Source organism: Primulina huaijiensis, chromosome 7, assembly GCF_012295235.1.
Source record: "Primulina huaijiensis isolate GDHJ02 chromosome 7, ASM1229523v2, whole genome shotgun sequence".
Classification (NCBI taxonomy): domain Eukaryota; kingdom Viridiplantae; phylum Streptophyta; class Magnoliopsida; order Lamiales; family Gesneriaceae; genus Primulina; species Primulina huaijiensis.
Genome location: NC_133312.1, coordinates 8,009,420 through 8,071,514, shown reverse-complemented (window position 1 = coordinate 8,071,514; position 62,095 = coordinate 8,009,420). Strand labels below are relative to the sequence as shown.

The 62,095-nt window shown below is 35.1% G+C and overlaps 3 protein-coding genes across 4 annotated transcripts; all 3 read left to right on the top strand.

The window, feature by feature from the left end:
• The first annotated feature begins 3,100 nt into the window (after window positions 1-3,100).
• On the top strand, window positions 3,101-8,437 carry LOC140980884 (histone deacetylase 2-like). The gene is made up of 10 exons (XM_073446972.1): window positions 3,101-3,325; window positions 5,357-5,419; window positions 5,678-6,014; window positions 6,108-6,158; window positions 6,268-6,307; window positions 6,513-6,551; window positions 6,648-6,696; window positions 6,849-6,935; window positions 7,367-7,458; window positions 7,528-8,437. The coding sequence occupies exons 1-10, from the start codon at window positions 3,197-3,199 to the stop codon at window positions 7,781-7,783; spliced, it is 1,143 nt and encodes a 380-aa protein (XP_073303073.1). The 5' UTR covers window positions 3,101-3,196; the 3' UTR covers window positions 7,784-8,437.
• Window positions 8,438-9,242: 805 nt separating this feature from the next.
• LOC140980582 (K(+) efflux antiporter 6-like) lies at window positions 9,243-16,989 on the top strand. The gene is made up of 20 exons (XM_073446491.1): window positions 9,243-9,590; window positions 10,004-10,047; window positions 10,652-10,710; window positions 10,800-10,878; window positions 11,068-11,129; window positions 11,209-11,284; window positions 11,377-11,451; window positions 11,997-12,068; window positions 12,174-12,257; window positions 12,666-12,734; window positions 12,818-12,895; window positions 13,191-13,279; window positions 14,439-14,535; window positions 14,648-14,701; window positions 14,959-15,054; window positions 15,276-15,464; window positions 15,550-15,627; window positions 15,845-15,889; window positions 16,045-16,134; window positions 16,269-16,989. The coding sequence occupies exons 1-20, from the start codon at window positions 9,359-9,361 to the stop codon at window positions 16,356-16,358; spliced, it is 1,758 nt and encodes a 585-aa protein (XP_073302592.1). The 5' UTR covers window positions 9,243-9,358; the 3' UTR covers window positions 16,359-16,989.
• Window positions 16,990-31,519: 14,530 nt separating this feature from the next.
• On the top strand, window positions 31,520-34,798 carry LOC140981326 (homeobox protein ATH1-like). 2 transcript variants are annotated; one of them, XM_073447693.1, is made up of 5 exons: window positions 31,520-32,211; window positions 32,870-33,771; window positions 33,874-34,232; window positions 34,434-34,494; window positions 34,605-34,798. In XM_073447693.1, exons 2-5 carry the CDS (start codon window positions 33,013-33,015, stop codon window positions 34,776-34,778), a joined length of 1,353 nt encoding a protein of 450 aa, XP_073303794.1. In that variant the 5' UTR covers window positions 31,520-32,211; window positions 32,870-33,012; the 3' UTR covers window positions 34,779-34,798. The 2 variants fall into 2 exon arrangements, with proteins under 2 accessions (XP_073303794.1, XP_073303792.1); XM_073447691.1 differs by lacking the exon at window positions 31,520-32,211 and having other exon boundaries at window positions 32,733-33,771.
• The last annotated feature ends 27,297 nt before the right edge of the window (window positions 34,799-62,095 follow it).

The following is a 62,095-nucleotide window of genomic DNA, read 5'->3' as shown; positions in this document are numbered from 1 at the left end:
TTAATATTGAAGAATTATCAACTACCATGTTTGATTCAATGGGACTTATATGTGTATAATGCAATCCAGTAGGGAGCATTGGTAGTTTTTCAATCACATATTTCTTTCCTGATTTATATGTGATAAGACACATATATTTCTCATTCCCTTCATTCATTGTTTGAGTATCATACCCATTGGAATATATATCATTAAAACTCAACAAATTTCTTTTCGATTGTGGTGAATACAAAGCATCATTGATCAAAAATTTTGTACCATTAGGTAACAAAAATTGTGCTTTACCACATCCTTTAATCAAATCTACAGGACCTGATATTGTATTCATCATTGTTTTTGTTGGTTTTATTTCCAAGAAATATCTTTTATCTCGGAGGATAGTGGGCGTTGTACCACTATCAGATATACAAACTTCAGCTTGGTTCATAGCATTTTCCATATTTGAACTTCAAAAAAAATATGCAATGAAATAAAATTACTAAGAATACATTAATAAAAATAAAATACAATACAATACATATTTAAAAATATAACACACTATAAAACATTATCATATGAATACAAGAAAAATAAATTATTGTAAAATTATATTCCACCAGTATATTGTTCATTTTCAGAGAAATCATTAGGAAAATCTGCAGCATCAATATTTTTCATTTCTATCCCACCAACATATTGATCATTTCCAGAAAAATCATTCAGAAAATCAGCAGCATCCAAATGAGTTGAATTACTCAAACGGTCACTGCGTTCAGTGAAGTTGGTCTCTTTTTCTTTCTCCTTTATCGATTCTTTATAGAGCTTGCAAAGGTGCTCGGGGGCTCGACAAATACGAGACCAATGTCCTGGAGTGCCGCATCTGAAACAAGAACTTTCAAATCTTTTCGAGTGATTTTCATTAACACTCATGTTCTCTTGATGCCTTTTTATTGGGTGGTTCGTGACGCCCTTTTGAGATGAGTTATAAAAATAACTATCTCGATTGTTTTCAAAACCACGGCCTCGACCACGACCATGACCAATTCCACGTCCACGACCACGACCACGTCCACGACCTCAACCAAAACCTTGTCTTTGAATTTGATTTTGGTTTCTAGGTTTAAATTCATTTTTACTTATAGCATTTACTTCTGGAAATGCTGTTGATCCAGTGGGTCGGGACTGATGATTTCTCATTAATAGCTCGTTGTTCTTTTCCGCCACAAGAAGACAGACGATGAGTTCAGAATATCTCGCAAATCCACGCACTCTATATTATTGCTGTAGAGTTATATTTGATGCGTGAAACGTGGAAAATGTTTTTTCAAGCATTTCTGATTCTGTAACCTCATGTCCACAAAATTTTAATTGCGAGATTATTCGATACATCGGCGAATTGTAATAACTTACTTTCTTAAAATCTTGGAATCTCAACATATTCCATTCATCACGAGCGGTCGGAAGTATAACTTCCCTTATATGTTCAAATCTTTCTTTTAATCCTTTCCACAGAGCCATAGGATATTTTTCGATGAGATATTCACATTTCAAACCTTCATCAAGATGTCGGCGTAAAAATATTATAGCTTTTCATTTTTCTTGTGATGAAGATATACCATTTTATTTAATAGTCTCACTTAGACTCAATGACTCAAGATGCATTTCTACATCAAGAGTCCATGGCATATAATTTTTCCTCGTAATGTCGAGTGCAATGAATTCGAGCTTTTCCAAGTTAGCCATGGTGGTACTAAAAAGAATTATGATGCATTTTATTAGTTAATGAATATTGCAATACAAAGTAATGGATAAACAACAAGTACAAGCATTCGTAAAAATAAAGAAAACACACGAGAAGGATATTCTCCGATAAATACAAGACTCGTGAGTATGATAACCAAAGTAATTAAAAATAACTTTGTGAAAGCCATCTTCTTTTTTCTTCAAAAATTTGATGAAGAATAATTTTAGAGAAGAAGAGAAAGTTGGAGTGATTGAATATGTTTGTGAGATCATATTTATAGGGCAAAAACTAGCCGTTTTGTTACCGTTTATGACCGTTGGTGTACAAGAAAATAAATGTATGTATTTGTATAATTTTATGGTAATAATATGGTGTATATAATATTAGTAATGTTTTAAATAATTATGTATATCATATCACAATATTATAATGAAATGTCATAAGATATTTTGTTTAAAAATCTTATAGGCTTTTATACTTGTCGTATCCCTTACCGGGAGTGTGGGATGTCGTCTTAACATCCTCCCAGGATTTATAACAAGTTTTTTGAAAAATTTATTTTTATTATTTATAATAACATTATATATTAAATATATAAAAAATAAATAAATAAACAATAAAATAAATATTATTACTTTTGTTACCTTTTTCTTCTGTTTTGGAGCTTGGAAAAATATGGAAGACTTTTAGAGCTTCGTGCTGATAACGTGTTGTGAAAAAGTAAAAATTTACAGTAAAAAATAAAAATCTCAAACTCTCAAAATTATCACACTACACACTTTATAATATTTTTCTCTCAACTCAATTGTGTTTTTCTTCACAAATGAGATATCTATTTATAGAAAATTTTTACAAATAATCCAAAAATAAATTACATCATTACTTTCATCATCACACACAAATTTCAACATTCAACACCTAATTTTACCTAATTTTCAACATTCAAATATTTAACATTCAATATTCAAATATTAATTTTCAACAAAAATCACCACCTAGTCTACTATTTCAAAACCAAAGACGGCTAAGAAACAAATATATGTAGGCAAAAACTTGTGTGAGACAGTCTCACGGGTCGTATTTTGTGAGACAATTATCTTATTTGAGTCATCCATGAAAAAATATTACTTTTTATGTTAAGAGTATTATTTTTTATTATGAAAATCGTTAGGANTTTTATACAAGATATTCATATAAACGGAGTCCCGATATTTTTAACTTCACAAAAATTTTTATAAGACAGTTTTATATATTAATTTTAGATAAATATTCTATTTAAGTTATGGTGAAAAAATATTTTTTTAATATTTTTTTTATGAAAAAAATAATAACTCGAACCATCTCAGGATACGTGTACCATCCTAACTTTGTCAACGTGTCAAAACCTGGCACCCACTCAACCATCCCCGAAAATTTTTCAGTCCACCACCGAATGGATTCCTCACACTTCTCGTTTCCTCTCTCCTTCAATCCATGACGGCTCCGTCATCAAGCTTCGGCGATTGTTCGAGTAAAGGTAAATTTAAAAAAGAAGACATTGAATCGGAACGGCGCAGTCGAATTCTCTCTAGTAAGCTCTACTTCGATGTGCCTGCTTCCATGGTAATAGCTGATACGAATTCTGTGCTATTGAAACTAAATCTCAATGAACTGCCTCCCGTGGCGAAGTAATTTTCTGCTGCTGATTTCTTTGTTGTGTATCAGGTTCCTTTGGTGTACTCATCTTCGTATAATATCTCACTTCTCGGCATTGAATAACTGTAAGAAAACCACTGATATGAATCTAGCCAACCACTATGCGTTCCAAGAACCAATCCCGAGAGGACGCTTGACGATGTTGAATGTTGTCCTTCATCCAACCAATGAAAGCTTGGAAACAAGGCTCGAGGGGTTCGGGTTGCATAACAAGCAAGTAGATGATGAATTGGAAGCTTGCGTCTTAGCGTGTTGTGGGAAGCGCCTCGCGCCCGAGCGGTCACATTCTACCGCCCGAGCGTGAATAGTACAGAATTCTCGGCGCTCGAGCAGGCAAATCCTACCGCCCGAGCGCGAGCATTTTCGAGAAATATTTTAATTTCTTATTTTAGAGTTTTAATTATTTTTGCAACTAGATATTGTTATCTTTAAATATGCAATTTTCTATATCTAGGTTTTAGTTATCTATATTTAAGCTAGAATACCATGTAAACAATTTAACTTTTGTTCATTATTGATTTGGTATCAAATTGTGAGATTTTCTCTCAAACGAAAGCGAGAGCTTTTATACACTTTGGTGTTTTCAAAATCAAACTTTCAAAGGTGGATTCTTTTGTTCGTTCGTCTATCGATTTTCACGAGGGTTGCCAAGGACGGGTTCTTTGGAGGTTCTCTTGAACGCGATTGTTTCTATCGTTGATTAATTGTTGCTAGACCGCGTGATCTGGAGGCGATTATCACACCTGTCGATTACTTGTTTCAAAGATCGGGACAGATCAAAGATCTCGTGGACGGGATCGTATCAACCACTGCTTCTGCTTTTTCTTCTGATATTATCACTCTGACTTGTGACTAAGTTCTTTAGTGTTCAAATTGGAAATTTTGCTTGTGATTGCATTCCGGAAGTTTGGAGAAGGGATTTGGTTTTCTTTTTGCGGTTTTAAATCAGCTCATATTGGGAAGGTGGGTGTTATCATCGTCTAGTTTAGAAGTAATGAAGGTCGAATCTAGAGAAATTATCGAGGCATGTGAATTAAGACTCAAGTATGTGCAATAGAGCTGCGAGTGACACGTCATCTCAGAAAGATTCGGGGCTGAAATTGGAACATCCAGTTTCTTATCTCCGTAGAAGTGCTCTGTGAACTGGTAGTCATTGTGTCTTCTGGGAATTCGTTTGATTCCACAGAACAGATTCAATCTCCAGAAACTACAAGGAAACAGCAAAATTATGATTTTTGTCACCTGCGAAACCACTCTTGAATTTCTAAGCAACCAATTTTGCTATGGTGTTTTTATGGGATTCCCAAAAGCAATGAAGGAGTTAATTTGGCATGTTTCAGATTATGAGAGTTTACTTTTTGACATGCCTAATAATTTCCAATTCGTTATTTATGGAATACAACTTGGTGTTATTGTCATGGTTTCTAATGGCTACTTTTCTTGACTTTCCTCTAATTCCAGTCAGTTTCTCATAATTTGTTTAGATGTGCGTGTATCTTGAAGAGAGACAAAATATGAAAAGCACGCAGGGAAAAGTCCTTGAATAGAATTACTATGATTGATCAGCTGGTTACATAGCATTAATCAGATTAGAATTTCGCCTTGAAGGCTTTTAAGTCACCTGAGCTCAATTATTTCATGGGAAATTTCGGGCATCCATTTGATTCTTCAAAATGGGGTCGCATCTGCCAACTTCTTATTGCTGAGGGTCTCCTGGAAAAAAATGCACATTGTTGAACCTCTGGAGGCTACAAAATTTGACCTCCTAGTGGTACCATTCATATCCAATGGGCTGCGTCTTAAATTCTTGATGAAAATGTCTCTTAAGTCCTTATTAAATCGATGATGATTTCTTATTAGGCTTGCAATTGGTGGATGATGCGTGGATGTAACAAATGTATTTTGTGTAACACTAATTTGTTATGTTGTTGGTGGCAGGTGCACTTGGAATCATACTTGGATAGTTTAAAGAGTAGCTTGAATGTCGCCTCAATTGTTGAGGTGCAATTTTTTAGGATTTTAATTATGGGGTAACTAGTGTGGTTATCCAGATGCTTTCACCTAGAAGAAATGAAAAAATTTTCTTTATTTATTTTCATTCAAATATACCTCTTTGCATTGCTTTTCTGAATTGAATTTTAATGGTCTAGAATGAACACACGGCTAATTGGTTGGTCTGATATATTAAATTAGTCTTCTTATCTTTAGTTCTTTTGCATCTTTTGTTTTGCTTAATAATTTAGTTGCTGTAAAATTTAGGTACGGTACCTCCAGTCACTTTATTGCCGAACTGTCTTGTGGCTAAGAGTGTTCTATTTCCTTTCCGAAAACATGTTCATGTTAATTTTGTTGCGAGCTTTCTATATTTTGTATTCATTGAGAATTATTCTTAGAAACTACACATATGCTGCAGGTTGGAGGAACAATTTTATCTGCCAAGCTTGCAAAAGAACGAGGATGGGCCATCAATGTCGATGGTGCTTTTCATCATTGTTCGGCTACAAAAATTTTGCTTACGCTGATATATCTCTTTGCATTCTGGAAATAAATTGTAACCAACTTCAAATCACATACATAGGCCCATATAGATTTTATGGTAATGTATATTTGATGAAGATTGTCATACTCAAAGAAATTACTTGTGTTTTTTAATAATTTTTGTGTTCAATATTCTGGGTGATGATAATAGATCTCGATGCGCATCAAAGGAATGGCCATGAAAACGATTTTTCTGATGACAGTATGTGTTTTTGCTTTTTATCATTTTCTCTGGACCGCATTGTTCATGACAACCTTCAATATGAAGTCATTTCTTCTTGATACTTATTGGTTTAATGGTACACTTGCAGGAAGAGTCTACATTCTTGTACAATCCAGATATATATCCATGTGTAAGTTAACTTATGATATATTCTTCCAAACAAGAACCCTTAGTGAGAAGTCATTTCTGCTGCCTTTGTATTCACTCTTACCACTACTTTTTCTCTTTTGTTATGTAGTATGTAGTTTTTTGTTTTGATTTGTATGACCGGTCGACTCTTTGTTTTGTCAGAATATGACAATCAGCTTAATTTCCAATTTTTCTACCCTTGAGGATTATGTGGCCAGGAGATACATCAATCAGAAAGTTGAAGTAATGATAAAAAAGCATATTGAGTGAGATAAAGTTGCTCCATATGCTGTTTTTCTCGTACAATCATGTTTCTTTGATTACTTTGTCTTATCACAGCGGAACAGCGACCAATGAATATTCAACAAAACTTGATCAAGCACTCAAGGTATGCAGTTGCGGTCCACTTTCCCTGCTCATCTGTGTTATATTTTAATTAAGATAATTTGAATGATAATAAACTGAAGCCTTGATGCAGACAATGTCTTATTAGTTGTTAAGTTTCAGGTACTATGTGATAAATTTCTGGTGAACTTATAGGTTTCTACTGGCCTGTTTGATCCTGAATTGATCATCTACAATGCTGGAACCGATATTCTTGATGGAGATCCTCTGGGGAGATTGAAGGTAACTCTCAAATAAAGTTGCTTAAGTATCATCTTTCTATCAGTTTTGGGTAGTGTGGATAACCTGTGGATCAATGGATGAATAATTATCATAATACAATGATGTCTGAGAAATTTGTTTTGAATTTTACACGTGAAGAGGAGAACAAGGAAGACAGTTTAACTATGAAGTCTTTGATGATTTTTCATCATGCAGTGCACTCGGTAAGAATTAGCTCTTGGTGCAAATGGCATCAAATAAAAAAAATTTGTGGATATCGGAAGCGGATTTAGCAGTGAAAAACAGAAAACCATCTCCTTTTTTTGCCTTATGAGACAAAACAGTAAAAATGAGTTGCAAGTACATGAAATCTGGATTTAGTTTTAGGAATTTTTATAGTGACCGCGCAGCTTGACCATAATATTTTGGTTAATATGCCAAACTCTATTCAGATCAATCCAGATGGAATTCCCACGCGAGATGAGAGGGTTTTCAGATTTGCACGAAAAAAGAATATCCCTATCGTCATGCAAATCGGATATCGGTATCTTCATCTACATTTTTTTTGCTTCTCAATCAGGGGCATCTTAAAGCAACAACGTTTGTGTTTCAGGTGGTTACATGAAATCCAGTGCCAAAGTAATCGCAGATTCCATCATAAATTTGTCGAAGAAATCTCCGATAGATATGAAGGTAAAAAAATTCACAATTACCTGAAGATCCCTTTTCAGACTCAAATGAAGAGATCTAGGAAGTGTTACATGTTATACGGGCTATTCTCCGTGTGTTTATACATCATTCACGCTACAGAAGAAGGTAAAACTCGTATAACTTCACAAGCAGCCTTGGAATTTTGGTTTGTGTCTTAAGAGGAGTCTTATTTGGAGCATTGCTGTTCAGGGATGGTCTCTTAGTTTTAGTCATTAGAAATGATACGTACATAATGAGAACTGTGAATAGATGTTTTTTTTCCTGAAAATCTGGTTGTTAATGGATTCTTATAAGGACCTGTCATCGACCGAATTAACTGTCATATGATGTCCTGTAATTATAAATAAAACCATGCTGAGGAAAACCTTGTAGAGTATTGCGTATATGTTTGTTTGATTACGTACGTGTTATTGGTTTGAAACCAAGTTACATATTTGCATACCTTTCGCTTCTAAAATAAATTGATTTACCCAAACGACTTCTACAAGTTAATATGGTGTATTGGGGCTTCACATCCAAGTTCGTGTAATCTATACCTTTAAATGTGTCGGCATGTTTCCAATCCCAACTTTGGATGATGGGTTTGATTGTACCTTGAAATGGAAGAAATCAGCCAAAGTTTGTGGAGCAGGATAAGCATGCAAAATGATTGGCCCTGGACCAATCTGGCCAGCTACACCAACCATATGTATATATTTAAGTGCAATTATGAATTGTTGATTTTATATATTTTTTTTTATTCAACCTTGCTTTAATTATCCTCTCATGCTTGTATTAAATATATTTTGGAGAGAAAATTATAATTTTAGTGATATGAGTTGGTCTATTTTTTAGTTGGATTTTTTTTTTTGTTCGAAACACGAAATCCATTGGATATTGCTTATTTGATACTATTCATGTAAGTAATTCATATGTCCAGAATAAATTTTATATTACACATGTTAAATATACATAAAAAAAAATTTGCTTTATTATATTTTTTATGAGATATGAGTAAATTAGTGTCAAATAAATAATATTCGATAGATAGATTAGTTTCGAAAAAAATCAAAATAAAAAAATTTAAAATATTGTATGAAAATCAAATTTTTACAATTTTAATGACTAAAACAAAAAAATGTCTATTTATAAAACTAAAATTATAATCATCCCTAGTTTGGACTCCTTTTCTCCTTATGAGAAACCCAAAAAAAAAAAGGCAATATATATACACATGACATATATTTTTTGAAGAAGAAAAAAAGCAAAAAAAATATTGGATTTATAAGAACGAATACAAAAATCACTTAAAAAAAATTAGTTGTTCATTGCAAAAACACCCATATCAGAAAATAGAATGTGCGACGTAGTTTTCATTCACGTGGTGGGCTCCTAAATGTGATCACTCTTCTCCGAAAACATTATTGCCTTAAATACACCACTAATCACACTTTATTTATTAATTAGTAATTAGTACTCTTGTTAATCATAGCAACAACCAGGGCAGTAATATATAAACTAAATCTGTCGCCAATATTTCTAGACTGTCCAAATCTCACATTTCATGATTTTAATAATTCAATTATAAAATATTGGGAGGGGTAGGGAAGAACAGAACCCTCATCCAGTCCTACCACCCACCCACCCACCCACCATACCGTCTCCTTCTCTCTCTCCCACACTGTGCTGTACCACCACTTACAACAGCTGTGTAACTTGTGGCTCGCGCCGATCTGGACGAGCGCCGCCGCTCAATGAATAGATCATCTCTTGCTGCGGTTTTAGTCTTCTTTGCTTTATTTACTTTTAAGGCGCCGTTGGCCGTATCGGAAGATTCGAAAATCGTAGACGAAGCAGTTTCTGTTGTCTCTAACAATGTTACTGGGGACGCTGCGAATAATACCCTCCCGAAGGAGGACACGTTTGCTGATATGATTGATCGCGCGCTCGAGAAGGAGTTCACCGAGAACAATGATCAGAACGAAGGTTTGCCTAGATCTAAATTTTGCCTAGTTTCTAATCAATCTCGATTGTTTTGGTGCGTTATGGTTTCTTTTCATGAAATGTGAGTGATTAGGTTTGAAACTGAGGTTTTTTGCTTTCATGAAAAGCATATGTAAAATGTATTGTTTATCTTTTCATTCTGTGTCATGATGTTTATGAATTTGCATCCTTTTTTAGCTCTTGATAATTGATATTATATATCTATGTATAATGGCCGAGACATTTTGAGTAGTTTACTTATACTGGAACGTGTATGATAGTTGAATTTGTGACTTCTATCTTGCTTATCGTAATAGTTATAAGTGACCTATCATCCGTTTGGTGTAAACTTGTAATTGAAAATGTAGTTGACCATGGTGGATTTTCCTAAAATTAAACTTTCATTGAATTGGCAGTAAATGATGCCGGTGGCTTCAACAACAGCGTGACAGAGCAACAGGTTTGTGGCACTTGCCTTTTCAAATATTATTGTTAAAAGTAGGACAATGGGCTTGCAATTATGATTAATGGGCCACCATTCCATAACTTGTATGCGTAAGTGTACTGGGATTGCTATTTTCCTTGGTTTATTTGAGAAAGGAAAATACTGAAGAGAATCAACTTCATGAAGGTGTGTTACTAGGTAGAAAATAATTTACTAGTCTTTTTCGATTTGCATTAGGGAAAAGAAAAAAGGGAAGATAAGAGGTTATTTCCTATCGGGATATGTTGTTGATAGATAATCTCAAGTTTGATGAAACGTTGATTCATGTGTGGCTGATTAGATCAATTTGATTTCAAATTTCGATTTGCTTCTAGAAGTTACCAAAATCCGATTGATTAATTTGAGGTGGCTGGTCATTGATGGAGACGGTTATAAGCATCAAGGTCTAGTGAAACTGAACAGTTAATGCTTATGATAGGTCATAGATTATATTTTAGTTGTAGTTTTACTTTTCTACATCATAGTCATTTACATGCATGATCCGTAGCTGCTTCTTCTTCTTCTTTGTTCTTATCCACCTTCTTTCAACATTTATCTGGCTTATTTGTTCCCCAATCAGGCTGTATTGGAAACAGTAGCTAGAGTCAAATCAAAGAAAAATGAAACAAAAGAGGAAAAGTACGTATCTGTATCATGTGTGTAAAAAGTCCTAGCCAATTCAATTTCCATTTTGATTGATACTTGATCTGGCTCTCCGCCTATTGCAGACCATTTAAACTGCATGATGTTTTCAATCTGGACAATGACAATGGGGCTGAGGAGACCCCAACTTTGATTGACAGAAAGGTTAATATGAATACCCATTTCTTGTTTTTCCCTGTCTGCTTAATTATTCTTGTAACGGCATTTTATCTGCCTTCTCTTGTCATCCATAAAATGGATTAATGGAATTTTTATAGAAAAATAAACTTATTGAAGCTACAACATCAGAAGCATTATGAGGGAATAACTTGTTATTATTCCAATGTATGCCAGGATAATGTATTTATCATATCAAATTTCAAATCTAAGTATCCAGTCTTGCAGTTAGATTTGAGGTACAATTACCTGTTTAATTTATTATCGTGATTCTCAGTTTTCTTTCTTTTCTCATTGTCTAACATGATGATATTGTAGACTCATATCAGATATGGTTGTTGTCATTGTGTCTGCAACTTGTGGTGGAATTGCATTTGCTTGTGCTGGACAACCGGTACGATCTCTGACCACGTTGATTATTCTCAATGTGTCATGTACTCCATCCTTTTTTCAGCTGTTTTTCTAATACATAGAAGTACATATCAGGTAATTACTGGATACTTGTTAGCTGGATCAGTCGTCGGACCTGGAGGTTTTAATGTTGTCAGTGAAATGGTGCAAGTATGTAGCTTTTTGGAAAGCTGATTCTTAACATTGAGTGCTGATTTACACTTATTAATGCTTCTGCTTAATTTGTCTTGTGCATTTTTGAATACTGAAGGTTTTCATCTGCCTTATCGGCCAAAATAAAGTTCATAGATAAGAGTTCATATTAGAGTGTGAATGAAGAAAGTAATTCCTCATGGAGCATGATATGCCATCTCCATGATACGTTGATTGTTTTGATTGAAGTACGTGGATTTGGGGTTTTTTCTTACTTTAATATTTTATGGATGATAAGTTATAAGCTGGATAATCTGACCAAGGGAATCTGGTTATTGAATAGTTTACAAGTATTTTTGTTATTTAACATAACAGTAACTATGCCTGACATCATATAGCAAAACAGAGATGATTTAACAGATTGTCAATTTAATCACTAGCTGCTGTTCCATTTATATAACCTGTTTAATAACTTGGAATGATTATATTTTTCCCTTCGCTATCATAATGTCATAACTATTTTATTACTGGTTACTACATCTTAAGATAAGTTGTGCATATAGGTCGAAACAGTGGCCCAGTTTGGTGTAATTTTCCTTCTCTTTGCTTTGGGCTTGGAGTTCTCTGCGACAAAGGTTAGCATTTGACCACATACTTCTTGAAAGTGTTGGATTAATATTCCTTCTTCTCCTGCACATAACTGCAGAAACAATGATTAATAATCTATGCTCACGATACAGCTTCGAATTGTTCGAGCAGTCGCTGTTCTTGGGGGCTTACTTCAAATTCTCCTCTTTATGTGCTTGTGTGGAATTATAGCTTCGGTGCGTGACATTATATGCTTTATGTTTTTTCCCTTACAGTTCTTTTTTTATTTTTTGGTTTTTTTTTTTTTTGGGGGGGGGATGGGGATGGGGATGGGTGGGATATGCACCCAGTATCTGTAGCTTATGTGAGGAGCTGGACTATGTGTTCTGCTAATGTGGAAGGGATAGTTTTGAACATAACTTGATGACAAGAAAATATTTGTTGAATAGACTTCTACAATCCTGTCTACTCAGGCTCTGGATTTTTATCGGCTGGATCATGCAAGATACAACTCTTTATAAGAAGCTAGAAATCCTTATATTTTCTTCTCGTTATCTTATTATGTTTTGTTTATCACAAAAACCAACTTTTCCTTTGTCTATGTACTCAAATTTAAAGTATGTTATGTGACCGACTGACTGCAGCTATGTGGCGGTGGAGCTTCGGAGGGGGTTTTTGTCGGTGCTTTTCTGTCGATGTCCTCTACAGCAGTGGTTAGCTTTCTTCACTTGGTTCTGCTTTATGATGGTAGGATTTTGTTGAAATTATTTCATTGGCTCACAAATTTGCTGTATAGGTATACAAGTTTTTGATGGAAAAAAACAGTATTAATTCCCTTCACGGCCAAGTTACCATTGGCACTCTCATTTTGCAGGTACATTCACTTTGCTTGTACTATATGCATTATTGCTGTTTTGCTTTTGTTCCCTCACGATGTATTCTGTTTTTAAACTTTGAAAGGAAAGTAACATAAAACCTTGTTAATTACTTTTGTTTTTTTTTCCTATTTTTATTTTTAGCTCTATGCTAAAGAGATCAAAGTTTTTACTTGGCCTCATTGTTGAAGGACTTCATTAAAGAAACTTATTCAGATTCTAGTCTTCATCACAAATACCTGATAATTGTATTTTAACTCGAATCCTTGGCACATTTTTTAAATTCATTTTTAGGATTGTGCTGTGGGTTTACTGTTTGCTCTGCTTCCAGTGCTGGGTGGAACTTCTGGCCTTATGCAGGGTGTCATTTCCATGACTAAGTCGTGAGTTTGATTTCTCTCCTAATGGCTTGTTCATCCATCTGTGTATAACCAAATAATCCATATCAAGAAACTTAAAGTTTAAAGATGTTTAATTCTTCATGGTTGTGTTTGTTATTTTTCATATTTCTTTTGAACTATAGGAAAAAGAAGTTTTTCTTCATGTATCGCAGACCTAATTTAACGGAGAAAGGATTTACTGTGTTTCACATTTTCAGAACTCCTGGAACATTTGTATTCTAGAAGGCCGTGGCAGAGTCAAGATTTTCAGTTGGGGGATGAAAGTTAAATTCAGAAGGTCTTGGGGGGAGGGGCTGGAAACCCTATGTTCAAACATATGTAATACATAAAACATTTGACATGACAGAAAATTTAGGAAGGTAGGAGATACCAAGGAAGAGTTTTTAAAAAACTGACTTGGGCCATAACAAAGAGTAGATATTTCCAATGGAAATATATTTTCATGAATGAAGCCCAACAAAATGGAGCGCTGCATGTCTGGTGAGGAAAGCTTTCAAAGAGCATGACAAAGATAAAAAAAGAGAACAGTCATAACATAAAGTAACCATGATTAAGGGAATTGAAGGCTGCGCGGACATAGCATAGACTCTAGTACACACAAAAGAACTTGTTAAAAGGCTTTGTTGAGCATAGTGCGGAAATAAAGTAACCATGATTAAGGGAATGGAAGGCTTCGAGGACATAGAATAGACTCTAGTACACACAAAATAACTTGTTAATAAGGCTTTGTTGAGCAGAGTGCGAAAAAAATGAAGCACTTGAGTTGAGAATATGGGTTCTTAAAGCAGTTTTAGTGTATACATATGAGTACAATTAATCCATCTAGCTTGGATTGGACTCTTCAGTCCTTGCGGGCAGCATAGATAAGTTATTAATACATTTTATGGCACTGGGGCCTCAAATGATAATAATTAATGAATAATTTTTTCCATCTCTGGAACACAATTGATTGTGTGCATTCTAGATGTGAAGATTGATGATAAATGCATTGTGCCATGAAGATATTGTATGTGCGCCTTTTATCATTTTGTTTTATTTTTCTTGTGAATATTGGGAGAGTTTGAGAAGCTAATAATTTTCCTTCTAACTAGTATTAAAATTTCAACTTGTTAAACACAATACTGATTAACCTATCAGCCAGGTTGGTGGTGTTGATTGCTTTCTTGGCAGCCTTGGCAATATTTTCACGAACCTGTGTACCTTGGTTCCTGAAACTTATGATAAGCTTGTCATCACAGGTAGTTTTTATGTCCAACAGACATATATTAATTACTAAGACATAGATGTGTGCCTCTTGCCTCTTGCTTATTTCTAAATTTCTTAGTATGGATGTATTTTCTTCTTTTGCAGACCAATGAACTTTATCAACTGGCAGCAGTTGCATTTTGTCTACTTGTGGCCTGGGTTTGTTTACTTTCATTATATAAATTTCATGGAATTACATAATCATTCACATTTATATGTATAAAAAACATTTGTTGGCTGTACTGTGAGGATGACTTTTCATTTGGTTCTCGAGTTATTTTCAATGTTTACAAGAAAACATGTTTGAACTCCAAAGAAGCTATATGTGGGAATAACTTCTGTATCTTGAATGGTATTTTTTTGTTGTTAGCCTTTATAAACTATGGACCAATATCTAATGATATGTGTGGTTTCAGTGTAGTGACAAGCTCGGTCTTAGTTTAGAATTGGGTTCATTTGCTGCTGGAGTGATGATATCAACAACTGATCTTTCTCAACACACTCTTGAACAAGTAAGATAGCTTTAGCTCATTGTTGTTAGACACTAAGTTAGCAAGCATGGAATCTATATTTTTCATCTGTTTCTGTGCATTTTTGAAGAGAGAGAGGTTTTGTGACCCTTGTATCGTGACATCTTTGCAATTTGTTCGTCTGTTGCTAAATTTGACTCATGGTTTGTTGCTAAATTTGACTCGAGGTTCTAAATTTGACTCATGGTTTGTTATTTATGCAGGTCGAACCTATACGCAACATATTTGCAGCTCTTTTCCTTGCCAGCATTGGGATGCTGATTCATGTTCATTTTCTCTGGAATCATGTTGACATCTTGTTTGCATCTGTTATATTAGTAGTCATTATTAAAACTGTGGTGATATCTGCCGTTGTCAAGGCATTTGGCTACAACAACAAAACCTCAATTCTTGTAAGATGCTACCCTGTTAGATGGTATTTTATGATTTTTGCTTTGGTATTCTTTGACTATATACCCTTGTCTGTGAATCGTGAAGGTTGGGATGTCTTTAGCACAAATAGGGGAATTTGCATTTGTACTGCTAAGTCGTGCCTCAAATCTTCATCTTGTTGAGGTAAATGCTTCTACTACAGTTATATAGAACTTGTGATCTTCTCAACTCTCTTGTGACGGTTTTGTGGTGTTAGTGGGTAAGAAAGAAAGTGTAACTTGAATTCTTACCTGTTTACGTATCAACATTCATATATTTTCCTGTTGTCCTTATTGTAGAGAATTAAGATCTTTTTTAGGTTATTTTGGTGTGTTTTTTGAGAAGATGTGTTTTTTTTCAGGGGAAGGTGTACCTGTTGCTTCTTGGAACAACAGCACTCAGTCTGGTACTGAATCGTCTTTTCTTGTACATGAATTTATAACTAATCTCATAGTGTTGTATGTTTTGTTATATGCAATGTAATATTTATATGTTCAGTTGAACCAAAGGAATCTGCTCCTTCAATATATAGTAATAAGTCCTGCAAATATAATCTTGCAGGTAACTACACCATTGCTTTTCAAGTTAATACCGGCAGTTGTGCACCTTGGCGTATTGCTAAGGTGGTTTTCACCTGACATTCAATCTGAGGTAATCATTTATGATGATCTGTGTGAGGACAATGGGTCAATTTTTTTTTAAGTTTCCAAGTTTCTAATAGTTCTCTTTAGATGTCCATATTGTTGCATTCATCTTCTGAATAATTCTTTGTTTATGACCTATAGCTTGGATTTAAAGTTGATAATCTCCGCTCAGACAGCGTGAAGCAGAGACATGTTTTAATATCCAAGGATCTCTCTATACATGAAGTATGATAGAAAATTTATTGAATTGTAAGGCTTCCACGTATTATCTTGCAAAAGATCTTGTTGTCTTTTATGATGCCTTGGAAATGGAGGATAGGCTGATTCGTCATTAATTTTTCTCTGTTCCTCTGATCTCTCGTACATCTCTAACCAGAGCAGAGGAAAGGAAGCAATGAAATCTTCAAAAACCCCAAAACTCGCTCGGAAGTGATCTAACTAGTATACCCACTAACAATTTGAAGCATAACCTATGATCGAGGTAATGCTTCCCATTTGGTGATTTTTTTATCTTTTCCTTTTAATGTAAAATAGTTTTCAGATTTATGATACGTTTCTCAGATGTTTATTTTTAGGACTGCTTTTATCCTCTGTTTTGTTTCTTCACCTTGTAGAGTTTGTCATGTACCAACAAAATTGAACATATTGGAAAGGAAATGATTTTTAAAATTGCTTTCCTCTAGATTCTCTCTTTTTTGCCCAAATATGAAATGACGTACTCCTTGGCTGCAGCAGATGCTGGAAATTATTTATATTGCTGTGTATTTAAGTCCAGTATCTGAGTATAGTTTTGAACTAAGACGTGTATACCGATGGCGATGATCCTATGTTGGTTAAAATTGATGGCTCTCCCTTGATTCAACTTTTTACGCTAGAATTTTAAAAAAATCAAAATAGAGTTTTCTCCATGGCCCCAAGCCAGCTCCAGCCATTATTGCACGCTGTGTTCTGAACTTCGACGAGAGCTCAACTATTCGTTCTACGACTAACGCATTTTACTAAGAAATTTATTTATTAGGTATTTGCTTGTTTTCTTGATAGCTGGTGCTAAGTAGATGTACCTTGGGTAAAATTCGTCAATGCATGTCTTTTCATAAGCCCCTTTCTCGATCTTAATTACCTGGAGCAAATTCGAGAAGCCTACTGTTATGAAAACGAGCATAACATGTGAATTTTTCACTAAAAGTGCATACTGATTTATTTTATCTTGTTATTGACATATTGTCTGTTGTCTGAGTTTCTGCTTGAATGGTAAAAGTTTTCCTTTTAGTTTCTGAGAACCTTATTTCAGATGGGAAGCATGTTTGTGGAATTTATTTTTTTTCCCTGTAAATTAAATATTATGGACGCTTAGATAAAGGTCAAAACGAACATTGACATACAAATTGGTTATATTGAAGTCCCCCTTTTGACTATTTTCTTAATTTTCAAATCAACAAGCTGTGTTTTTTCTTCTTGGAACGACAAGTTGTCCGTTTACGGGTGGAAAAATGGATAGTAGAAGAAACTGGGGAGGATCTGAAGCCACCAAGTTCGTTTTCTTTCGGAAATAACAGCAACAAGCCCGCCGAAGCTTACAATAGCACCCCCGGACTTTATTTACTATTATGAAATAAAATCTAAGTCGAATTGGTACTCCTTATGTGAACAAATTTTTTGCGTGTTCGAGAAGGGCAAGAGTGGAAATTAAGCTCCATCTTGGAAAATGGCAAGCTAATATTCAATGAATTGTAATAACAGAAATTGGAAAGGATTTTGATTTGTATTGTTGTAGACGAGAATGACATGATTTCTTAACTCAATCTGCTCTCTTCAACATCACTTATAAAAAACAGATTAAGGGTTGAGAGAGGCGCACCGTCATAATTTTTAAGATTATTGAGCATAATTTCGAGCTATAGGGTTTCGTTTTAAAGTGAGCATATTTGTGTCCAAGCTCTACCGAAGTTCTAGCGATGAATTTATGTCAAAGTTCGAGTAGAAGTAGCAGCGCGTTCGAGCAATTCTTTCTTCACATTTTGATCCAAGCTCTTCTTCTTCACATTTTGTTTTCTAAAGTTCCGGTCAAACATGAGCTATTCGTTTTGTATTTTGTTAAAATTACACTATGTTTTTAGAATTGTTACGATTCATCATGATATAAGTGATAATTCTAAAATATGATAGTTTATGATCCTGATTGATATGGTGGGATACAGCCGTTGATATGGTGTTGCCCTTTTAGAGGATAAAAAATTAAGAATGATATCAGTAAGCCATTAAAAATAGATGAATTTCAATATTTATTATGATTTATGTCATGACGCCAAGTTTATAAAGTACGATTGTGCTTTATGATTTTGATATGATATGTTATGTCAAGATTTTGAATATATATGTTATATGTCTCGAACGACTCCCACTCACCGAGTATTTCACAAAATATTCATCACTTACGTACCCTCCACGGATAAGGGCGAGGAACAAGATGAAGAAGAAGAATTAGAGTACTATTGGGGATGGTGGTGAATCTTTCTTCAATCAAGACGATTCTTATTTTCGTTATTGATTTAAGTTGTAAAACCCTTCTGTATTGTATTCATACTTGTTTTCATTTTGGGGTTTCAATTCTAAATACAAAGTTATTTTGTGTTATTATGAAATAGGCTGGTTTTAGTTTATACAGTGTTATGAGACTTGTTTTATGAATGTATGATTGTTAAATGACGTCGATGTTGATGTGCTTGGGTCTTGGTGCGTGACATTTAGGTGATATCAGAGTTGTCAGGTTCATAATCCAACTGAGATTTTGATATACAAAATTTTACAACGTCAGATTTTGACGAAAGCCAAGGCATTCCCAATCCGAAACGATGCAACGAACAAAACTCACCATGAGGATTCTTTTCATCGTGATGTCACCCCTCGAATCGAGGAATTCCATCACTTAGGTCTCAGAAAAAGTTTCGTATGACTTATAACTTTGCGTAAGAAACTCCGAATTAAATTTTGTCGATTGTTCTGGAATCTTTATGAGATACACTTTCAATCATGTAAAATCTCGAAATTTTTTATTTTTAAAGATTTTCGGAAATTTTAGGAAATTTTCGTAAAAACATTGAATGATCATAAATTGATTAATTGACATCTTTCTTTGATTGTATTTTGATGTCAAATTTGTTATTCTCTATTTGAAATTCATATTTTGGTAAGAATCTTGACTAAATAATTGACATCTTTCATTGATCGTATTCTGATATCAAATTCGAAATTCTCTTTTTTGAAAGAACCTTCATTAATAAATTGATGTCATTACTTGATGTCAATTTCCAATCTTTCGTAAGAATCTTGATTAATCAATCGACACCATTCATTGATTCCAATTCAAAATTTCCTAATTTTGGATAAGAATCTTGATTAATTAATTGACATCAATATTTGATTATTTCTTAGTCAAAATTCGAGATTTCTATCCCTAATTTGGTAATCATCTTCAATTATTTGATTGGCATATTCTAGCATCGTACCTTATATAGTGAGATATCTTACCTTGAATAAGTAGGTCTCCTTGGCTATATAAATAACTCGAGTGCCTCATTAAACCATTGCAAAACTAAAAAACCTCCTTCACCACCTACAATTGATAGCCTCCTCCACCACTTGAGAATTCGAGATGACTTTTTTTCACCTCGTATTCATGCCCAGACCGCTATCCGCATGAAGCAACTTGACATCAGTAATCAGAGCCGTTTGATTTAAGCGAAGAGGGCTCGACTATCAAAGCAACGACAAGAAAAAGAGACGTTGGCCGCATCCAAGGTTGAAGTGGAAGAACATATGAAAATGATTTTCTATTATTTCGAGCAAGAAATGGAAACCCAATCTAAGTCCATGAAAGATCTCGATTTTGAGATCGAGACATGTAGGGGTATTGGTCCCACGTGCGGTAATTTGAGATAATAAATATAAAAATAAAGAATAAGCTGGACACCGAGATTTACGTGGAAAATCCCTAAAAATTATTAGGGTAAAAACCACGGATAAGATGAAAAGAATTCCACTATAATATTTTTTGGTGTGCAACTCACTTACTCTTTTTCCAAAGAGAACACACACTCTCTTAATACATGAGAACAAACACCTCACAAATATTATAGAACTAAGCACTCAAATGCTATAGGATGAGAGAAAACTCGAAGAAGTGATGATTTCAGAATGAAAGAGAAGCTCTATTTATAGCGCCCCTTGTCCGTGTGAATACGCGTTAAAAACGCGTTATTTCCGTCAATTCTGCCAACCTAATTTTCTGCCCACTTTCTTTGACTGGCCCATTTTGCCTACATTTCTCTCACTTGGAGATTTGATTGAGAATCAAACACATCTCCACACATCCTTTAAATCTTGTCGTTCCCTGCTGCTTACGTTTCTGCTAGACCACTTGAGGATTTACACAATTCAAACTTATCAGTGTTCACTGGCTTGGTCAGAAAATCAGCTATGTTATCTTTTGTATGAATATTCTGCATATCCACACTTCTTTCTTCTACTACTTCTCGTACAAAGTGAAATTAAACTACAATGTGTTTAGTCCTAGAATGAAAGGCTGGATTTCTTGCGATGTGCAAGGCACTCCGACTATCACAAAACAAAGAAACATTCTCTTGTTTGTTCCCGATCTCCTCCAATAACCTTTTAATCCATACTGCCTCCTTGCAAGCTTGAGTAGTTGCCATGTATTATGCCTCCGTTGTAGATAATGCCACAACTATTTGCAATTTTGTAACCCAGCTTACTGCTCCCCTGCAAGTGTAAAAACGTAACCAGTAGTAGATTTCCTCTTATCGGGATCATCTGCATAATCTGAATCGACATAGCCCCTGAGTGTAAAATCTGATCCTCCATAACATGATGCATCATTTAAGGTACCCTTAATATATCTAAGGATCCTCTTAATAGTGCTTCAATGCTCTCGTCCAGAATTCGTCATATACCGACTAACTGCTCCCACTGCTAGAGCACTTGTAGAGCAATGTCTGGTCTTGTACAGATCATGGCGAACATCAAACTTCCCACTACTGATGCATATGGTACTCGAGACATCTCCATCCTCTCTGTTTCACTGTTAGGACACATCTCGGAGGATAACTTGAAGTTAACAAGAAGAGGGGTCGATATTGGATTTCTATCTTGCATGTTGAAGCGTTGCAAGACTTTCTTCAAATAGTTTTTCTATGAACTCCAAATCTTTCTGTTACTTCTGTCTCGGTGAACTTGCATCCCTAGAATCTTGTTTGCTGGTCCCAAGTCCTTCATATCAAATTCCCTAGCCAACTGTGCTTTCAATCTTTGGACCAGATCTTTGTTGGAGTCTGCTACCAACATGTCGTCCATAAACAACAGCAAAATAATATAATCATCGCCAGACCTCTTGAAATACGTACAAGGGTCTGCACTCAGTTTGTTGTATCCAAGGCTCATAATATAGGAATCAAAACTCTTGTACCAACACCTCGGCGCTTGTTTGAGACCATACAGAGATTTGTTCAACCTGCAAACGAAGTTCTCTTTGCTTTTTTCCGCAAAACCTTCTGCCTGGAGCATATAGATTTTTTCTTCAAGATCTCCATGAAAAAACGCTGTTTTCACATCTAGTTGTTCTAGATGTAGGTCAAATACCGCACATAATGCCAACACTACTCTGACTGTTGTAAACCGAACCACAGGAAAAAATATCTCATTGAAGTCAATGCCTTCTTTCTGAGCATATCTTTGTACCACGAACCTACCACGATATCGCTCCACTTGGTTATTGCCATCACGCTTGATCTTATAGACTCATCTGTTTCCAATGGCTTTCCTTCCTCGTGGTAGTGTTACAAGATCCTAAGTTTTATTCTTGTCTAATGTCTCCAACTCTTCTTGCATTTCTATCATCCATAAGGATACATTCGAGTTTTGAGTAGCCTCGTGGAAACTCGATGGCTCACCATCCTCTGATAATGACTTGGTGATCCTAGGCATGAATAGATGAACTACTCTACGATGTGCTGGATTGACAAGTCATTGTACTCAATTCATGTGTACATTGTTCTCGATTCTTTAACGTATATACTCAATCGGACAATTTATGTACCTTGAAATCGACACATTACAATTTCGGCCGAAAATATATCTTTTTCTCTAGCTCAAAATATATTCGATTATTTAACACTTGTACTCTAATTTACACATTATATACACAAGAAAGTAAATTTTGTATTCAAATCTCTGTTCATATTAATGTATGACTAAATATTGCATTAATTAACTAAAGTTTGAATAGTAAACAACTTCTAATTTGGACATATATTTTGTATTTTCGGTATAATATTAGTACAGTTTTTTTGTGCACAAAATATACCTAATTATTTAATATTTGTACTCATATTTACACATAATATACCAAATTAAGCAATTTTTGTACTCAAATATCTGTTCAAAATTGATATGTACCATTTGAAACACCTCTTAAATCAAACATTAAAAAATGAAAAAATGAAACACCAAACCTTCCAGAATCAAATAACAATAAATAGAAATACATATTGAAGTGCTTAACACCTAACACAAACAAAACAATAAATTCTCCAACTTAAAAGATTAACATAAACAACAACCTAAAGCCCAAGTTTTTTTCCAGAGAACATATAAGAATACAAGACATCAACAAGCACTAAAACAACATGGCAGTAAGGCAAACCAACTCTTTCCCAACATTTTCAAAAACAAAACAATTCTATAATGCGTAAACCACCAATGCTTCCACTCGAACGCGTACGACTTCTCACTGGTATCAAAATGCTTGATTCCCCTTCTAGCACTCTCTTTTTCCTGTTAAAGTTTCGAAAAATATTTCAGGTGTCAATCATTAACAAAAATACTGAATATTGAAATATACTAATAGTAAAGATAGTTAGTAATAATAAAAAAAATTGAAACACCATTTTCATGAAACAATAACAGCTAGTTTATAGCTTCTTTGCAGCTACGTCCGTTATGTCCTCCCATATGACAACGACTACACTTTGACACACGTGATTCGACTTGCGATGGTATCCTCTTGGTTTTTCTATGACCAGGCTGACTCCTCACATCAGGAGCATTGATTACATTTCCATCATCAAGATAAGACTCATTAATGTCAAACGTTGTGATGGGATTAATAATTCCTCTGTATGTTTGGCGGTACATTTCAATTTTGAAATACTTGTCGCAAAAATCATAAAACGACATCGACTTCGACTCAATAGCGGCGCAAGCATGCTTGCAAGGAAGCTTGTTGATTTGGCAATATCTACATGAACAGGTCATGGCTATCAAGTCAATAGCAAATGATTTTTCACTATCGACTACTTCAAACCTCCAATTACAAGACCGGTGCACTCTCAACTTCCGAGATTCCACATATACATTACTAATAGCTTTCTCCTTTTTTGGACTTAATTCTTTAACCATCATAGCTGTTGATTCACGTCGTTGGTGCATCATGTTCATGATCTTCACTCGTATATGGTCCACCGTACCCACGATAGGGAGATAACGAGCTGCTCTAACCCAATTATTCCAACATTCGGCGATGCTATTATTTATAACATCCCATCTATTGCCAAGAAACAATGCATTTGCCCAACTCTGTGGTTCAAAATTTACAATAAAATCTCTAGCAAGTGGCATGGACTCCAGGATATTTTTTATATGTTGTTCATGCTCCTGCAAAGATGGAGCTTAAGCAGCTTTTTTGAATACCGAAGACCAATGCTTTTTGTTATGTTTTGGATAGCTTCGCAACACCTAAAATAGTTACAAAAAATTCAGATTAAATACATCTATATATATATATATATATATATATATATAAAGAATCGGTCTAGATAAAAATAAGTAATTGATTATGTACCACTTTCACAAAATTATCAACTAAATGTCTCAAGCAGTACGCATGGTGACTGCCCGTAAATAGTAGCTTAACTGCCTTGATAATCCCAGGATGCCTGTCAGAGAAAAAAGTGTACTCATTGAATGGAATGCTTTGATACGTAAGCAAAACACTTCTCAGTTGATAACAAAATCATTCTCAATTAATATCATTCTCCACGTTCACTATAGAATAAGCAATTTTGAAAAGATCATCATTGGCATCCTTCGACACAGCAAGTAGGATACAAACTTTAAACTTATTCTTTATATGAGTCCCGTCCAAAAAAATAAACGATCTACAACCAATAACAAAACCAACTACACATGCCTGCAAACAAATGAACAGTCATTTAAATTTGTTAGTTTCGATATCAATCTCACACTCTGCAACACTTCCAGGATTCGTTTCTTTAATAGCTCGACAATACCATCTTAGTCTATCATAGCTGTGAGAACCTGAAATTACAGCAGAAGCTAACAATTCCAGTAGCACTCAATAATTCAGAAGATGGTATTTTTCCAGCAGACAGATTTCCAGCAGAAGCTATTATTTCAGAAGCTGATATTTTCTAGCAGATTAGAATCCAGCAGACCGAATCCAGCAGCATAAGAGCGAATTCCAGCAGACAGTTACTAATCCAACTTATGATTTGTAACTGAAGCATTTATCATGGAATTAAAGGCTGTAATGGCCCTTAAGGGCAGATTATGGCCATTAATTGGGAGGCAAACAGTCTGGAACCTTGCCAATAAATAACACCATCAGTCTCTAAATTGGTGTTACACAAATCTTGAGATTATCACTTGAATTTTCGAGTTAAGAGAGTGCTGATTTTCGAGCAGTAGAAACAAGTAGCAAGAACAGCAGATTTCCAGACTTCAACCGAAATTCTTTCAGCAAATTACAGTAAGTGGGCTTATATATAAGTATCTTGAAATCAATTTGATAATTCGGGTTTAACGCACAATTTCTGTATGTTTAATTTCTGATATATGATTTTGAAGCACTGAAACTCCCTAGTTAACTAATGGTAGGAATATATATTATGAACATTTCTGAATTCTGATTCTGATTCTGGCCTCACCCCTTAGAGGAGAGAACATATAGGGTACTGATATCAATTTAGCCATGAAATTCACTAATGTGCTCAGTGCTTACTATTTCTGATTTCCGTTCTGAAACCTGTGATTTCTGAATTCTGACTTCTGTTTCGAAATAAGAGTTTTCTATATGTTATTGTGTTACTGTTTCTGTAAAATGGGATTTCAAAAACTGGGAGTTATTCTCGCCCCTGCTTACTGAGTAACAACCATATCACTCACCCACCAAACCCATCTCAGATAAGAACGAGGAAGAAAAGTTAGAAGAAGAAGAGCAGATTCAATTTTGGGGCTGGTGATGAAGATCGTTGTTCTCAGTTCTGATTTATATTTTATATTCCGCTGCATCTGTTCAGACATTGTATTTCTGGTTTCGCTGTAAAACGTTATTAATGGAGTTGTATCAAACATTGAAGATTCAGTATTATGAATAAAAGACTGATTTCTGAATTCTGTACTTGTGAGGCTTGTTGTTTTCGAATGTAAATTTGAGAGCAACGTCGGTGTCAACCAAACCCCGTCTCGGGGCGTGACAATAGCATCCCTTATCTGTGCCATGAATATCATGTATCGCTAACTCCTTGCCCTTCCACACATTGCGATAGTTTAACTCTACACCATAATCTCTTTGTAAGTCTTTTTGAATTGTACAAGGACGATAAGAGGGCTCTCCTATAAGTTTGTCTTTCACCACATTAGCTATCCATGTTGCATCTGCTCTAGGATGTCCTCTACTACGTAGAATATTCTCACCACATGTATGCTCTAAATTGCATTTTCGGATCGCAAATATATTGTCTGCTTTTTATTTAGAAGCATAAATTCTCCATCCACAACTAGTCTCAGTACAAGTAACAGTGACTGTTTCGTTATCATTCTTTCTATACGAAAATGAACGTCTTGTAGCAATAGCATAATTTTTAACACATTTTCTAAAGTCAGCAGCATCTTTGAATGTTTGACCTACACCACGAATGCAATTAATCCAAGCATCTAGTGTATTGCTCAAAGAGGCTTGATCAGCTTCGTTACCACTATTTTTCTGTCTGTCTTCCTCATCAACCCTTACCAATATGATATAAACTTGTTAAGTGCAAGATACAAAAATAACTTAACATAAAAAAATGCAAAATATAGAATGTAAATAATATTAGTATTGTCGAATAATTAATATCATGGCAACAAAACATATTTATATTATCATAACATAGAACAAATTATATAACCACAATAATCTCAACTAGTGCATAATTTCATGCTTGATAAATTAAAATATAAAAAAATTATCAAAACTAAACAGGGACATAAATCTAATATATTTTACCTCCGAATATTTTGGTTGCGGACATGTTCGTTTTTACTCTCTGCTCTCAATTCAATCATGCTGAGCTTCATACACATATGAAGATGAATCATATTTAGGACATCATCATCGTCGTTCAAAGTCACGTGCATCTTGTGTTGGGGGGCTACGTATTGCAGAATCATAGCTTCAGGAGTAATCTCAGCACATTTTTTTTCCAAGCCTCTCAGAAATGTCCATCAAACTACAACCGCTGAAAATTGAAATCACAAACAACTGTTTCTTGCATTTACAGCTACCCAAAAACGACAGGTTTCAAGACCCACTTTCCTATTCCATTTTGCACCTAATACAAAAAACATACAAAAGTAATTGATATGCACATTTCAAGACTTTAAAGAATTTTCAGAAAATTTTTAAACAAAATTAACAACTTTCTCATTCAAGAACTAAAACATAAAAATTGAGGATAAAATTGCATTAATCGAGAAATCTAAAAATAATTTCTGCATTCATCTTTACACTGCTTTGTATTCAAATAAGGCAGCCGTATGATTAAGGCCACAAGATACTTGTACTGCTTTTACGTTATTCTAAAAATCAATCATAATACAAAACCCAAAATTTTCAAAATTCAATCGGTGAAATTCAAAAAAGTAATGAATGTAAAAAAATAAAAACACACAATAACAATCAAAAAAACATAAGAGAATCATTAAATTGAAACAAATAAACACAAACTCATTCGCCCTAAAAGCTGGAATTTCACGAAAAAATGAGAAAGTTTGAGGAAAGAAACTCACCTTCACTTTATTTTCCCTTGATGAATTTTTTCTCCACGACGTCTTTAAGATTTTGAGCTTCAAGTAAATGATGTTTCGCACAGACCCACCATGGGATTTCTTCTCACGAAGCCGATGGAGGGATTGAGGTAATAGTATTAAAATCTCAAATACAGATGGATTCAACAAAATAAATAAGGGTAAAAATGGGTTTTAATTAAAAATGAGGTCAATTAGGTAATTTGATGTTTACAAGGGAGTTAAAACATATGAAATGATTTTGTCAAGGAGTGAGAATATATTTGTTTTACACTAGGGATTGAACACAAACTTTGAAATGGTATCAGAGATTTTAATACAATTACCCCACCGACATACTTATTAATGTTTGATACAAGGGAGTCCAACCAATAATGGTAAAATTTGAGTTCTGATATCATGTTAAGATTGGAACTTAGAATAAACTCAATTCCAAAAACTATCTCAATAGGATATGATTGTCCAAGTCTATATATGCAACTCATAAAAATTTTATCTAACCGATGTGAGACAACTAATATTAATATTTGGTTGGGAAAAAAAACTCTCACTGCGTACACGGGGAGGAATATTTGTGAATAAAATGGTTTGTGTTGGCAATAATTAATTAACTTCAACATTTTTACGTGAATTTTGAAATACGAAATTGAAACACTAAGCAATTTCTGACCCTTCCCATCTAATAATATCCGTCGTTTATTATGAAGCTGATAAATAAATATTTTCCCTATTTTACAAATTAAATTACTTATTTAGAAAAATGAAGGTATCGGGTTCAAATGAATTATACATTAATTAAAACCGTACAAATTAACACCAAAGGCTGCAGAAAAGTAGATAGGGATTGTAATAGACGTCTGTAAATTCGTCAAAGATCTTCCGATCAGATCTTCACACTCCTATTTGCTTGCATCATCATCACCCCCTTGACATAGCAAATCAGATTAACAAGATTTTGATTAAACCAAATTAACTGATCGAATCGAAGTAATTCGAAAATTCGGTTATATCGATTAATTCGGTTCGGTTACGGTTTTTAAAATTTTGAAATCGGTTAACCGAATTAACCGATATAATAAATATTATTATTTAATAAATTTTTAATATATTTTAATTTTTAATTTTAAATCAACCCTAATTCTAATTATAATCAAACTTTAATTTTAAAATCAACCATATCAATTTTTATATATATTTTATTTTTTAATTTTTCTGTTTTTAATTCATATATAATTAAAGTTAAATCATAAATTTTTTTAAAAAAACTAATCGGTGACTTAACCGATTTTAATTCGGTTCGATTTTCATCGGTTATGAAAAGTAATTCGATCGGTTCAATTATGACTAAATATTTCGGTTCGATTGGGTTATTACTAATTCGGTTCGGTCGGTGAATTCTCACCCCTACTTAGTACTGCTATTACGTGCTTCTCTCTCTAAAACATTTCCCTTTCTCTCACTAAATCCAAAGAACTGGAAGTATACTGCTGGTGCAACAGAGTTTCACACCTTCTTTTCATATCAACTTGCCTAAACCCTTTAGTTGTTTGATTCAGGTAACTAAAGTATGCTGTCTTTTTACACCCTTTACTCACATTTCTCATCACCTGTGTAATATGTAATATGCGTATGATACAGTTGAAAAGTACCAGATTTTTACCCAAGAAAAATGCTAATGCAGTAAGGAAATTCTGCCATGTACAGGTGCTTGAATAGAGAGAATCCAGATATTTTGTTTGTCATGATCATTGCTTGAAGGTAGCAGATAATGAGAAGTAATAAAGGGACTAGAATTATTAGAGTGTGAGTTTTGTGTGTGCGAGAGACAGAAAAATGGGCCCTCAAAAGGCTGCAACAGAGAAATGAGTGGAACTGCAGCACCAAAGAAGAAAGAGTAATGCATATGTATTATGATATGATCTTTTTCTTTCCTATATATATATATATATATATAGGTCTGCATTCACACACACATGTATATGTTATGTATGCATACACACGAATATATTTATATATCCACTAGTTTTGATGGTCATTACTGTATTTTATGGCTCTTAAATATATAGGTTCATTGTTTTATTTCTTGGAGTACTGTTTTCTCGCACTCAAAACATAGCGAAAATTTAAAAATGTTAGTTTTGACATTCAAATTGTTCATTGTTGGATGTCGTATGAATAAAACATCTATATGATGTTTAGAATTGTTTACCTTTTCGTATTTAACGTCAGCTCCAACTATACCAGTTTTCAAGCAGATATAACACTTCTTGTAATTCGCTACGAACGGATCTCTCCTTTGATCGTCTAATTAGGTCCATGATCGAAGACTTGATTCCTTGTTTAGATCGCACTAAAATCTTAAACAATTTTGCGTCAAGAGTGGATCGTCGGAATTTCAAAATCCTGCGACGATGTGGCCGTGAAAGTGGCCATGAACTTGGTTGAGGAACGAGAGAAGGCAAAATTTTGTTGGACAAAATTTTGTGTGCAAAAACTTGTGTTATTTGATATGACTCTCAATGAAATATTTATAAACTTTAATTCCTGATCACATAAAGATTCTTTTGTCTTATTAAGATTTCTATTCCTAATCCCATTAGGATTCTTATTTTCATTAATTANCACGTAAAATTAAATAATTATCATTTAATTTTTAAAAAATTAATTAATCAATTCTAATGTACATATAATATAAAATAATCACTACTAACATTATTATTTAATTAGTATCTTTTAAACTTACTAAATAAATAATTGAGAACTCATTATAACCATATCGACGATCAGACAACGCCGATGTATCGATGATATAAATCTTGTTCATATAATGAAAATTGAAAATTTCGAATATCAAAATTTTCACTTATCCATTTTTTGCAGTTGGCAGTTTTGTGAACTCTTTCACCAAAACAAGCAGTTTTATTATCATCATTTAATTTTCAGTTAAGCTAATTTTCGCAACTTCCAATACATGGGACTCACTTATAAACTCTTTTATAAACAATTTATTGACCTCCATCAAAGTACAGTTGCCAAATTCAGCTATTTGAACTTAACTATCTCAATGAGAACACAAAATACGATGCATGTGTGACTCTCAATGATTTAGTGATACAACTAGCCGTGAGTTCACAACTTTTTATGATTCAGAATAAAATTTATTCTTATTCAGGCTTACCCTAGTTAGCGCCTCATTATTTTCATCAACCTCTTGATAAAGAATGTCAGAACTCAAGTCTGATTGCACCTATCACATCGTGGTAAGATCATCTAATATTATTGCTCCATGATCCCTAGGTATTACTGATAGTGCCTACAAGAACCTTAAGTTATGATTAACATATAGTATTTTCCCTTCATCTCATATTTCTCAATTGAATCTGCAACCATTTGTATATTGATAATTGCATATGAATTCGATGACGATGTGATATAGATTTGAGTAATAATAGTGACATAGTATGTGCAACTGAAGAAACACATTTCCAAAATATACACGTCTTACTATGGCCAGATATTACTTGCCCTATTAACTCACCATATCGCATAAGATATCTTCTCTCGTAGGAAAATGGTGAATGCTCGGCTACAATGTATTGACTCTTATTTATTTTAAAATTATACCCAATCTCGCCACCTGATGACCCTCAATGGAGTCGATAAACGGATCAAAGTGCATGTTAGTATGTAGAGCATATACGTTGTTCCGGGTCAAAGGATTAATATGTATAACTATAACAGCGAACTATTCCACTCGATGAGTGATAACCACGTGGACAGTCTGAAGTAGGGTTCTTCAGTGCATCATCAAATGATCACACATCTGTATGAATGGACATTTTCATGTCCTTGCCAATGAAACATGACGTTTACATCACAAATTTCAGTCTCAAGTTCAAGTGAGCTTTATCCATATTTTAGGCTGCTAATTCGACTAAAAACCTGTTTAGAATATAAAATACACTTCCTAATGAATTTAATGATCTTACTTTGAGAGAGTAGAGACAGAGCTTATGGTACATTTAATATATTCAAAGACTTTATCTATGCAACTTGCATAAATATACAGATAAAGTAAATATCATAATTAGATAAATAATAAATTAATAAAATAAAAATTATTTTTACATTAAAAAAATTAATAAAACCCAAATCACAAATTGATTTAGTAGACACCTACTTTAACATTATTCTTCCCCTTATTTCCCCCAACATCTCTGTTGAAGAGAGGCCCATTTTTCCTGCTATGTAACAATCCTTATCTTGCTTTAAATAGATTGCTTCAGGGCTGGTTCATGATGCATGTCCTTTAAAGTCCACAACCCTTTGTGTCTTAAGTGCTTGAAATGAAAACTCTTGGTTAATGACTCTCTTTTGTGTCAAAAGAAGTCCTTTGAGTAGTATTTTAGAGGAGATGATTTTTTATGGGGTGGGTCTGAGGCTCTGAATCCTCAGTTTCTTGAATTTTTGAATTCTTGGATTGGATGAAACGAAATCCCACTGTTCTTTTCCTTTATTTTCTTCTTCATGCAAGTAAATTAAAACAGCTCACTTTATGCATTTGGCTTTTCATTTTTGTTGCGTTGTTTTTCAGAGTCGTGGTGGAGTTTGAGTACTTTCTTGTTCATTGTTAGCTTTTTACTTCCTCATTCTTTACGGCAAAACGGTAAAAAACCGCAGCTAATTTCGACACTGCTTCGGCTTTTGATTTGTACACTGTTTAGGGATAAAGGGTAACCAATGATTTCCTACATATACTTCTGGTCAATGTGGTTTCATATTCAAAGGCTCTCACTTTTTGTATTTTCACCTCTTGGCTAGCTAGCACACCTTATGTATCTTTGTGTATTTTACTTTCATATTATTTCAACTCGTGTATTTTTTCAGGGACTGAAATCAGCTGCACACTTCCAAGGATAGCCAGGTATGTCTAAATTATTCTCGATGAAAATAAGTTCTGCTCCAGAAGAAACTGTTGTTTTATTTGTTTAATTAATTGCTTCAATATGATGATCAAAGCTGATAGGGTAGACTTGTACACTCTTCATTTTCCGTTCGAAAAAGGAATATGAATTAATTTTCTTTTAGTGCCGTACTCGTTTTCTTGTATATTATGATTGTTAAAGAAAAAAATTCCCAGAGCATGATGTTTAAGAAAATCCAAGAAATGTGCAAATTTGATATTTAATTGTTTGAATACTGATTAACTGCATGTAATCAAATCAACTTGCTCAAGATTTGAAATAGGGGCATTTGAGAAACTCTATATTCTTATGGCTAAGATTTGAGCTTGTTGTATTAACCAAACATGCTGGACTTGCCTGGCCTTATCTTGTAATAATTGACGTTTTTTTGTTAAATAGATCTGTTGAGTACTCGAATTCTTGAATACTGACTTGTCATGCATTATTCAGCTTATAAATTCCCAAAATGAAAACACGTCAGGAATGTATATATGCTTTGAAATCTGGACCTGTCTGAATGATTTAGAATGATTTAGAAGATCTAACTGGTTTGGTGGGGGTTAGGGGATCCGACCAACATGCAAAACGACGCAAGTGAATCACATTTTGTTTTTACAGATGTGAACTCGTTGAATTCAGCTCTAGCGACCGTCGGTTATTCTGATTCGGTTTACAGGCTAAACCATAACCATGCCATATCCGGATTTCCCAAATCTTTATCCTTCGTAGAAGCTGTGAACAATCTCGTTTGTGGGCAATTAATGAATCGGGATGAAATTTGGAATTCAAACATTCAAGATCCAAACCAAGTTATGGAGGGGATCCCCTTTCCCATTGTCAACCATGCTGCCACTCTTTCATCTGTGAGAAATGGCACGTTGGATCATCAAGAAAAGCTACCGAATTTCGGTCATTGTGCTTATCCGTTTGATGGCTCTTCCAATGTGGTGTATTCTTCATTTGAGACTATGAACCATGGTTATGAAAGTTTACCCTTCGACTGTAGCACTAAATGGGACCTCAACAAATTTGTAATTCCTGAATATTTTGGGAGAGTAATTGGAAGAAATGGAGTTCAACCACTTAATCCGACTGAGAACTCCTTCCCTAACGAATGGATTTTATTACAAAATACGGCTGCCACAAACTCTAATAGCCGAGGAACTTCTCGATTTAGCAAGGAGTTGTCTCTAAGTCTTGCCTCATCTCAACCTTCTACCGTGCATGGAAGATCCATTCGAGATCAATGCTCAGAACAGACATCTTGCAGCAATAACAATCTTTCATTGAGCTTTGATTCTTACAAGCAGCTCCAACCATCACCGCTGTTGGGATCAAGATTATTCCAAGCAATGCAAGAAATTCTTGCTAAAATTGCCTGTTATGCACTAGTAAGTAATTCAACTGCTGGTGTAGATAATGGGAATAACGTTCAGGTTTTGAGCTCCCGTGGCATTTTTCCAAGTGACAAGTGGGATTTTGAAGCAAACAAGAAGCATATGCTGGCTTTATTGCAAATGGTTAGTCAGTGTTTACCCTATGAATTGACATACATAGATTACAATTCATAAATACTATTTTAAGAGTTTATCTTATTCTTATGCTTCGCATGTTGAATTTAGATTGACGAACAATACAACAGATGTTTGGATGAGGTCCACACGGTAGTCTCTGCATTTCACGCTGTAACTGAGTTGGATCCCCATCTACATGCTCGTTTTGCTCTCCCAACAATCTCATCAATGTACAAAAACCTGCGGGAGAGAATTAGTAGCTATATTCTTGCAATGGGAACAAATCTTAACGAAGGGAAAGGTCAAGAAAAAGAAGAGAAGTCATTCAAGACATCTTTCATCCAAAAACAATGGGATCTTCAGCAGCTAAGAAAGAGTGATTCTCAATTATGGAGGCCTCAAAGAGGACTACCTGAAAGATCCGTCTCAGTTTTAAGAGCGTGGATGTTTCAGAATTTTCTTCATCCGTAAGTGGCCAATATTCGCATATCCTTGTCGTGTCTTCCATACAAGTATCAAAATCAACTTCAATATCAAAAAATCTATTCCATTCATCTAAGATGGTTACCAACAGAAATTGGCTTTGAGTTGAACTTGTATTTTAGGTTATGAATGAATTGATTTGTCAATTGGAATTCATTCTCATGAGTGTTTTCTTAATTCATCAGGTATCCAAAAGATGCAGAGAAGCACCTTCTGGCTATAAAAAGTGGATTGACTAGGAACCAGGTGAGCTATTAACTTGTTATCCTCTAGCCGAAGATCAAAACTTGTTTATTAAATGTTGCTTCCTGTGACGATATGTCGTTATCTAATTTCAGACGAATATTTTTTACTAGGTTTCGAATTGGTTTATAAATGCTCGTGTTCGTCTGTGGAAGCCAATGATAGAGGAAATGTATGCAGAGATGAGCAGAAGGAAAGCTTGTCGAAATGGTGAAGATCAAACTGATCATGGCAGTTTCCATAGAAATCAGATGCACTTAGATAGCAGAAGGTTTGCCATTGATTGAAATGTATAAACTCGGTATACATCTATTAGTCTATTATATATATAAATATGTAATTTCAATTATGAATTTACTTTGACGCATTTATTAATTGTAACTTCAAATCTATATAAGTTTTGCTTCAATGAAAATATGAATATATAAATATGTCACTTCAATTGTGAATTTACTTTGACGTATTTACTAATTGTAACTTCAAATCTATATATGTTTTGCTTCAATGAGAATATGAATAGACTACTGATGTTGATGTCTTTCTCTATATCAGTTACATCATATGTTATTTGCTTGCACTTATCATGGTTCATATTTTTTCCCTTCGTAATTGTAGCTGCGTGCCAGTTCGTTACACACACACACCGATGTAATCTGCAAGACTAGAGACACCTATCGTTTTTTTTTGTTATGCGTTAGTTTAACATTTTGGAGTGGGCTCGTTGATTTGCTACGTTTGACTAGGCTTATTGTTTGGGACGTACCTCTGATGTGTAGATGATGCACAATCGAAGCTGTTGATCGTACTTTGCAAGGCCTTGTTGGTGACAAAGAATAGTTTGGTGGAAAAATAGTATTATTAGGAGAGGATTTTATGCAAGTTCTTCGAGTTATTCTTAAAACAACAATTGAAGAAACTATCGATGGAAGCCTTATTCGATTGCATTTGTTTCCATGTATGAAAATCATTCTTCTACACGAAAACATGCGCGTGAAAAATGATCTTATTTTTGTAGTTCTTGCTCAAAGTGGGTACAGGGGTGGAGCCTGTCGATGACAATGGGAATATCAAAATCCCATCACATGATAACTAAAGTTTGTCATGATTGAAAACGTGTAGCGAGGTTTATAGGATATTGATAACTATCTTTCATCAACTTATATGACCGAGCGAGCAATTCTATCGACGAAAAATACTTATGTCGATGCGTTGAATGAAAAAAATTATATAATTGTTTTCGAGAAAAACCATACATTTTCGTAGCTTTGATGAAGCAATCGATGACACACATAATTCATACCCAGAAGAGTTCTTGAATCGTCTGACGGCTAATGGTTTGCCACCTCACCGCCTGGTGCTTAAAAAACATTGTCCTATAATGTTGCTCAAAAATTTAGATCCTTCCGATGGCATGTGCATTGGTACTAGAATGGTTTGTCGAGCATTTCATGGTATTGTCATCCATGCAGATATTTCGCTTGGACAACATGCTGGAAAAATGGTTTTGATACCTTGGATTCCTCTATCTCCAGCAGAAAACGAAGGGTACCCATTCCAATTCAAATGAAAGCAATTTCCGATTCGCTTGTGTTTTGCAACGACAATAAACAAATCACAAGGTCAAACAATTCCAATTGTTGTGGTTTATTTACCAGAACCTGTTTTCTCACATAGACAGCTTTATAATGTTGCTCTATCTAGAAGGATCTCGATGAAGAATACTCATGTGCTAATCAAACTAGATATTTTAGTGGTAGTGATGAATCACGAACGAAAAATGTTGCTTACAAAGATCTACTTGATATTGTTTTTTTTTGTATAGTCATCATTGATTAATACTATTTTTAACTTGCCGTTGACTTCTGATTAATATTTGAACATGTTTTTTTTCTTCCATTTTTGTATTTTTTTTGTTCTTTGCATCGATAAATTGTTATATCGTTAAATCTGACTTCATACTCTTATCTTGTTGGGAAATTATACACACGCTAATAAATAGAAGTTCAACAGTAATAAATACTTAAACATCATTGTACAAATAATATATTCAAAATTAACAACATACTGTCGAACACGATATACAATTTTTTTTAATTGAAAAACGTAACAGAGTGGACGGATTTATTCTTTGTTTTTTAAAACATCTTGTTACACCTCATAATTTATGGAGAATGCGAACTAATGTTTATACCTTGTGTCTTAAAAGGAAATCTCTATCAACTAAATTATATAACGAAATTATTTTAATAATAAAAAAAATTATACATCTTTTATCAAATTAATATGTATAATCCATTATGTTATTGCCATAAAAGATATTTGAATCAATCATGACAAAAACTTGTGTGAGACGGTCCCACGGGTCGTATTTTGTGAGACGGATATCTTATTTGGATCATTCATGAAAAAATATTACTTTTTATGCTAAGAGTATTATTTTTTATTGTGAATATCGGTAGGGTTGACCCGTCTCACAGATAAATTTCGTGAGACTGTCTCATAAGAGACCTTATACTCTTGAATCATACCCGATTGAGTAGTTGTGAGACTTTTTTTGCTAAATGCCTTAAAAGATTTCTTTTTGGGTAATTATTTTCTTTGTTCCAGTTATTTATCAATATTTTATAGTAGAGTATATTCTATAATTTTTAAGCTAATGTTTCTTTTTTTCAACTAATTTAGGTACACTTTATTTGAACAGTTATATTTGCATATGCTATTTGTTTATCTTGCATATTTGCTAGTGTAACGAGACATAAACTCCGAAGCTCACCAAATATGTGTTATGTCGATGCATGTGTTTATTTATGAATTTGTTATTTTTCAAATTCCACATTATAATATTGTGTTCAATTTTAAACTTTATGTATAATAATAAAATTTTATTCAAAAAATTTAGTGACTTTTTAAGAAATTACACTCTTACTTATAACAATTCTAGAATAATCTATAAAATTTATTTATTTGAATTAAATTACGAATTTAAATAAGAATATTATTTTTTCTATATTTAATTCAAATTTTAATGACTATTTAAATTTATGATTTATATTTCTTAAGCTAATTTAGGCTCAATAAAACTTGAATAAGCTCGTAAGTCATGAATATATTCTTTAAACAAAGTTTGAGTTCGACTCGATTATAAACGCGTCAAACTCGAAGATTCAAGAGTTTAGCTAGGATCAGCTCGATTACTTGCCTACTTGTCTGATGCTTTATTTATTAATCTTTTACCTCTTCTGTTAAAATTTATATTTGATTATTCACATGTTCGTTGTTATCTCATGATCCAACTATTAGATAAAAAAAAATTAACATATTTGATATTTGATTTATATATTTTACATAAAAAATATATAATAGAATCAATTAAATTTATTTATTAGAATAAGATTACGAATTAAAATAAAAATATTATATTTTTTTTGTAAAAATATAATTTAGTTTTTAATGAAATAAATGACTATTTAAATATATGATTTATGTTTCTTAAGCTCATTTACGTTCCAAAAAAATGCGAATCATAAGCTAGTGAGCCATGATATATTCTTGAAACAAAGTTTGATTTCGGCTCGATTATAAATGAGTTCAACTCAAACATTCTAGACATCGGTTCGGCTCAGCTCGATTATTTTCCTACATTCACGTGGATTTATTTATTTATTTTTACCTCTTCATTTTTTTACCACTTCTTTTAAAACCTGTATCTTATACTAATTTAAAATAAAATATGCATAAGCTCTACTTCAATATAATGTCTTTTCACATAGTGTATATAAATAATGTTACTTATCCAGAAGAATGGTCCATATTTAAAACAGTAAATAAATGAATGCAAAACCAAACCAATGTATGAGGTTTACTTAAATTCATTGCCATTTGGAATACTGTATACGACAGTTACTTTGGAATTGGAATGTCCCAACTATTAACAAAAATATGTATTACATACACGTTTCTTTACATAATTAAAACAATAATTTATGCTACTTTATTTTGTGGAATTGATTAAGAGTTCTCTTTTCATGTAAACACTGATACATATAAATAGCAAGTACAAGTTGGAACCAATTACAGCATCCCATTCGAAGCATGGCAAACATCCAATTTAACTAGGCATGGATACACCCAACATCTTTGCACACAACCAAGAAACTCAGATGGATACATCCCACGTTGTCATGATTAAAGATCTAAAGGAAAATCGATCGGATGTCGTCATCGAAGCTCTCATTCTTCGACAAGGCTATGAAACCCAAACAAATAAAAGTTCCATTAGAATCAGGAAATCGATACTCATTGACAAACATGTGTGTAAATAATATCTTATTTCGACCAAGCATCGTAATATCGTCACCTATATCAAAATATGATCGTTTTCACATTTTTTTTTATATCGCTTCACTGAACTGAATTCAACATCAGCTTCATATATATTTGTAATAACCGTACGTTTGCTTTTATGTGTGTTACTCGTTGCTTTCTATATATTTGTATGGGACTATGATTTACACACTTATTTCCTCGAATGTGATCTCGTAATTTAAGACCTTGTTGCACACCAATAAAACCTACTTGATTTGTAATCCATTGGTGAAGAAAATAAACTCCAACTAGGTTGATGTCAACCCGAGCTTCGAACTTACTATCCAAACAAGGTCTGTAATTACTGAATTTCAAGCTATGAGACCAACGATGCCAATAGATATCAAATTCAAGAGATTTAATGAAATCACTCCTGAGCTTAACGCAAATGAAAACCAACGTAAGATTCATCTTCAACAATTATTATTTCAAAATGATTCAAAATAATGCTTCATTAACTTTGCGAAAACTCTGCAGATCTAATTGATTTTGTCAAGAAAGTTCGAAACTTCGTACTTTCATGAGACCGAAGACCGGAACGATTGGACATTTAAGAGAAATGTCCTCATGAATGAACGGTTAAAACAATGACAAAATACACCAAAAAATTCTTATCTTTGCTACTGTTCTTTATCTATTTTCTGCTGCACACTTTTAATGGTTAAATTTTCACATTGTTAATTCGTCGTCCTGTTGTAGAATACATCAAATCCACAATCAGGTAAGCAAAAATATGCATAAATTAAGATTAAGAGTTTACTTCTTATTGGAGAGAAAACATTTTTAACTCATCATATAATTTGAAAATATATAATCTAATGTTATATATCTCACATATGGTGCAAGACATCGACGATATAATCAGTCGCAACATAGAGAGCCATAGAGTTTTATTAAAATTGGATAGGACCGTCACAAACAGTGAAGACATGGATTCAATAATTGTTGAAAGAGTTAAAAAACCATGCCTTATTCACTCCAAAAATATCCAAACAAAAAACAAAAATCATTAGGAAAGCTAAATAATGCAAGCAAAGAAGGATCAAAGAGCTACGCTTCCGCATCTTCAAAAAGAAACATTCCCGGTCGAAGTGAAGCACACGACACTGCTATAGACATTAAGGACGACGAGCTTTCTCAGGAGTACACAAAATGAATGAAGAGACAAATTGCATGCAAAAAAGAAAAAAAATAGTGTTGCTATGTCGACCAAATAAGGGAAACGTTAAAGCTGAAGGAAGGCGCGTTAGCGAACTTATTGAAAACTAAAGCAAGAAGGGATTGGGCGCTTACCGGCAACTGGTCGGGAAAGAGTCCTACCCGACTCACCCGTCCGCCACTGGAAACACCACTTCCCATTCTTTAATATCTATAAATGAATGAGACGGAACCCTCCATTTTGCCTGAAACTCGTCCTATAAATAGATCTAATTGCCCCACCGGAAAGTCAAAGATATTCTTTCTCGAGATTTCTCATTGTGCTATCAACACTCGTTTGGTATGCTCCTCAAGAAGCTCTTTGATCATTCTTTGCTTGCATTATTTAGATTTCCTAATGATCTCTGTTTTTTTGTTTGGATATTTTTGGAGTGAATCGAGCGTGGTTTTTGAATGCTTTCAACAATTATCGAAACGTTTTTGAACGCTTTCAACAATTATTGAAACTATGTCTTCACTGTTTGTGACGGTCCTATCCAATTTTAACAGAAATTTATGGCTCTCTATGTTGCGGCTGATTATATCATCGATGTCCTGAACCATATGTGAGATATATGACATTGGATTATACACTTGCAAATGATATGATGAGGTAAAATAGTTCTCTCTATCAAATAAGCAGTAAACTGTTAATCTTAATTTATATGTTTTTTTGTCTACCTGATTGCGGACTTTGACTTATTCTTCAGCATGACAGCCAATGAATAATGTGACAATTTCCCCAAACATAGTTATTTTTGCGTTTCCAGTTCCATTTTCAATCAACACAGTAAGTTTATCTCTCATATAGTATGTAATAGACGTGTCATTATATGTAGTCATTTGGATATATTTAACAAAGATTCAAAAGTAGAGTTAATTAAAACCTTGAAACTATTTCAATGGGTATATTTGTAGAGTCAAGGCAAGAAATTCCGCTTGTTGTTTTCGTGACTGATTTGTAACAGTGGTTGCATGCATTATAAAACAGAGATGAGTTATTTTTGTTCTTCTTTATTGTTCCCTGAATACAGTAGTAGTTGTTCTAAAAAAACAGAGAGAGCAGATTTAGTTATTTTTTTCATATCTCTTTTATATGCTCGTTTATAGTTTCATCCATTACTTCTCTGGATTCTACCAAATCACGATGTCTTGATACCGCTAGAAATTTCGGCAAATCATACATATCTGCATTTTTACTCATGCTCTCCGAAAAATTACTCACAGATCGAAGTGTCTCACACATTATCTCAACTTCATCTACAAGGCCATCCCTTTCAAAATATTCAGAAAAAGTCGCTAAAAAGTGTCCCATAAGTTACGGACATCAATTGGCTGGCAGTGCACAAGTATTGTTGCAAATAATCTCCACAAAGCATAAGGCATGTGGAAATCAACGGTTTCATTAAGACATTGGAAAGTACTCTCATCGCATTCTAGTAGCCCTCTAACCTGGGTTGATTCTTTGAACGTACAACAAAGTCTTGTGCCAACAATCAATAAATAATCAAAAGACGTCGGGCCTCGAACATGAAGCAACAAAAGACGTAAATAATATCTCTCACCCTCTACTTGATTAACAGCATTTACACAATCGATTACCTTCTTTTGCTTTCTTCTATTCCATGCTCTCTTTCCACCATCCCACACAAAATAAAGAGGAAACTCTGAATATAAATACTACCTTGCATCAATGTCTACATAACAAGTCCAGAAATATTCAGTTAACATAGTTTTCTGCACATGTTCAGAATCCAACACATTTCTCAAGTTTTGATGGTTCCAAAACGTAACATATTGTTGATTGGGTAGATGAAAATGCAAATTAATAACTGGAGGGGACAAATAATTCAAATTGGACTAAAAAATTCTCCACACTGCCTCGGGAGCAGAAACCCATCGAGCATCCTGAAATCTCTTGATTTCGTTGACATATGTATCCGAGCCAGAAGGAGAGACATGGACAAATATCTTGACATGCTTTATAGATGTATTTTTAGAGATATTTCATTGTTGTCAGGCCTTAGAAAACTTCAACATTGATATGACAATAATAAAGATACAAGAAGTAGTGATTATAAGGGGCAACCCATTGGTAGTTTAGTGGGCAATCCGTTACCTCAACGAAAGGTCATTGTCTCTTCTTCGATATATCAGGTATCCATCATGCCCTTGTATTGTCTAATTTGAGTGAGCTCGAGGATACTAACGTTTTCACCATCAGTTAACCATGCAAGGACACCTTCTATTCAAACGTCCACAAGGACCATGCATCATATTCCGTGAAACCAAGTCGAATAAGCATGGGAAGAAATCCTTGTTGGGAAATTCTGCATAAACATATCTATCATATACATTTGGTGAAACAATTTTAAATTCAGAGTCCAATATAACAAGAAAATGGCAGTGCGTCGACTTCTCTTTTGGAATTAGATTACATAAAAAAATGCTGCAATAGAACCAAAGATCTTTTTCTTAATTATTCGATATCTCATATCAACCAACTTGCACGAAATACATGTGAAATTAAATCAGGCCGATCATGGGAAGTTTGACCACAAAACAAGTTATTCTTAATCTCGGGCCATTCAGGGTTACAAGTCAATATAATGAATAAATTAGGTTTCTCGAAATACCTTACTAACACCATTGCATCAAGATACCGCATACGCATATCCCTTGGGCCCCCAATGAAAGAAGAAGGAAGAACCAGACGATGGCCAACCTCTCAACCATGTGTTTCTACATTGACCACACTATCAAAAATTCCTTGATATAGTTCTGATCTAATTTCTGTTTTATTCCACCTGTAGTAATCAAGTCTAGTAGTTTCCAGCTTAATATACATGTCGACAACAAACTATTGCACTATTCGGCCACCGTACAACCACAGTGAAGATGCATTTTCTCGTATTTGAAGCCTATAACAATAATATTAACGACATGAAACCATCCTATCATTTTTCCCATGAACGACTGCAAAAAATGTAAAATAATAACAAACATACATTAAAACAATCTACATGCAAGACACACTCATATCGAAAAAAAAACTTACATAAAACCAAATCTTACCATGACTTTCGCTTGCAACAATTTGATCAAATGAAGAAAAACCTTCAGATGGTAACACAACTGCGCCCGTAAGTGTACCGTGCAAGTCTCCTGAAAATTTTAGAATATGTTGTTGCCAACCACAATCACCATAAGTGTACTGTGCAAGTCTCCTGAAAATTTTAGAATATGTTGTTGCAACCCAATATCTCGGATAGAAGCACGTTCATTTTTTCTTCGAAGGAGTTCTGCATAAGGATTATGTTTCATGATATCCATCAATAATATCATAGATGCCTCATCAACAGCATCCTCATTTACTACAGACACTGTATTATGCAACTCATTATCATTATCCCAGAAATAAAGCTGGAAATACTTCGATCTACCCTCTTGAGGCACAAGTGGAGGTAATGCATGAAACACTTGCCCAGCAGCACGAAAAGTGTACACACCATGATTAAGAGATGCTAGAATTTTGTCAATCTGTATACCAAATGATGTAAATGAAAATACATTATTATACAAGTGTATCTTATGACTCTGAATGCTAAAGCCATTGAAGAACAAGGATCGACGAAAAGATTAACCAAATCCACTGGTGCAGTAGGTGATACAAGACGAATTTTGCCATTGTCACAACAAAATGTAGGGTGTTCATGTGGAAATCTGAATGCCCCACAAAATTGACAGGTTGGAATTGCAGAGAGTGTATTAACACAATCTAATTGCAACTCTGTGACTGAAATAAAACAAGAGAAATTAAACAAATAGATGGATGTTAGAAACAAAGACAAAAAAAAGAAGCTAAATGACCTTTAAAGAAAAGTCGGCGCAACAAATTACTCACAAACATGCAAGCAAGCCACCAGCAACAAGGCATCAGAAGCAACACCTGACACCATAAATATTCAATTAGAAGTGTAATGTCCGAAAAACTAACCTACGTAAACCACATGCATACAAAATTATTTTAATTGCTTAATTGTTCTATTTAATTGTCTTTAAATGCTTGCATGATATTTATTATATGATTAAATGTATAATTACATGATTAAATGATTCCATGACATGATTACATGAAATTAAGGATATTACCCTAATATTCGATAATAGGCAGGGAAAATGAGACCGGGGATGACCAAAACAAGAATATGTATTTTTATTTAAATAATGGCAAGGCTTCCTAATATGCTTTAAAAATGATTTAATTTTCCAAAAATGTTGGAGTTCGAATTATTTTACGAGTCGAGCTCGATTTTTCTCGAGAAGCCGGTTTTGGGCAAACAAAGAGTTTTAAAAGATCAAAAATATTATTTTATGGAAACTAATTTTATAAACTTTTATTATTTAATTAAACAAGTGTTATTGAGCCCAATTTAATTAAATTAAGTAGGCCCAATTACCCTTAAGCTTGCAAGCACAAAACCAAGCTCATTAATATATTAATTAAATTATAAATAAGTCTATTAGGTCTTCAGAACCTCTCAAATTCTTTCACCAATCAGCCGAAATTCTCCTCACACACTCACAAGTATTTTCGAAAATTTGGGAAGGAAAGAAGCTTGTGTTCTTCGTCGTTCGGTTGTCTAACGTCGCACCCTCGCCGAAGATCGTATATTTGAGTGTTATAAACGCAAAGAAACGTTTCCTAAACCTTTTAAAAACATCATACAAATCATAATATGTATGTTTTAATTGTTTATGCATGAATAAAATGGGTATTCGATAATTTTTACGGTACGTTTCGTATTTTTAAAGTTTTAAAGATTTTACGCTTGTTTTGAAATCGTTTTTGAATCCGACGGACACGCTGCCAACACATGATAAAATATGAATGATCTATAGCCAAAACATGATAAATAATTGAGAAAACAAGGCTGGAAACCATAGGAAAATAATCACAAGAAGGGCCGAGAGTTTTGTAGAAGTGTGTGTATGCTTGTTGAGGTTCAAGGCTCGTGGGTTTGCATGGGGACTCACGGCTTGGGCCAGGGCTTGGGTTGTGGCCTGGGCTAGACGTGGGTCAGGGTCAGGTGCAGTCTTAGCAGGGCTAGGGCTCAAGGGGAGTGGCTAGGGAAGAGTCCACTTGAGCAAGGACTCTTCCCGAGCGTGCAAGAGGGAAGGGCTGAGAAGAGGGGTTGGGGCAGGGGCTGGAGCGGCGTGGTTTGCTGCTGGGTTGAGAAAAAGTGGAAAACTGTGAGAGAGCACCATAGCAAGCACGCAGGCTGATGTCCTTGTTCATGCGGCTCGCAGCGCTAGTCTGAGGTCTATGCTGGTCTGGGTAAGGTATGGCCTTGATCCAGGGAGGGTTAGGGTGTGTTGGGCTCGGTGGTGGCTCAGCTGGAAGAGTCCTAAGCTAACTAGGAGTCCTAAAGCAACTATGATACACACTTACACACATGCATGCAATAGGGTCACGGGCAGGGGGTTTTTGAGCGGGCCAGGGCTGGTTCTTTGGGTTGGGCTTGGTCAAAAGGGTGCCTAGGTGGGTTGGCTTGGGTTTGGCATGAGGTGGCTTGAGCGTGGCTTGAGTATTTTGGGAGATGGCTTGGTGCGTTCGATAAGGTGTCAAATTCGAAAATTAGAAGATAAAAATTGAATCCATGGGTCCACGGGTGTGGCTCATGACTTGGAAGGGTATAATAAATAATAAAAATGTTATGTTTAAAATTTGGGATCAAAATAATGAGTTTTGGATTTATCTGGGATTTTATCGTCGCACGAAACGCTAATTAAAGAATTAATTGAAAAGTCTAGTTTTAGGCTTCATAAAATTATGAAAAATTATATTTAAGCTTAAATAATTAATTAGAATAATCCATGTCATTAACAGTGACAAAAAAATAAATTCGAGAATTTTTACGTCCATGGGCAAAACTGTCTTTTTACACTTAGGAAAATAAGAAAACGCTTGGCAGCATCCCGAAGGATCATAACGAAGTTAAATGATATTATATGATTTAAAATGATTATTTTGATGATAACATGTATTTTTATGATTTATGGTAAAGTTGTGCAATTTATACAGTCTAAAATTCTATTTTTTGGAAAGCTGTCTTATTTTATGATTTTTAATGAAAAGGAAAAATATTTTGAGGCATGTGAATTGACTGTGATAAAAGATATGATATATGATATATGATTTTGTGGAAATGACGCGAGGGCCAAGGCCCTAGAGGGAATCCATATTCGGGCCAAGGCCCAGAGGGACCCCGTTTACGAGCCAAGGCCCCAGAAGGACCCCGTCTATGGGAAAAGGCCCCATAGGGATCTCGACAATCGTATTTCCACGATGGAGCCTAGTGCACACCCCCATGGACCATGTGGAGCTAAGATTGCAGTCGACCAAATGATAAAAGCTAGTCACTTTCGAGGATCAAACTTCACCCAAAATGATTTATGATTGAAAGCTTTACGATTAAAATGATTTCATGATATATGATTTATGATGAGGATTAAAGCTATTTTTAAAGGATTTATTTGTGCTTAAAGTTATGCTAAAATGATTTTACGATTTATGATTTAATTATGCTAAAATGATTTTAAATGGTTTATTTATGTTCAAAAGCTATTTAAAAAAATATGATTTTAATGCATATGAATGTATATGTATTAATTGCTATCCATGTTTAGAACGTGCTGAGTCTTTAGACTCACTAGGTTTGTATGATGCATGATTTTATGATTTATGGAGGCGGTGATGATTGAGTCGATCGAGTGTAACAGTACAGACCCGAGGGCCTTTATGTTTTCGCACTAGCTTGATAGATTTATGATTTAAAGATTTATGTTCATGATTTTTATAAGAGATATTTTTATGCTTTATTTTTATTGTTAGTTGATCTTTTTAAAGCTCAATTTAGGAAGTTTTGGTTAGTCGATGCTTTAGGATTTATTTTATGCACTTGAGATTTCATATGTTAATTTATTATGAATGGTTGGAAATGTTAAGTTTATTATTTGGTATTTTTGAGTTACGATGTATGCATTAGTATAAAAAAAATAAAAAATTAGAGGTCGTTTCAGTTGGTATCAGAGCCAAGGATCCCCAAAGGGTTGTGTACTGTCACTTCGAGAAGCTCAAGAAGTCACGCCTCAAATATGTGAGTTTTTACTGATTTATATTTTATATGCTTAAAATTTTTTTAAATTTTTATATGATACATGATATAAATGCTAGATTGCATGATGCATGTTGCATGAAAAATGATTAAATGCATGTTGGTTAAGTGATTGGACGACGTGTACAGAGATGCCTCCTAGAAGGATTTTGCGTAGGACTGATGAGGTTAGATAGGAGGGGACTGATGAGGTTAGACGGGAGGAGAATATTCCACAACCTCCACTTGTTCAGGATGCTAGTGCCCGTGTCTCAGCCGAGATGGCCCGTTTCTTTGAGCAACATGTATGGGATGGAGCGAGGGTTAGACCAGAGGCAGCTAATGAGCGTTTTAGGAGGATGCATCCCGATGAGTTTCATGGCACTACTGATCCATTTGTTGTTGAGGGATGAATTCGATCTTTAGAGGTGGTTTTTCGCTAATGGACATTGCGGACGCTGATCAAGTTTGCTGTACCATTTATCTGTTGAAGGGCGACGCTTCCTTATGGTGGGAGGGAGCGGAACGAGGAGTGAATATGGTGACGTTGACTTGGAAGGAGTTCTAGAGGGTATTCTATGACAAGTGCTTCACATCTGATGTTCGTTTTAGGCTTAAGAGGGAGTTTATGAGTCTCCGTCAGGGAGATTGGACTGTTGCCAAGTTTGTACAGTAGTTTGATAGGGGCTGTCACTTTGGGCCCTTGATTGCCAACAATGCTGCTGAAAAATTACGACATTTTCTAGATGGTTTGAGGCCGACTATCCGACGCGATGTGATGCTTGTCGATCCTGCTGATTATATTACTGCCGTTGCCAGAGTTTTTAGAGCCGATCAGTCATTGAAGGATATCGATTGGGAGATGCAGCGAAATAGGAACCGTGCTCAGCAAGCTAATCAGAGTAATAAGAAGCCCTATGTGGGACCACCAAAGCAACCAGAACCACCTAAACCACAAGGGCAACCACCTAGAGAGAACATTCCAAAGGCTGATGAGAAACCACTTTGCAAGGAGTGCAATCGTCCACACTATGGCAAGTGCATGTGGGGCACTTACAAGTGCTTCAAATGCGGAGATTTGGGACACAAGGCTAAGGATTTCCCAACGTTCAAGCAACCCACTACTGGAAGGGTCTATGTGATGCAAGTTGCAGAGGATGAGTCATAGCTGGCACTACACTGAGTTCTAGGTAACCTAGCTGTTTAACATTTTTTTCGATGCTTTTCTTGCATGAAATGTTAAATTGGATTATGGGAATTGTTTGGGATATTGAAGGACTTAGAAGAATAGGGTGCATGCGCTACTTGAGCTGGATTTAGGAGTCGATTTTGAGAAATTTTGGGTTAGAATTGCAATTTTCAAGACTTTGAGAACCGAATTGAAGAGTAAGATTTGAGTTAGAGGTTAGTTTGAGGTGGATAAGGGAATCTAAGCTTTGCAATTATCAAGTCAAGGCAAATTTCGTGGACGAAATTCTATTTAAGGAGACCGGGGACGACCAAGACAAGAATATGTTTTTTTATTTAAATAATGGCAAGACTTCCTAATATGCTTTTAAAATGATTTAATTTTCCTAAAAATATTGGAGTTCGAATTATTTTACGAGTCGGGCTCGATTTTTCTCAGGAAGTTGGTTTTGGACAAACAAGGAGTTTTAAAAGATTAATAAAATTATTTTATGGAAACTAATTTTATAAAATTTTATTATTTAATTAAACAAGTGTTATTGGGCCAAATTTAATTAAATTAAGTAGGTCCAATTATCCTTAAACTTGCAAGCCCGAAACCAAGCCCATTAATATGTTAATTAAATTATAAATAAGTGTATTAGGTCTTCAAAACCTCACAAAGTATTTCACCAATCAGCCAAAATTCTCCTCACACACTCACAAGTATTTTCAAAAATTTGGGAAGGAAAGAAGCTTGTGTTTTTCGTCGTCCGATCGTCCAAAATCCCACCCTCGCGAAGATCGTATATTCAAGCATTATAAACGCAAAGACACGTTTCCTAAATCTTTTAAAAACATCATAAAAATCATAATATGTATGTTTTAATTGTTTATGCATGAATAAAATGGGTATTCGATAATTTTTACGGTATGTTTCGTATTTTCAAAGTTTTAACGATTTTACGCTTGTTTTGAAATCGTTTTTGAATCCGACGGACACGGTGCCAAAACATGATAAAATATGAATGATTTATAGCCAAAACATGATAAATAATTGACAAAACAAGGCTTGAAACCATGGGAAAAGAATCACAAGAAGGGCCGAGAGTTTTGTAGAAGTGTGTATGCTTGTTGAGGTTCAAGACTCGTGGGTTTGCATGTTGACTCATGGCTTGGGCCAGGGCTTGGGTTAGGACCTGGGCTAGATGTGGGTCAGGGTCAGGTGTAGTCCTATCAAGGCTAGGGCTCAAGGGGAGTGGCTAGGGAAGAGTCCACTTGAGCAAGGACTCTTCCCGAGCGTGCAAGAGGGAAGGGCTGATAAGAGGGGTTGCGGTTGGCCTGGGCACAAGCTAGGCTGGTCGGTCAGGGTCCCAGGGAGATGGCAAAGGGTTGGGGCAGGGGCTGGAGCGGCGTGGTTTGCTGCTGGCTTGAGAAAAAGTGGAAAACCGAGTGCACCATAGCTAGCGCGCATGCTGTCGTCCTTGTTCATGCGGCTCGCAGCGCTGGTCTAAGGTCTGGGTAGGTTCTGGCCGTGGTCCAAGGAGGGTTAGGGTGTGCTGGGCTCGGTGGTGGCTCAACTGGAAGAGTTTTAGGCTAACTAGGAGTCCTAGAGCAACTATGATACACACTTACACACATGCATGCAATAGGTTCACAGGCAGGGGGTTTTTGAGCGAGCCAGGGCTGGTTCTTTTGGTTGGGCTTGGTCAGGAGGATGCCTAGGTGGGTTGGCTCGGGTTTGGCTTGATGTGGCTCGGGCGTGGCTCGAGTATTTTGAGAGATGGCTCGGTGCGTTCGATAAGGTGTCAAATTCGAAAATTAAAAGATAAAAAAATCGAATCCATGGGTCCACGGGTGTGGCTGATGACTTGGAAGGGTAGAATAAATAATAAAAATGTTATGTTTAAAATTTGGGATCAAAATAATGAGTTTTGGATTTATCCGGGATTTTATCGTTGCACGAAACGCTAATTAAAGAATTAATTGAAAAGCATAGTTTTAAGCTTCATAAAATTATGGATATTATATTTAAGCTTAAATAATTAATTAGAATAATCCCATGTCATTAAAAGTGAGAAAAGGATAAATTCGAGAATTTTTACGTCCAAGGGCAAAACGGTCTTTTTGAACTTAGGAAAATACGAAAACGCTTGGCAGCAACACGAAGGATCATAACGCGTGTTAAATGATATTATATGATTTAAAATGATGATTTTGATGATAATATATATTTTTATTATTTATGGTGAAGCTGTGCAATTTATACTCTCTAAAATGCTATTTTTTGGAAATCTGTTTTATTTTATGATTTTTAAAGAAAAAGAAAAAGAAAAATATTTTGAGGGATGTGAATTGACTGTGACAAAAGATATGATATATGATATATGATTTTGTGGAGATGACGTGAGGTTCAAGGCCCCAGAAGGACCCCGTTTACCGGCCAAAGGCCTAGAGGGACCCCGTCTATGGGAAAAGGCCCTAGAGGGACCCTGAAGATCGTATTTTCACGGTGGAGCCTAGTGCACACCCTCATGGACCATGTGGAGCTAAGATTGCAGTCGACCAATGGATAAAACCTAGTCACTTTCGAGGATCAAACTTCACCAAAATGATTTATGATTGAAAGCTTTACAATTAAAATGATTTTATGATATATGATTTATGATGAGGATTCAAGCTATTTTTAAGAATTTATTTATGCTTAAAGTTATTTTAAAATGATTTTATGATTTATGTTTTAATTATGCTAAAATGATTTTAAATGGTTTATTTATGTTCAAAAGCTATTTTAAAAAAAATGATTTTAATGCATGTGAATGTATATGTTTTAATTGCTATCCATGTTTAGAACGCGTTGAGTTTTTAGACTCACTATGTTTGTATGATGCAGGATTTGATGATTTATGGAGGCAGTGAAGATTGAGTCGATTGGGTGCAGCAATACACACCCGAGGGCCTTTATGTTTCCCCACTAGCTTGATGAATTATGATTTAAAGATTTATGTTCATGATTTTTATTATAGATATTCTTATGCTTCATTTTTATTGTTAGTTGATCTTTTTAAAGGTCAATTTAGGAAGTTTTGGTTAGTCGATACTTTAGGATTTATTTTATGCACTCGAGATTTCATATGTTAATTTATCATGAATGGTTGGAAATGTTAAGTTTATTATTTGATATTTTTGAGTTATGATGTATGCATTAGTATAAAAAAATAATAAATTAGAGGTCGTTTCAAGAAGCTAGCTACAACACTATTTGTTCATAAATGGTGACATAAAACTATAATTGTGTGGACAAAACAGTTGGTCTATGTAATTTATAACTAAATTCTTCGTATTTCAAATATTTACGGATAGTACATTTTCAACCCCATTTTTTTTCTTTAAATGTCACATGATGAGAATTAATGAAGAAGTCACTTCTAAGTCGGCACGAGCTTTATAGCATGATAATCAAAATATTATGCTTAAATTGAGTAAAAACATAATGACATTTATCATATATAAGTTTAAAAAAATATACACGTAAATTATTATATTCTTATAAGCATGTATATGACAACATCTGTTAACTTTAAAATTACACATACTATTTTTCAAAAGTTTCATAGATCGTGCAATTGTCAACTGATCTCATTCATAAGTTAAATAATATGAGCATTCAAAAAAATTATCTTATGATAAGGAACATAAAAATGAGCCAAAAAAATTTAAACCAAAACAATTTTATTGTTTATTTTGAATGTTAAAAGTCAATACATCAAATTTTCTGTGATATATTGTGAAACTAAAATAGTCGTAACGTAAACAAAATGTATTGATAAATAGATTTTTTAATATGTAGGTTGCTTTATTTTAATATTTATTTAATTTTTTTTCTTTTACATATATAAAATTAGACTAAATTAAACCGATTCTTCAAATCTCATATACTATGAAGATAATTATAAGATTGACATATATTATCGAATAAGGAGTCTATAATTTTAATGTTGGTGGTTGTGAATGTAAGTCTTATGCAAGTATCTAAGTATGTATATATACTCTTCAAATGTAATTGTTTTGTTTCTTAATAACTCTAAAATTTAGAGGAGAAATGTATAATTAACCATTTCAGAAACAGTAAACTTAAAAGTAGCTATCAAGTTAATGGTAATATCAACAATTCGATTGTAAACATTTTTTCCTCAAAAGTTTAGTGTTCAAAGTAGTACGTCAAAGATTTATTTGTATATAGCTAATCATATAAATGAAACTAATTATACTTTTTTTTTTTAAAAAAAAAGCACCAATTGTGAAGGCCCGTATTTCGTATTCATAATTTTGCGGAATTATTAAAATTTTTCTAAATAAATAAATAACTGGTCCAATTTATAAAATAAACATGTAAATAATTTTAACTTTAAAATAACAGCGGAAGTCAACATTGTAATTCAAACAAAAATTTAAAAATAATCCAACATGTTAAAATCGAGTTTGAATGATAAAAGGTGCATAAACTAAATCATGGGTCCTCGGGTTTACTACTGCTGTCCCAAGATCGCTCACTGGTCTCCGCCCGCGGTCTCGACCTCATCAATACCTACAACAATCAAGTCTAGTGAGTCTAAAGACTCAACATGTATATATCGTGATTAACAAGTAAATATATCATAAAATCGCATGCAACGTAAAAATGAAGTATCGTAAAGCGTACAGTGAAAATCGTATCATGAATAATTATAAATACGTGCATATCTGAAAATCATACGTAAAAGCTTTGCTCAATAGAGCTCTGTCATATCACATCATAATTTTCTGGTAGAGATAATGTTTCTAAGCTAGTGGCCCATAACATAACGTGAGCGCCTGATCAGACTAAACCACAGTATACTGGACGGTAGAGATCAATCACAGCACTTGGACTGGATGTCCGTATCCATACATAATCATAAACCCGTCGTAAGTCACCGGGTGGAGAGGTCCTCGGTTGCGCCTACCGACTTCCAAACCCATAAGCATAAGGTGGCCACAAGACATATAGCATATATCTCAAAAATAAACATTTTATATTTTTATGCATGTAATATAATTATAACCTTATTTTTACCGGATGAGTTGGATCGCTCCCAGGCTTGCTGCGACTTACTTTTAATACGTGACACATGCAAATAATATTATCTTGGTTTAAACTTGACAACCGAATCAAAACGAGACGATTAGGACCAACAACCTAATTTTTCAATCATGGCTTAGTACCAAACCGAACCAACATTAAGCCGACGTTTAATCATGATTAAAAATACCCCAAACATACTGAAAAATATGCATAATAACTGTAAAACACGAAAATGGGTGAAAGGAATCCAAAAACATAAAACACTTCTTCGAGAGTCATTTTGGCACCTTTCACCGTAAATTCTCGTACGACCTCTAAACTCAACCAAATCACAAACAGCCAAAAACATGGCTTTTCTAACTCATTAAGGTACTGTCCAGTCCAAGGCCATGGGCTAAAATCCAACCAAGAACGCACACAAGCACCAAAACCGAACTGCAAGTTGCTGTCAAATTACAGCAGTAGCAACTTGTGTGTTTGTGGTGTAAACACTGAAATTTAATGACCAATGGATTGAACCACCACCCAAAGACTCTTACTAACATCCTAAGGCATGGATTCGACCATGGCTAAGGGCTAAAAGCCAACCACAACCCAAGCAAACACCTAGGACAATCACAGCATAGCAACCGTGAGTACCACTTGCTGTGTAATGTTTTTTTATTGCACTATTTTACTGTCTTGTCTCGTTCCAAGGCCCATTTTATCGACCATGGCTCGATTTAGACATGATGGAGTGTTGTATGAAATATGGCTATGGGCTAGAAGCCAACCATAATCCAATCAACACCCCAAAACCGAAAGTGTACCCATGCAGAATTATGTAGGAACCGAATTGCACTTGTTTTGTTTTGATGAACTTTTGATGGATCCGTGAACCAATCCTTGATAGGACACTTTGGTCACGTCCTAGACATGGTATGAAGGGGGTCTAACCGTGGCTACAGTCCCTAGGACAGCCATGATTCGAACTCTCACCTTAAACCACGAAATGATAAAACCTTGGACTCAAATTCTGCACTTAAGGAAAAGTTGTTGTCATTACTTTGTTTGTGCGTGTATGGATGTAAAACAATGTACCAATAACACTCTAACACACTCTAATTCATGCCTAGTATCAGCCATGTGTGACTGGAATCGAGCAACTCCCTGTAAGCAACCAAAAACACACCAAACCGTGAAGTGGAAAACAAGAGAGCCAAGAAATTCTGTGCAGATTTTTGTTAGGATGTTGCTGTCATTTTCGTGATGTTGCTTGATTCATGAACATAATTTGCTAAAAATATATAATATGACTTGATTGAAGAGCAAATAAATAATATATACATGCCTGAAAATTGTTTTGAAGAAAACAACCCAATACGACGAATACGGTGCGGTGGAGCGGAGTTGGATTTCTTTCTTTGTTTCTGCTGCTGTATTCACGATTATTAGCTGCTGGTTCTCTGCTAATTTCAAAGGTAAGGGTGTGTAGGAAATGTAGATAGTGAAGATGAAGGTTCAAGGGGTGATAAATGGGTATTGAAGTGCATTTAGATGGAGGTTACAAGTCAAGAAGTTGAATGTGATTTAAATTATTTCTTTCACCCCTTGTAGCCGAAGACTCTTTCATCTTATTCTTTTATTCTTGATGCAGGTACACGTTGATTTGCTAGGTAATGAGTTGAAGAAGAATTAAGGTTAATTATTGTGTTTGAATTACTCATAATTGGTGACTTAAAAGGGGAAATGAATATAAAAAAATCATTTAGGAGTGACTTGAATGGAGTTTACTACACATTTGAATTTGTTTAAAGGATTGACCGAATTCCTACAAATTTTGCATGGTATACTTTCGTTTAAACCTTGCATTTTAATTGTTTAAGATTTTTAAATACCCATTATACATTTTAGTGAATTAGAACATTAATTTAGAATAAATTATTGCATGACATACTTAACCTAAAATTTAAGTATTAAAATGCTAGGTTTTTAATTTCTTGAACCTAGATTAATTTATCCCCACTTGCTTACATATTTAATTTAAACTTTAATTAAATATTGAATCTAAGAGAACTTATTTAATTTCTTAGCTCCAATTAATTTATTAAATCCCAAAGACATTCTTTTTCTTTAAATTAAAGCATTCCTTGACTTAAATTAAATTTAGGAATATTTTTGTTATTATTAATCTTATTTCTAATCTCCAAACTCTGGTCCGGCCTCGCGTATTTTTCCTGAAAAGATGAAACTAAACATATTCTTTTAAAATAAATAAAACACTTCATATTTTCTTAAAAATTCATTTTTAATTTAAATAATAGAAATTATTCATGGCTTATACGTAATCTGATTTTCGGGTTCTACAACTCTACCCCCCTTAAAGGAATTTCGTCCCCGAAATTAAAACTTACCGAATAACTCGGGATATTGATTCTTTATCTCTGGCTCGGATTCCCACGTAGCTTCCTCCTCTGAATGATTGAGCCATTTGATTTTTACTAGCTTGACCATTTTGTTCCGAAGCTTTTTCTCTTGCTGGTCTAAAATTTGCACTGGTCTTTCCTTATATGACAAGTTCGGAGTGAGCTGCAATGGTTCAAAGTTCAAAACATGCGATGGATTCGCCATATACTTCCTCAGCATAGAAACGTGGAACACGTTATGTACTCCGGCCAGATTCGGCGGAAGAGCAACACGATAAGCTAACGTCCCAACTCTGTCGAGGATCTCAAATGGTCCGATGAATCTCGGACTGAGCTTTCCTTTCTTCCCGAACCGCATGACACCTTTCATCGGTGCTATCTTCACAAAAAACATGGTCACCAACAGCAAACTCTAGATCTCTCCTCCTCTGATCAGCATAACTCTTCTGTCTACTCTGAGCAGTCCTCATCCTATCACGGATCTTGACTACTATATCAGCAGCCTGTTGCACAATCTCCGGGCCCAATTTTGCTCTCTCCCCTACTTCATCCCAATGAATAGGCGATCTACACTTACGACCGTATAGTGCTTCATATGGAGCCATACCTATAGACGACTGAAAACTGTTATTATAGGTAAACTCCACCAACGGTAGCTTTGATTCCCAACTCCCGGAGAAATCTAGGACACATGCACGAAGAAGATCCTCCAAAATCTGAATGACTCTCTCGGACTGACCATCTGTCTGTGGGTGAAAAGTTGTGCTAAACAACAACTTCGTACCCATAGCTGAATGTAGACTCTTCCAAAATGAGGAAGTGAATCTAGGATCTCGGTCAGACACTATAGAAACGGGAATACCATGAAGTCTGACGATCTCCCGGATATACAACTCTGCATACTGAATCATGGAGAAAGTCGTCTTAATGGGCAAGGAATGGGCTGATTTCGTAAGACGATCAACAATCACCCATATAGCATTTGACCCTCTAACTGACTTCGGTAATCCGACCACGAAGTCCATGGTAACGTTCTCCCACTTCCACTCGGGAATAGGAAGAGGCTTGAGCATACCTGCTGGTCTCTGATGTTCTGCTTTCACTAGCTGACACGTCAGACACTCGAACACATAACGTCTGATATCCTTCTTCATTCCGGGCCACCAATATAATAACTGCAGATCTTCGTACATCTTTGTACTCCCTGGATGAATAGAGTACGGCGACATATGGGCCTCAGCTAAAATATCTGCTCGAATAGAATCGCTGCTAGGAACCCACATTCTGTCTCGATATCTCACAATACCGTCCTTAACTGTGTACAAAATACTACCCTTGGCCTCATCTCTCTGCCTCCACTTTGCCAACTGCTCGTCTGCTAACTGTCCACTGCGAATACGGTCTAGAAGAGAAGACTGAATCGTCAAAGTGGATAGACGAGGAACTCTACCTTGAGGATATGTCTCTAGATCAAACCTATGTATCTCAAACTGAAGAGGTCTCGAAACCACCAAATGAGCCATCACTGCGACTTTCCTGCTCAACGCATATGCAACTACATTAGCTTTGTCAGGATGATAGCTAATGTCACAGTCATAATCCTTCACTAGCTCCAACCAACGCCTCTGCCGCATATTCAACTCTTTCTGTGTAAAGAAGTATTTGAGACTTTTATGGTCGGTGAAGATCTGGCACTTCTCCCCGTACAAATAATGCCTCCAAATCTTCAAGGAAAATACTACGGCTGCCAACTCTAGATCATGGGTAGGATAATTTTTCTCATGAATCTTCAACTGACGAGAAGCATATGCTATCACCTTCCCATGTTGCATCAATACTGCGCCTAACCCGAGTTTCGAAGCATCGGTATACAAAACAAAATCTCCGGGTCCAGAAGGCATGGCCAATACTGGCGCTGAAATAAGAGCTTGCTTCAATGTATCAAAGCTCTTCTGACATTCCTCGCTCCACACATACTTAACATTCTTCTTCGTCAATGATGTGAGTGAAACTGCGATGGAGGAGAATCCCTGAATAAACTTCCGATAGTATCCTGCTAACCCAAGGAAACTACGGATCTCTGACGCATTTTGCGGCACAACCCAATCTCTGACTGCTGTAACTTTCGCCGGGTCTACCTCAATACCGCTGCTAGAAACGACGTGACCTAAGAAAGCCACCTTCTCTAACCAGAACTCTCACTTACTGAACTTCGCGAATAACTTGTGCTTTTGCAAGGTCTGCAGTACTGTGGTTAGATGTCTGCTGTGATCCTCTTGATTCTTTGAGTAGACGAGAATATCGTCTATGAATACTATCACAAACTGATCAAGATACGGCTGAAATACGCGATTCATGAGATCCATGAAGATTGCTGACGCATTCGTCAAACCGAACGACATCACCAGAAACTCGAAGTGGCCATAACGAGTCCTAAAAGCAGTCTTGAGAACATCGGCGTCTTTCACCCGTAACTGATGATACCCAGAACGCAGATCTATCTTGGAGAAGACTGATGCTCCCTGCAACTGATCAAACAAATCTTCAATCCTCGGAAGTGGGTATTTGTTCTTCACTGTAACTCTGTTCAACTCTCGGTAATCAATACAGAGCCTCATCAAACCATCCTTCTTCTTCACAAATAAGACTGGCGCGCCCCATGGCGAAAAGCTAGGGCGAATGAATTCCTTGTCAAAAAGTTCCTGAATATGTTTCTTGAGTTCTGCCATCTCCGTCGGTGCCAATCGGTACGGTGCTTTGGAGATCGGCGCAGTACCGGGCATAAGCTCAATAGAAAATTCCACCTCTCGCACAGGTGGTAAACCAGAGATGTCATCAAGAAAAACGTCTAGAAAATCCCGGACAATTGGAACATCGGATGCTGACTGTTTGGGTGTCTCGGGAACAGATAAAAGAGTAGCTAAAAATGCTCGGCACCCTCGATGTATGAGTTTCTTAGCCTTGACATAAGGGATTATACGCGGTAAATTAAAATACCTGTCTGGTTCGAATAAGAATTGTTCCATCCCAGGCGGTCGGACTAGGACAGATCTCCGCTGAAAATCAATCAAAACTCTGTTCCTCAATAGCCAGTCCATCCCTAGAATGATATCAAATTCTGGCATCGGCCGAACGATAAGATCCGCATACACCAGATTACCATGAAGTTCAAGGTCTATATCTCGGATCACATTAGTAGCTGTCAGCTCCTCTTCAGAAGGCAATGCTACTTAATACGCTATGTCTAGCCCAATTGTCTTGATCTTGAGAGAATTTGCAAAGGTTTCTGAAATGAACGAATGAGTAGCCCCTGAATCTATCATGGCTTTCGTAGCTGAACCGGCTATAAAGATTCTCCCTAGATTGGAATATCATGCTAAACCCAATAGTTTTACAAGAACTAAGGTTTTAGACATTCCTAACCTAAATTCTCGAAAATAACCCTGATTAGAACATGAAATCCTATAACCAATTCTAAGTTAGAAATCTTAACTCAAACTCTTAAAACATTACATTTCAGACACGAACTTAAAGCTTTAGGATACCTGTCATGAGCATCGTCTCCGGGTTAGTCTTCGCTGCATGGAGAGCAAAAACTCTGCCTTGGGTAGGCAGATTCTTCTGAGGGCAATTCTTCAATATGTGGTCAGTACTACCACATTTGTAACACTTTCCCGAACCATACATACAAGTCCCAGCAGGACGGCGTGAGCACTTGGCACAGACTGGATACTCCACTGTCCTTGGGACTACACGTCCCTGCTGCTGATGTCCTCTGCTCCTAGATGGGCCGTGGAAATGTTTCTTACTCGGATGCTGTTGTTGAGAAGGACGGTGTGGTGCTTGAAATGGTCATTTACCCTGACGATCGCGCTCAATATCATTCTGGTCTTGCTCTGCCGCTAGAGCTCTGGAAACAGCAACATCATAGGTAGTAGGGCCAGCCACCCTAACATCACGGCGCAAGATCGGCCGCAGACCATTCAGAAAATAGCTCAATTTGGCTCCAGCATCATTAGCAATTAGGGGTACAAAATGACATCCCCTCTCGAACTTACGGATGAACTCCGTAACAGTCAAGTCTCCCTGCCTCAGGGTCATGAACTCCGTAGTCAACCTAGAACGCACCTCTTCAGTAAAATATTTAGAGTAGAATACCTCTGGAAAGCGCGTCCAGCTCAGAGTAGCCAAATTCAAGGCTTCGGATGCTCCTTCCCACCACAAGCGGGCGTCTCCTCCAAATAGATAGGTCGCACAACGAAGTATGTCCTGATCTCCAAGCTCTATGAACTCAAAGATAACCTCAAGGGATTTAATCCATCCCTCGGCAATCATAGGATTTGTCGTTTCTAAGAATTCATTCGGTCGCATCTTCATGAACCGCTCATAGATAGCCTCCGGCCCCGTCTCTCTGACTCCCACTGTATTGTTCCCCGCAAACTGTGCGAAGAACTGAGTCATCCCAGCTAGCATCTGGGCATTCATGTCTGGTGGAGGGGGTGGTGGTAAATCTCTCTCCTCGTTCTCATGACGATGCTCATCACCTCCCGTGCGATCAATAATGCGTCTAGGAGGCATGTTGTTCCATAATTATAACCCATACGTAACCAACATGCATAATTACACTATTTTCTTTAAATTTAATTAAATACCGTATAATCGTAATCTTGACATAAAATATTTCATGCAATCATGATGTAAAAATATTTCATACTTTAAACGAAATGCGTAATCGTAAAACTTACAGACCTAAGACGTTACTTCATGAGCTTTTCGAGAGCAGTAGTAGTACAACCCTTTACAAGATCATAGGCTCTGATACCAACTGTGAAGGCCCGTATTTCGTATTCATAATTTTGCGAAATTATTAAAAATTTTTTAAATAAATAAATAACTTGCCCAATTTATAAAATAAACATGTAAATAATTTTAACTTTAAAATAACAGTGGAAGTCAACATTGTAGTTCAAACAACAATTTAAAAATAATCCAACATGTTAAAATCGAGTTTGAATGATAAAAGATGCATAAACTAAATCATGGGTCCTCGGGTTTACTACTGCTGTCCCAAGATCGCTCACTGGTCTCCGCCCGCGGTCTCGACCTCATCAATACCTACAACAATCAAGTCTAGTGAGTCTAAAAACTCAACATGTATATATCGTGATTAACAAGTAAATATATCAAAAAATCGCATGCAACGTAAAAATGAAGTATCCTCGGTTGCGCCTAATGATGAAACTTAAAATTAATAATTTATTATATGTTAAAACCTATATTTTAAAATTTAAGTTTCATTAAAATTATAAAATTATGTTATTTTAGTATTGTGTGTTTATATTTAAATGTCTTACTAAATATGTTTTATTTTCAGGTTTTCTACGTGTTGGTAAAATAATGATAACTCAAGCTAGAAAATTCAAATGGAGGTGATTCAAATATTTTTGAAATCCTTGAGAAATTATCTACAACTTTGCAGAAGACATGATTGCCTAAAAAGTTGGTTAAGATGATCAAATTGTGAAAATATCAAAAGGAGGACAAATTTACTTTCATCATGACCAGCATATACTAAAAAAATAATAAATATTTCAATATTTAACCAAATGAGGTGAACCAAGTGGCAAAATTAATCTACAGACAATTCCCCACATGTTTGCTGTTTTGAGCTGAGTCAAATTCGTTGATTAAAGTCGTGAAACAAAGCATTGAAAGAAGGAGCATGAAAATTGAAGTTGGAGAAGACAAAGACTACTATTACAACTACATTGTATTAATAGAATTTTTGACCCTTTCTCTCATTTGGCCTATAAATAGAGGCCTTGTGCTAGCTTGAGAATCATTCTATCTCATTGTAAAATATAGTGTGAGTGAGTATAAAAGTTCTAAGTTCCAATATATTTTTCATTTTCCAAATTATGAGTGATGTTTTTAGTGTTGATCAAAAGTAAGTTCATGGAAAGCTAAATCTATTATGTCAAGGTGAAGATGATGAATTCTTGGTGAAGTAAGATTGTTTATATTTTGTATATTCTTTCTTTATTTCTTTTCATTTTGCTAATTTCTTTTTATTGTAGGTATAAAAATGAATTATTTGTTGTTATCAATTTACATCAAATGCTTGATACCATTGAAGTGGTTATCTTGATTTGTTGTTTAATTTTGATACAATAAATATTTCATCAATTATTATTGTTATATTATACATA

Coding starts and splice junctions, on each gene's coding strand:
- LOC140981326 (XM_073447691.1), top strand. CDS start 32,830: ATGCAAAACGACGCAAGTGAATCACATTTTGTTTTTACAGATGTGAAC. Junction 33,772..33,873: donor TGCTGGCTTTATTGCAAATG/GTTAGTCAGTGT, acceptor TGTTGAATTTAG/ATTGACGAACAATACAACAG. Junction 34,233..34,433: donor TTTCAGAATTTTCTTCATCC/GTAAGTGGCCAA, acceptor TTAATTCATCAG/GTATCCAAAAGATGCAGAGA.
- LOC140980884 (XM_073446972.1), top strand. CDS start 3,197: ATGACGGCTCCGTCATCAAGCTTCGGCGATTGTTCGAGTAAAGGTAAA. Junction 6,159..6,267: donor AAACGATTTTTCTGATGACA/GTATGTGTTTTT, acceptor GTACACTTGCAG/GAAGAGTCTACATTCTTGTA. Junction 6,308..6,512: donor CAATCCAGATATATATCCAT/GTGTAAGTTAAC, acceptor TCTACCCTTGAG/GATTATGTGGCCAGGAGATA.
- LOC140980582 (XM_073446491.1), top strand. CDS start 9,359: ATGAATAGATCATCTCTTGCTGCGGTTTTAGTCTTCTTTGCTTTATTT. Junction 10,711..10,799: donor AATGAAACAAAAGAGGAAAA/GTACGTATCTGT, acceptor CGCCTATTGCAG/ACCATTTAAACTGCATGATG. Junction 12,896..13,190: donor TTGGCACTCTCATTTTGCAG/GTACATTCACTT, acceptor ATTCATTTTTAG/GATTGTGCTGTGGGTTTACT.